Source organism: Rhipicephalus sanguineus, chromosome 4 (genome assembly GCF_013339695.2).
Source record: "Rhipicephalus sanguineus isolate Rsan-2018 chromosome 4, BIME_Rsan_1.4, whole genome shotgun sequence".
Lineage (NCBI taxonomy): Eukaryota > Metazoa > Arthropoda > Arachnida > Ixodida > Ixodidae > Rhipicephalus > Rhipicephalus sanguineus.
The window spans coordinates 137,901,484-137,973,572 of NC_051179.1; the positions used below are offsets into that span (position 1 = coordinate 137,901,484).

At 46.8% G+C, this 72,089-nt stretch overlaps 2 protein-coding genes across 2 annotated transcripts; one reads left to right on the plus strand and one right to left on the minus strand.

Moving 5' to 3' along the window:
• The first annotated feature begins 21,939 nt into the window (after positions 1-21,939).
• LOC119391628 (uncharacterized) lies at positions 21,940-22,616 on the plus strand. The gene is given in 3 exon segments (XM_037659295.2): positions 21,940-22,003; positions 22,202-22,430; positions 22,432-22,616. Coding segments are annotated over 3 exon segments (456 nt in total). The 3' UTR covers positions 22,595-22,616.
• Positions 22,617-23,200: 584 nt separating this feature from the next.
• On the minus strand, positions 23,201-24,521 carry LOC119389021 (chromatin assembly factor 1 subunit A). Its single transcript, XM_037656315.2, has 2 exons — positions 24,281-24,521; positions 23,201-23,774 (listed from the first exon to the last, which is right to left on the minus strand). The coding sequence occupies exons 1-2, from the start codon at positions 24,519-24,521 to the stop codon at positions 23,416-23,418; spliced, it is 600 nt and encodes a 199-aa protein (XP_037512243.1). The 3' UTR covers positions 23,201-23,415.
• Positions 24,522-72,089: the final 47,568 nt, after the last annotated feature.

Here is a 72,089-nt window from a genome sequence, read left to right on the forward strand (position 1 = left end):
TGTTGTGTTGCGTCCTACTTCCTCCAATGAGACGTCCAACTTATGATGATGTACGCAGCATTGGTCGAAATTACCACCAAAGAGGTTCAGAGAAGCACATCAGCTGCACGTTATTGGAAATAAAATTGAGCGGAGCATTTCAGTTAGCCGTTATTAAAGCCTATTATGTGATTGCATAACTTGTCTAGTTGGATTGTCTTTAACTGACCAATAGGCACGATCTCCGAAATGCAGCTGTCGCTATGCACTTTGGGCCTATCCAGAGCGAGCTCGTACATTGCAAATCACAGCATATTATAGATGTGCGTGATTATGCATCAAATCACAAACAAATCGAGCTTTTCGACCTTCATTGTTCGGAAACCGAAACGGAACGCGTTTATATGGCAAGTAGTCAGAAAGAAATGGCTCCAGTAATTTGAAATGACATCGAAAATAAGTGCGAATGCTCACGATTCTCGAGTATAAACAAACCTTTGCCGAATTCATGTCCCTTTGATTATTAACTGCCATTTAACTAGGCGTGAGAATATCAATTAAAGGTGGATTCACCCACTCATATATGTATTTTGTTCTCAGAAGCGTCAACGCGACCTGGAAATCATCGCGCAAGAGCTTTTTGTGAGCTCTCTTAGCGCTTGCCCCTGCTGCGCAGTTCGCGAAAACAACATGGCGCCGTAAACTGTGTGTGTCGGTGCCGATTTTCGCAAACCAAACGCTAGGGTTCCTTCAGCGTTCAACTGGATGTGCTGTGAATACCGCTGCTTTTTCGGTGCGCGCAAGCCGTGTGAAGAGCGACGGCAGTGTCTCTTGGTGTGCGGTGAAGCGTATCGAAGCCTGTGCCTCGGTGTGTTTATGAAACGGGGATCGGCGTCTGTGTACCGACGGTAACTAGCACTCGAGGAGCCTGCAGTGCGTGTTTGATTGTTGGTAACAGTTCGTTTGCTTCGCTTTCCAGTGTCTCAGTAAGGTGCAGTGCGGCATTTCGAATTGACAACATTTCGGCACGTTACTTGAGTGATTACGTGCTCGCACGGTAACGCATGAACTACGACTACGCTCTGTATTTGGTTCTTGCATCGCCACGGGTTAGCCCGTGCGCTTCTATTTTCTTGTAAGCAGTCCAGGCAAATGCAGTGTTCGGGAGTGAAACGATGTGCGTTGTGAACAGTGGTGCTGTGTTGACATTTCCAAGACTTGTGAAGAGGCTGTGCCCGTGTGACAGAAGATTAAAAGCGTTGATAACCGTGTTTCGCCCTACGAAGTTGCGATGGTGCTTTATGAGGGCTTTAAGGATTTGGCGCTGGGCTTGGCGCTTTCTTTTTTTACTCGTTGCTTCTCCTTTTTGTGATAACCGTAATCTGAACGTCATAGCGTGTCGAACCGAAGTCGCGCGCCGAGACATTCTGCTGTAAATGTGGCTGCTTTGGCAGTACGCCTTGACTGTTCTCCAGTGAAAACTTGGACTTGTACCTGGCAGCGAAAGCACGTGGACGTCACGCTTCGCTTCGGAGAGAACACACTTCTCACTGGTGCCTTGCCTTGGATGAAGTCGTAGACCAGCACTGGCTAACTACAGTTTTCGAGTCCATCTGTCCTGTCGTTCTGCACGGCACTGGAGCCTTGACTACAGCGGCCCACGGCGATTGGTCACGCTTCACCAGTGGACGTACACGTCTTGCTAGCCTTGCATTTCTACGTCAACGGCAGCTTCCACTCCACAGACGTCTTTTGCCTGTGGCTGCAGAGCACATTCGATTCCCGATGACGCTGACGGCTGCTAATATCGTTGTGCCATCGGTGAGTTGAACTTGCGCAACTAATTTCGTTGTTATTCGTGTAGCGCTATAACGTACGTTTGTAAGTTTTTCATCCCAGCAGATGTAATGTCACCCCATGTTAAGTTTCAGTACGAAAAATGTACTACTACCGCTTTGTATATACGTATATATGGCCAATATACATATATTCGAATATGAGCAAGTACACCAGCAGTGTTTATGATTTGGGTTAAGCAGGTTATTATCTGGTCATTAAGAGGAGCCTGTCTGTTTACCACGCTTGATAGTTGAGAGAAAAATATTTGATGCGAATTTATTCTCCAGGAGCCATGTAGCACTTCTTCAGGGATTCCCTTTATATTGCAAAATTACTTGTATAGAAGATTACTGCTGTGGCAGCACTATACTTTAACAGGACATATATATCTTACGGTATCTAAAGCTTACATGGAGCTTCAGTTTGTTGCAGATTGAATATGGCATATTTGATAGCTTTGACTAAGTGATAGTTTTTGTGCTACTGCCAAATATGTATTAAAAGCGCTTTCAATGGTGGTTTTTTAATATATCCTGTTTGGCCTCTTCACAGATCGCAGACTTTCGTAAGGTCCTGGAATCCATCGATTGCAAGCACTGGCAAATCAAGCCACCTTCTGACTTGGAGCACATGTACAGAAAGAGGAAGGACTTGTGCTCCCTAAATGTACAAGTCTTTTGCAACGGTAGGGGTGTCATCATCCAGCCGACCTCAAAGGGGCCTGGAAGCACGCATGGCAGCCTCATGTGGATGGACTGTGCTCTGCCTGGGAGCTTCAAGGGCAGAAAACTGCCTAATGGCTGGTTGCTAGATTAGTTATTTTAAAGTTCAAATGGTACAGTAAACACCGGTTAATGTACACACCTTCACAACCCAAACATTGTTAGTAACAGTGAATGCTTGTATTAATTTCGCACGCCAATGCTAAAAACTATGATGGAATTGACAATGTCGCAAGTGTAATGTCTGCAGCTTACGAATTTTACTTCATACATGTGAGACTGGAAAGTCGTGCTTTTGAAATAGCACAAGTACTTTTATTGCTTATTGAGCTCTTGTGCTTGTGACGCACTCACTGTATCAAGTGCTCTGTATGGAAATAGCAAGTGGGTGAAAATCGCCTGGCTGTTCGCAACATGCAGGGAGAAAGAGCCCAGGCAACACAGGAGCAGTAAATGCGCATTTTTTAAAAAAAGCTCATCTTTTTTTCAATATTGTTGCATATGTTGCATTTCCGTCGTACATGTTCTCAGCACAAATGCATAGTCGCACGGTTATTTCTACAAATCGTATTTGACCTGAATACACGCTTGTTGATCTCTGAAGGTGACTCTCCCTATGCCTGAGAGCCGTGGGTGCTCACCCTCCTGTCCGTGGGTGGCCCAGCTGAGCAGCAGTGCAGTGCAGCCCCCACCCATGCAAGACAAGTCATACAGTGCACCTTTGGTGTTCTGAGCCCGACACAGCATATCCGTCCGGCATGGCATTGACAGCAATAGTGATGATGGTGAGTGTTTGTGGAAACCATAAGAGCCTATTAACATGCATTTGTGGATTATGAGTGCGTTTGTTGCTCACAATCATTTCTCCTAATCAAGTGCATTTTTTTTTCGAAGTGTACTTTTGGTAGGAAAAACGGCTTTGAGAAACAAAAACACACATAATCCACAAGTGCTTTGTGCTTTCTAGTCTTCAAAATTGTTCCTGCACACTGTATGATGACGTGGCTATGTTAGATAACGTTAAAGTGATGAACAATAGCTGTTGTCTTCTAACGTAGCAATACATGAGTACACTCTAAGAAAACATAGAGTATTTCTTAGTATTTCTGCCACACAACAATAACGTAATCTTGCTTGCTCGGGTATTCTTTTTGGAAAACCTGGCTCTTGGCACTTTCCTATCAAGAATGCTGTCACTCTAATGACGCGCGGTGGTAACGCGAGGAAAGTACGTGGTGGTAACAAACCGTGGTGGTAACGCGAGGAAAGTACGTGAGATGGATGACGATTGTAGTTGTGGGGTGGCAATACTCCCCAAATACTTCATTTTTTCTTAGAGTGTAGCACAGTGAACTCATTTGTGGTCGGCTTCTTGCACCTAGTGTAAAGTCGAAATAGAAGATACTTTATTGGCTTATGTCTCACTATTAGGCAGAAGTTTGTTGCCTTCAAAATGAACATCGTAGTTATACATTTTGGTTAGCTATGGTCATCCATGAAACGCGAGCACTTGGCTTCGCGCAAGACCCCAGGACGTCTGCTGCAACGCGTAAGCGCTGTAGCAGACGCCCGGAACTGGCAGCTGAGATACAGCGAAAATCAGGCGAAAATACATTCGCTATCTTCGTGTACCCTCGATGCTAGACGCTTCGCGTGCTGCCTTGCTATCACCTGCGCGCACTTCTTTCTTTCCTTGTCGTTTCATCGGCTTTCGCGTTGCCTCCTTGCCCTCAAATGTGACGAGTAAGTTAAATTCGTACCATTGCTATCGCATTCCCTCGAGATACGAGAATTCGTGGCTAAGAAATTGCGCAGGCAAGAGAAAGCTTTGTGAATTCGGCCCCAGATATCCAAAAGGTCTTGGAGGTCTGTTGCCGATTCAGCTAGAAGTACGATGTCATCAGCAAATGCCAAACATGATATTTTTGTGTATACTTCTCGGTTGTCTGTTGTTATCGTCGAGAGTCTCAGCCCAGGTCCCTTGTCGTTAAGTGTTCTTAAAAGGTTATTTATGAATAGATTAAATAGGGTTGGTGATAATGGGCACCCCTGTTTCAGGCCCACTTTTAGGTTCACTTTTTGGGATTTATGTCCATGGAGATCATATATGCTGTGCAATCTGCATAGAGTGCCTTCAGTAGTTCAATAAATTCTTTATCTAGGGGTACATCCTCAAGCATTTGCCATAGTTTGGCATGAGAGACCGAGTCGTAGGCTTTTTCCAGGTCTAGGAAGGCGAGATAGAGTTGTGCTTTTTCTTTGTGCTTCATCTCTATCGCTTGAGTGAGAGTGAATATATGGTCACTTGTGCGTCTCCAGGGTCGGAAGCCATTTTGTGATTCACAGAGTATATTGTTTTTTTTCGCAATAGGTTTGTAGCCTGTGATTTAAAATTGTACTGAAGAGTTTCAGGGCGTTGCTAAGCACTGCTATTGGACGGTAGGCATTGATGTCATTTTCTGCTTTCCCTTTGCCTTTGTGGATAAGTTGTATACGAGTTTCTTTCCATGTTTCTGGAATGTCACCTGTTTTTAGGATGACATTGAAGCAGTTGAGCAGCGTTTTTCGGGCATTTGTACGTAGAGCTTTCAGAAATTCATTTGGAATATCGTCAAGGCCAGATACTTTCTGGTTTTTTATGGCACCGATGCGTCGTTTTAATTCTCCTTTCGAGATCTCCCAGGTCAGAGTTTCAGCTTCTTTCTGTTCTTTAGATCGGCCTCCTGTTGTGATATTTGTGAGTTGGTGTATTGGTATGTCGTAGTTTGCTTGTACAGATCTAAAATGGTGTGTCATGTATTGTTATATTTCTCCTTTTTCGTGAATACTGCCGCCATCTCCATTTCGTGGTTCCATGGTCTGAATATATCTCCAGAACTTCTGGCTGTAATGTTGACGTTCCTTTCTTATTTGTTCTTCTTGTTGCTTGAATGCTTTGTCTATCTTTTGTGCAACCATCACCTTCACTTTTCCCTTTTGAGCTAGGTATTTTTCCCAGATGGCATCTTTTAGGCTAGTGTTTTCAGCTGGTGTGTGTCGGTGTTGTCTGGAGAGTTTCTTTCGTTCTTGTATCTCCTCTTTTAGTTCTTTGTCGAACCATGGTGTCGTCCGTGTTCTGTTTTTTCCAGTTGTTTTCCCAATGGTTTTATTTGCCACGGATAGACATTTCTCAATGAATTCTTTATATGTGAGAGAGTCCTCCATCAATTGGTCCAATTCTTCTGCGAAGGTTTTGAGGCGGTCTTTATCTCTCACTCTCCAGTGTGGTTTGGTATGCACAGTTGCAGAGTTCGTTTGGTCTTGTTTTTGTTTTAGCGTTACTGTAATTCGGTGGTGGTCACTTCCAGAGTTGTTGGATTTGTCTTCGTCTATGTGTATGGATGTTATATGTAGGTTCTGCGAGAGCTTGTCGTTGTATAGGACGTAGTCAATAGCAGACTTGCTCAATCTGCGTGACCATGTGTATGTTCCCCTGCATGTAGGGTCCAGGTTGGCTATGTGTAGGTTACATTGCTTGACCACCTTGCGAAAGTCGGCTGCATGTTTCTCATATCCTTCCAATTCAGTTATGTGGCAGTTGAAGTCACCTATAAGGAGGATTGGCTTGTTCTTATATGTCTGTTCTATGTCTTTTTTTATGCAGTTATAGATTTCTTCATTCCAAGTTTGTTGTTCTGAGCCGGTAGCCATATAGGCAACACATATGTTAAGGTGACATTTATCGAGTTTCGCAGTAATCCACATGTGTTCTTGGCAGGCATCCTTTCCCTCTTGTGTGGTCCGCTCTTTTGTTATGAACCCAACTCCCCCTCCACGTTTATGTCCTTTTCTCCTGTTTTGGCCAAGCCAACTAAGCCCTGTGTGTAACAGTGGTTTTTTGCTCGTCTCGAAGGTGGGTCTCTGTAAGTGCATATATGTTGATGTATTCTTTGTCTATCTGGTTCTGTAGTTCTGCCCACTTGAGTTTACTGCCGCCTTGTATGTTTAGTAGGCAGATTTTGAATTCTTTTTCCTCTCTTATTGTTTTTTGCCTTATACGTCTCTGCTTGCGGTTTACTTGCGCTTGTGTTTTTGGGTTGTTTTTTCTTTCTTCGTGTGGGCTGGTCGGGGCATTTTGTCTCTCTTTCACCTGCGACGGTTCGGTTGGCTCATTTGTGTGAATGCTGTTGTCATAGCTTTAAGGAAGGCTCGCATTGTGTGGTCTTGTTTTGGTAGACGTCGACGAGCTTGTGGGGGGCTGGCGTGATGTTCCCTGTTTACTCCTAAAAAATTGGCAACTTTCATAGGCAGGAGGCGCCCAACATGGGTAACTTCTTGCCACGGGGTGCCGCCACTTGCCTGCGCCGCACTTCTTAGCCCACTCCCATTTATTAGCAATAAAGTTTATTGCTCCTCAAGTCTGCTAGCTTTGCACGGTAGCCGCACTCGCGCACGCGACTCGCAGTGGCAGAGCGATCGCGTTTGACGACGCGCGCTGACATAGCTTCTTTCCCCCGTGCCATCCCTCCCTGTGTAGGTTTCAGTGCGCGCGTTAGGACGAGAAAAGAGAGAAAGCGCTGAGAGCGTGCGCCAAACCCCCGTAACTCCGCTCGTGCTTGACGGATTCGAGAAATTTTTGCGACAATCGATTCGGGAGGCAGTAAACTCCGATAATGTGGCCATTAGATTATTACTTGGAAACGTGGTTTATGACCTCTTTAAGACGTCGTCCTACTCTGACCAACATAGTTGGTTCCACAAATGAAAGGCACATTGTGAGCGACTCCTCCCGCGGTGTCAACGAGCTTGGACTGATGCTTCTTTTTCGAAGAAAGCTTCATGGGGGCACACGTCCTGCACAATATACACAAAGACTGTAGTTTAATGGGTGCGGAAGAATCCACTTCAGTGGCCCGTTAATCAATCCTTTTCGAACGATTCGAAATGCCGTGGATATACGGAATAACCACGGCTTTGTTATTAATAATGGAGGGCGGAGCAGCAATTGTAAGTTGCGGTCACTTGCTCTTCAAGAGTCCTGAGGGGGACATACGTGGGATACCCTGCGGCCCTAAGGCGATCATGTGGCAAATGAAAGTGGGTCATGTATGTACTACAGACGAGAGGGGATTCCGAGGGCTTCCCAAGAGTTCCTTTTTCTTTCGGGGTCGCAGCAGTCGATGCTATTGCCGCCGGCCTACACGCACATGTGATAAGCCCTGTTACCAGGAGCACAGTAATGCAACCGTCGAGGAATGTCGAGCAAACCACAACCGTACTCCCGAACGAGCGCCACGTGCCGCTCTTTGCCCGTTTCGCTTCTGTGCCTATTGCGTTGTGGTCTTACGTCGGCGGTGTGAAGCGCGTGAAATAGGACATGTTCCCCACGCCCGCGACGCCAAGTACGCCGAATGAAGCCGCGCTTGCATAGCCCGTCACGCCAGACTATAATTTTTCCCCTTGTAGCCGGCGTAGAGAAAGTGCGCCGCGAGCGCGAGTTACGCCGGAATATATGTAGGCCTTAAAAGCGTTGCTTGCCGCCGTGAGGAGGCTATGGATCGCGTTACTCGCAGAACGCAAGCGGGTGCACCCTGGGGACCTGATGAATACATGGTTAGGAATTTTCGCTCTTCATAAAGAAATGGGACATGCCCTGAATGAAGCCGCAGTTAATCGATCGCGCGGCCGCAGCATTACACTAGTAACCGGTGTTGCGTGGACGCAACACCGCTTAAGTAGGCAGTTCTCGTCGACGGGTCTCTTGTGGAAACACGGCAGGAGAGTGTTTTCGGAAAATAATCTTAGTAATGTGTTAATTTCCTGATAATCGCCTTGATTATAGTCCCGAATTTGTTTTCTATGTACACCGGCTACGGGAAGGAGTATGTTTATATCTACTTGGAGTAAATTATGGTCACTGAAACCGTCCAAGTAATCTGTATTACGCATTGTTTCCGGAGCGGTCGTGAGGATAAGATCAAGAGTGTTCGGACCACGTGTAGGTTTTAGAACAGTTTGAAAGAGGTTGAAATCTAGGGTTAAGAAATTCAGTTGTACGCCGTGCTGCAAGCGGACGCCTCGAAGGGACTGGTGCTGTCTTGTGAGAGGGGCTTGGCCACATTTTAGCGTTCTTAGTTCTTTTTACTGCTTCAGTTTTTTTTCTGCCGTTGTTTCAGGAGCCGTCAATGCCGGTCTCCGGACCCGGCCAGGGTTCGCCCTGGTCGGCAAGCCGGCCTACTGAGTCGGTACCACTGGAGTGTTTTCTCCGGAACGGAGTAAGCAGTTTGCCTGTCGCGCTTGTGCCTACCGACGGAGGAGCCATTCGGTTGAGCTAATCGGAGGTTTTCCAAGAAGAGCTGCGCAGTATTACAGGACATTTTCTTGACATCTCGGAGGTGAGGCGCTTCGGCAAGACTGGCATATTATGTAAGTCATCAAATGTTGAATGCTTGACTGACTTGCTTGCCTGCACGAGATTCGCGTACATTGCAGTTCCCGCTTTTGTACCACCTCACCTCGCTTGTGTGAAGGGCATTGTTCGTGGTGTTCCCACCAATATTACTCCCGAAGCCTTCTTAAAGATGGTCTCTCCTGCTGGAGTCGTGTCAGTTTACAGATGCAACAGGCCTGTACGTGATACGCGAGTACCAACTGAAAGCGTAATCGTCTCTTTTGCCGGTCTGACACGCCCCTCTGAACTGAAGGCCTGGCCCTACTTATTCCGTGTAGAGGCGTTGACACCTCGGCCACTGCAGTGCCGTAACTGCTGGCGATTTGGCCATAGCGCGAATGCTTGCAGGTCCTCAGTAAGATGTCTTAAATGCGGTGGGTCACATTCCGCAGTGGACTGTGAGGTTGAAGATCTCAAGTGTTGTTTATGTGATGGCTCTCACACAGCCACGGACTCTAACTGTCCCGCCCGTTACCGTGAGACACAGATCCTTGAGATTGTAGAGAAACGAGGTTGTTCCCGGGCAGAGGCTACATCTTTGGTTAAAGAGCGTGATGTAGGGTATGCCGCGGCCATATCTCGTCAGTGCGGGTCCCTAGAAGCGACAGTCTCATCTGCAGTTGCTGCAGCGATTGAAAAAGCCATCCCAATTGTTATGGAACGGCTCTTTAACACATTTGCTGAAGGGCTGACTGAGATGCTAGCCGCCAGGTTAAACAGCCTTGTTCACTCCTACCCTGTTCCCACTGTCACTTCTAATAGTGAGTCTGAACACCGCGGGAATGAATTAAACCCTCAGAGTCAAACAGATGCTACTCCGGAGCAGCTTGTCAGCTCTCAGTTGCCTGTCACTGCGGGACCCAGTGGATCTTTTGGTGAGATGAGGCTCGGAAATATCTCTAATAAGCGACGGAATTCCCCATTATCTCCGACCCATTCTTCCCGGTCAAAACCAAAAAAGGTACTACCACTGACAGCAACGAGCAGGACGCATTGCGTTCTGCCGTGGAGTCAACTATATTAAGTCCATCATAGCGTCTGTAAAAGTTCTTCAGTGGAACTGCCGTTCTGTATCTTCTGGTTACACTGATCTTGTTTACCTCATACACAAAACAATTCCTAATATTATCTTACTTCAAGAATCTTGGCTTTCAGCAAACAAAAAATTTACCATTATTAATTTTCGTACACTTAGGTTAGATCGACCAGGTAGAGGAGGTGGATTATTGGCCCTAGTCTCAGCAAAAATGTATCACAATGTCACCGTATCTTTCGAACATATTTGTTCTGACTGCGAACTATTAGGGGTGGATTGTTTGTTACCTGGATCTAGATTTACACTGGTCAATGCGTACTTTCCGAATGGAATAAGAAGTACAGATCACCTAGATGGTGTCATCAGGAATTCCAGTTCAAATGAGATTCTATTGGCAGGAGATTTCAACTCACACCACATTTCTTGGGGGTTAAAAACGGACGGTTGTGGGAAAAGATTGTGGAATTGGCTGCAGGATAATAATTTTCTTTGCCATAATTCAGGTCAAACTACCTTTTTACGTGGCCAATGCTCATCGACATTAGACCTGACTTTTTCGTCTGGCCAACTTGTCATCTCTTCTTGGGAAACATTTGACAATGGGGCAAGTAGCGACCATATTCCGATCACCTTCGAAATCATGCTATCGCGTCAGGCTCCTGTTATGCGGCAGCGACGGTTCATCAACTATAAAATCTATAAAGCTGCTTTAAATTCTGCGATCTTGTCACTGACAGCATGTAATGAGCAACAAAGAGCTGACTCAGTAGTAGCATCTATAAGCGCTGCTGTTCAACCGGCAGAGTTTTCCGTTAGGTCTGGGAGTACACCGTCAAACTCTACTTGGTGGAATGATGCATGTACGATTGATTACAGACGCCGGAAAGCTGCATGGAAGCGTCTACGTCTTAACCATAGCCCGAAAAATTGGATTGACTATAAGTTCTACGCTGCAATATTTAAACGAACAGTAGCAGTAGCTAAAGATAACCACAAAGCTGATTTGCATTCTTATTTATCAAAAACGGATAAAAGATCTGCACTGTACAGGTTTTTACGCAACAAGAAATCGTCACAGATATCGTCATATTCTCATTCCGTAGTGCTATCCCCTAAAGAAGCATCTGACATGTTAGAAGACATCGCGAAAGGACTCGAAGCGCGGTTTGCGTCTACGTGTTTCAGACCTATGATATTCGCATGTTCGACGTCGGACTTTCAGAAAGTCACTATGGCAGAATTGGCAGATGTCATATTGACTGTGAATGAAGCGGCTCCTGGACCACCGCATTACAAACTCTATGATTAAATTAATGTTTAATTCCTATCCAGATGAACTTTGGAACTTAGTTAACTGCTCTTTACAGTAAACATGGATTCCGAATTCATGGAAAATTGCTGAAATTGTGCTGCTACGAAAAAATCAGAGCCTCGGATATGTCCTGGATAACATTCGGCCTATCTCGCTTACTTCAAATTTAGTTAAAATAATTGAAAAAATTATTCATATTCGGCTTAGCGAATTCATTTCTCGTCAGCGTATCCTTTCTTCAAGACAAATAGGTTTTCGACAGGGATGCTCATATGGTCTGCCCATGTTGATTTGGAAAGCCGCATTCGACTTGCAGGTGTATCTGGACAGATTTCTGCATTAATTACATTAGATATCGCAAAAGCCTATGATAGTGTTGAACACGGTATATTGATTTCTAGATTAGTGAGTTGTGACGTGCCAAATTACATCGTATCCTGGGTAAAGGAGTTTCTCTCCGAGAGACAGTTCTTTTGTTGCCACGAGGGGGTGACGTCTAGGTCTCATAAGCAAACGAGAGGTGTCCCGCAAGGATCGGTTCTTTCCCCACTTTTATTTAATATTTTATTGTCATCTATCCCAGCTAATCGAGATGTTCACCTTTACGTCTATGCCGATGATATCGCTTTTTTCTCGTCATCCTGTGATATCTATACTTTATACCAAATTTTGCAGTCTTATTTGACTGAACTTGAGGTATGGCTTGATGGACTTGCTTTCTCGCTCAACGTTAATAAATGCGCAGTACTCGTATTCCCTTTGGCAGATCCCGTTTTTATTTCACTTCATTATCGAAACAAACAGATCCCGCAAGTAAAATCATTAAAATATTTGGGGATTGTCTATGTTCATCATTTAAATTGGCAACAGCAAAATTGAATTAAACACGCGTAAAGCAGAACGCGCCATGGGGCTGTTGCGCCGCTTTTGTAATAAAAAATCAGGAATGCGCAGAGAGACTTTGCTCATGATATATAAACTTTATGTGCGCCCCCATTTTGGAATTCGGTTGCGTCCTTTTTTCCGGATCTGCTGCTTACAAATTAAGACCTCTATTATTGTTAGAAAGGCAAGCGCTACGTCTGTGTCTTGGACTACCGAGATGTGTTGCTATTAGCGTGCTGTATTTGGAAGCTCGACTAATTCCACTTGATGCAAGATTTAAGCAGCTTACCGTGCAGACGTTTTTAAAGCTCTATGATGCACCTCTCTCCCGTTCCCAGATAGCTTTTATCACGTCTCCCGATTCATTCTTTAAGCATCCGTGGCAACGTTATCGAAGGCCTCAAGTAATTTTCGTCGAGTCGCTGTTAGCAGATCTACATGTTCTCTGCCGTGCTTAGCTTGCCCAAAACTGTGTTCGCTGAAGCTTAATTTAGTTTTCGACGACATTTTCCCAAAAAATGCTAAATTGCTTCCAAAGCGTATTCTAGAAGGTCTGCTTCATGATCACCTCGGTCAATTTCCTGCTCACCTTGTAATTTCTACGGACGCCACGCAAAATCTTCAGAAGGCCGGAGTGGGCATTTTCTCCCAGCAGCTCAATTGGTCTTTTGCGCTCAGACTACCTGACTTCACCCCAATATTTCTCGCCGAATTTATGGCAATCACATTGGCTGTTAGAAAACTAAATTCTCAAAAATCGAAAGTTATTAGACAGTTATAGTTTAGCGGGTTTAAGGGAATAGCGGGCTTACCGGAATAGCGGGATCGAAGTGCGCATGCGCAGTTCCGTAAACGACCCGTAGCGTTTACCGTACGCACGCTATTTTTCAGATTTAGCGTTAGCGTGTTTGCGTGGTTAACGTAGTGTACGTAAAACATGGCGGCGGTTTTCGACGCCCGCTTCGAACTGAATTTAGCGTTGATGTGGACGGATCCACTTCTTTCGTAGCAAACGACTGTGCGAAATGGCTTCGCTTGCCTTCAGGTAGCTTCGACGACCCGGTATTACGGATAACTTAGCGTAGTTTTTGAGATCGCTTCCCATTTCGAACGTCCCTAGGCCTATCTAGAAGATCGCTGTAAACAGGTCTGCAACATGAAAATTTTCGCTTTTGGTGCTTAGTTCATATTTATTTACTTTTATTTTCACTAAAAAAAGGAGTAATATTGCTGCGTGCGGGGATACAGGCGAGCATTCTCGGTTTTGTTCTTTTCACTTTTTTTAACACATTCACCCTTCGCTAGGTGGCGCCACCATCCCGGCTTGGGCACGTAAACGCTATCCCGCTAAACTAAAACACGCTTTCCGCAACCAACGTTTGCGGCACGGTAACGCTATTCCCTTAACCACCGCTATCACGCTAACGCTAAGCTATAACTGTCTATTATTATTACAGATGCCTTATCGGTTTGTATGCATTTAACGTCCGCAAAACAATCACAGCTTCTTCGAATATTTTCGAGCCTTGTATCCTGTACCATATCAGAGGTTCGGTTAGTATGGGTCCCCGGGCATGTTGGAATCTCTCTAAATGAAGCAGCTGATGCACTCGCAACGGCGTCTTTAGATGGTCCAGTGTTAAATGTCGTACCCCTTTTTTCTTTCATTACTGGAGAGAGATTCAAACGACTGTTATACTTAAAAAACACCGAAACAGCTCTCACACAATCAGCGGATTACCAGCACTTACAGTTCCCCTGGAACACCACCAAATGTCTTTCACGTCAATGCGAGGTGACTCTCACAAGTTTTCGCTGTAGAGTTCCCCGATTAATTATTACCTTGCATAATCTGGCTTTTCCTTAACAAATCTATGTGCAGTTTGCAATGAACCAGAAACAATAATCACTTTTTTCTATCATGCCGCCGTTTCGCCTCACTCCGTAGAATGTTTCTGGAAATGCCGACTGGTAGGCTGGGCTTACAATTTACTACTTCTAGCCTGTTGTCGTTTGGAGCGAATCAGCTTGGGCAAGCCGCAGTGCTATTATAACTGCGCTACACAAATTCATTGAAGCAACAGGAAGAGTACGCTGCTAGTGATACCGACCACGGAGACCAACTTTATTTTTTTTTCCTTTTTTATTATTAAATATATATTTTTTCAATCGTTATCCTGTGGCTTTGTTAACTTCTTAACTCTTTCCGTTTTTATTTACATCGCGTATCGTGCTTATTTTTTTATTTTTGAAGTTTCATATATAATTATCAGTGTGGCCAATCCCCCTCGTGGGTATGAGCCAGTCTCTTCAGGGTAAACAAACAAACAAAATGTGACAGGGCGGTGACAGTGTGGCCCAATCAATGAGCGGAAAGTTGAAGTCGCTTACTAAGTAAATTATAGCGGCTTGGAAAATTTCAGAAGCGTTGTTTATACTGTCGCGTAGCATAACAATGAAGGAAGAGTCCGAGTCCGGCGCACGATAGCAGCAGCCTACAAGGATTTTGGAGGAAGGGACTGTACAAGCTACACAAACTATTTCGAGGTTAGAATACTGGTGTTGACAAAAAATGAAGCAATGGTTTCCCTTATGCCGACCAAAACACCGCCTCCTCTTCTACCAGTGCGATCACACCTGTAGAGCGAGTAGTGCTTCCAGACAAAAAGGCGCACCATTCTGGACTGTCAGCAACGTTTTCTTCTTCCTGGCATCTATTGAAGGCCTTCAAAATGTTTTGGCTCTTCTTCTTCCTCTGAGCTCGTTTTATGCCACGTAATTCCGGATCATTCCTTAATCAACGAATAGATCGGTGCCCAATATCGTCATTTTATATGTCGTCTATTTCATGTAGACCATCTTGGAGCGAAAGACGGACCTGGCTGTAGCGATCAGCCCCTTGGTTAAGTACAACCACGCCCCCCCCCCCCACCAAAAATAGAAGCTATTTAAGAAGCGGCTATGACACAAATGAAACATATTGTATGCTTTGATTTTCCTACATTGACAAATGTAAAAAAAATCAAATCTTCTTGTTGCACGCTCACAATTTTAGTTCCACTTCTGTGAAGCGCCAGTAGCTACCTTTGTGCAAAATTGCAATTCTCTGAAGGTAAGAGATCTTAATAAAAATGCATACGTTAAAAACAAGAAAAAATATTAAAAAACAGTAAACACATTTTGGAACTAATTTCAAGCTCCAATTAAACCTTCTTCTACCTTTAAAATACCTTGCAAATTTTAAAGCCATAGCTTTTACTACCACTGCTCTACAGCCACATTTTGAAACTCACTTTCAAAGTCTCCCCCCACCTTAATCGAAACGGACAGAGGGGCGAGTTTGTGGCTACTCAGTGCAGCCTGCGTCAGAAGCAGCTCATGGAACTGGGGAAAGCGGGGAAAAAGAAGTTTCAGTAATCTTGATTACTTGTACTTCTTTATCCTACTTCTCCCGATCTGTCCGCTGCTTTACACGCAGGTTGTGGTGGTTGCGGTAGCGAAGCACCTGCCACTTGGTTAACCTCGCTGCCTTTTCCGTTTCCTTTTTGTCTTTTATTGTACACTCTGATAAAGAATATATGTAAAAATTGTTGTTTTCATGCGCTAATACCCCTTGGCACCATCCACCATCACTGGCACACACGAAAAGTCATAAACGGTGGTGTCATAAACCAATAAGCGAAACACGCGCTCTAAGCACGCGTGGTAATGAGCTTCTATGCAAGACCGCGTCTCACTGTGCAAAAAGTGGCTTTTGTATGCAGTGGCGGAAGAAATTAACATAATTCCGATTGGCTGCGCTGAATACACAGCGACATTAGCTTGTTGGACAACCAACCAGCTCTTTCTACCAACGCAAATGGACGAATGTCTTGTCGATGGGAATCTGTGTGATGGGAAAGAAAACAACAGAGTTTCGATAATTTAGAGCTATATGGGAAGAAAAACCCGGAAAAATAAAAAAATGAAAGCACAGTTTTTTTTCTTTTCTTTCGATAAAAGATTGCATGCCTTCAATATGCACAGTTTATTGTGAGGGTAAGGCAACAAAAATGGGTAATGCTGAATAAAATTGTCACTAATATTTCGAGAGGCGAAAGTGCACTCTAAAAAAAAAAGAGTCAAAAGATGGTCATGGAACAGTGACTCTCTTCGGGTGTCCATCTGACCCCTTTTGGAAGGTACAGGCAGAGAAAAAGCGTTAGCATTTCGGAAGGAGTCACTGGACGCTCCTGAAGCGCGTTTCAATTGGCTTCCGTGATAAAAAAATCACAGCATATCCACGGAGTGAATGATGATGAGTGGGCGAAGCTGCGGAGGTTCATCGGTAAACCGTGAATCTTCCGTGAATTCTGCCCAGTACATCATCACCGACGTGAGATCGGGCGCGTTTATACTAAAGGTTCGATGAGTTATGACGACTTGCAGCTCACTTTAATTTTACATGTACGCTGTGAATTTTTATTGTTTAGAAAACCATTGCTTTAGCAAAACATCTGGCGTCTTTCGTTAAGCAGCTGGCGTCTTTTCGTTTTGCTTTAGACACATCTGGCGTTCTTTCGTTCTGCTTTTACAAAACATCTGGCGTCTTTCGTTGGTTTATTTCATCAATCAACGGCGTTTTGAACAAAATTTTTATTGTTTAATCACGCACAGGAGAAATCTCACCAGGCACTACCTTGGATGTAAACAATGGCTACTAATGGGAATGAGAGACAGAAGAAGTCGGTTTTTAGCTAACACTTACTTCTACTTCTACTAACGTTTCCTACTGGAACATGCCAATGGCTGCTAATGGGGAATGAGAGACAGAAGAATTCGGCTTTTAGTTAACGCGCACGCTGCGCATTTTTTATTGTTCAACAACGCACAGGAAAAATCTCCCACCGGCACCACCATGGAGGTCAAAGCGTAAGACTTGTTACGGACTACGACTACTACTACTAGTACTACTACGACGACGACGACTACGAGGGACGAACGGGTGCCGCCTTAAAGAGCTTCGCCCCTAAAAATCACAGCATATCCACGGAGTGAATGATGATGAGTGGGCGAAGCTGCGGAGGTTCATCGGTAAACCGTGAATCTTCCCTGAATTCTGCCCAGTACATCATCACCGACGTGAGATCGGGCGCGTTTATACTAAAGGTTCGATGAGTTATGACGACTTGCAGCTCACTTTAATTTTACATGTACGCTGTGAATTTTTATTGTTTAGAAAACCATTGCTTTAGCAAAACATCTGGCGTCTTTCGTTAAGCAGCTGGCGTCTTTTCGTTTTGCTTTAGACACATCTGGCGTTCTTTCGTTTTGCTTTTACAAAACATCTGGCGTCTTTCGTTGGTTTATTTCATCAATCAACGGCGTTTTGAACAAAATTTTTATTGTTTAATCACGCACAGGAGAAATCTCACCAGGCACTACCTTGGATGTAAACAATGGCTACTAATGGGAATGAGAGACAGAAGAAGTCGGCTTTTAGCTAACACTTACTTCTACTTCTACTAACGTTTCCTACTGGAACATGCCAATGGCTGCTAATGGGGAATGAGAGACAGAAGAATTCGGCTTTTAGTTAACGCGCACGCTGCGCATTTTTTATTGTTCAACAACGCACAGGAAAAATCTCCCACCGGCACCACCATGGAGGTCAAAGCGTAAGACTTGTTACGGACTTCGACTACTACTACTAGTACTACTACGACGACGACGACTACGAGGGACGAACGGGTGCCGCCTTAAAGAGCTTCGCCCCTAAAAATCACAGCATATCCACGGAGTGAATGATGATGAGTGGGCGAAGCTGCGGAGGTTCATCGGTAAACCGTGAATCTTCCGTGAATTCTGCCCAGTACATCATCACCGACGTGAGATCGGGCGCGTTATACTAAAGGTTCGATGAGTTATGACGACTTGCAGCTCACTTTAATTTTACATGTACGCTGTGAATTTTTATTGTTTAGAAAACCATTGCTTTAGCAAAACATCTGGCGTCTTTCGTTAAGCAGCTGGCGTCTTTTCGTTTTGCTTTAGACACATCTGGCGTTCTTTCGTTCTGCTTTTACAAAACATCTGGCGTCTTTCGTTGGTTTATTTCATCAATCAACGGCGTTTTGAACAAAATTTTTATTGTTTAATCACGCACAGGAGAAATCTCACCAGGCACTACCTTGGATGTAAACAATGGCTACTAATGGGAATGAGAGACAGAAGAAGTCGGTTTTTAGCTAACACTTACTTCTACTTCTACTAACGTTTCCTACTGGAACATGCCAATGGCTGCTAATGGGGAATGAGAGACAGAAGAATTCGGCTTTAGTTAACGCGCACGCTGCGCATTTTTTATTGTTCAACAACGCACAGGAAAAATCTCCCACCGGCACCACCATGGAGGTCAAAGCGTAAGACTTGTTACGGACTACGACTACTACTACTAGTACTACTACGACGACGACGACTACGAGGGACGAACGGGTGCCGCCTTAAAGAGCTTCGCCCCTAAAAATCACAGCATATCCACGGAGTGAATGATGATGAGTGGGCGAAGCTGCGGAGGTTCATCGGTAAACCGTGAATCTTCCCTGAATTCTGCCCAGTACATCATCACCGACGTGAGATCGGGCGCGTTTATACTAAAGGTTCGATGAGTTATGACGACTTGCAGCTCACTTTAATTTTACATGTACGCTGTGAATTTTTATTGTTTAGAAAACCATTGCTTTAGCAAAACATCTGGCGTCTTTCGTTAAGCAGCTGGCGTCTTTTCGTTTTGCTTTAGACACATCTGGCGTTCTTTCGTTTTGCTTTTACAAAACATCTGGCGTCTCTCGTTGGTTGATTTCATCAATCAACGGCGTTTTGAACAAAATTTTTGTTGTTTAATCACGCACAGGAGAAAATCTCACCAGGTACTACCGTGGAGGTAAACAATGGCTGCTAATGGGAATGAGAGACAGAAGAAGTCGGCTTTTAGCTAACACTTACACTTCTACTTCTACTAACGTTTCCTACTGGAACATGCCAATGGCTGCTAATGGGGAATGAGAGACAGAAGAATTCGGCTTTTAGTTAACGCGCACGCTGCGAATTTTTTTATTGTTCAACAACGCACAGGAAAAATCTCCCACCGGCACCACCTTGGAGGTCAAAGCGTAAGACTGGTTACGCACTACGACTACTACGACTACGACTACGACTACGAGGGACGAACGGGTGCCGCCTTAAGGAGCTTCGCCCCTAAAAAGCCGCCGTATACGTCATACATATCGCGCGCTTGCCCTTTGGCGCCGTTGTGGCGCCTTGCTCGCCGACGGAGACGGGGTCGGCGCCGGGGTGGCGCGCCGCGCCGCTTCTGCCTCCTCTCTCAGTCGTCTCAGTCTCCTCGTCTATTGGAATGCGTTGCGTGGTTGCGTTGGTTGTGCGGGTTGCGTGTCTTGAAGTTTCATCAGTTTCATGTTCATGGGTGTCTTCGGTGGTGTTGAAGCCGGCTCCGTGGACGAAGTGTCGCTTGGAGGGCGGAATATTCATGGAGCTGCGGACAACGGGCGCCAGTTAACGGTGAGTGTACTGCTTTCGTAGGTACTAATTAGACAGCTTTAGCTGGGCGTCGGCAGCAGCTCTGTGGAAGTTAGGTGCCAGCCATTTCCAACAGCAGCCTGTGTCCGCGGGGCTGTTGCGGATGCCCAACTAAAGCTGTCATTTAACGAGTTGGCACCGTTATGCGCGTCGCTGTACAAGCTCCCAGGAAGTGAGCGATGCAAACAATTATCAAGGGTCATTTCTTGCTGATCGCACGTTGTGTCTGCACTACTGATGGTGCAAGACGTCGTTTTGAGATGCACTTTAGTATATTTCATAATAACATTTCCATCGACCTTGAGTGTGCAGCGGGCTTCTACGCGGGGGAACGTGAAAAAAAAAGCCTGTGTACAGAACGCTCAGACGCACTATATATAATGGTTTTTGTTGGCTTAAAGACGGTAGTTTGAGGTGCAGATATATATATAGGACGGTGGCTTCCAAAACGTACGCAGTAGTCATTCAAGGTGGACACGCCTCGCCGGTAAGGCGTAAAAAACATGGCTGATCCCTCCGTCATAGGAACCGGAATAACACGAAAGTAAAGCGTGCCCTTACAGAAGTAACTGAATGTCTACTGTAAATTGATATAAGAGAGTTTGCGCAATGTATATTGATGTATGGCAGCTATAGCACCGTTTAACGTGGATGCACCTGCTTTGATGCTTGGTGGTACATCTCCATGCCGACGACTAACGTCCATCTTCAATGATTAAACAAAGCGTTGTGGTAGCTGTAGTAGTTAACGGTGAAAGCGTAATCAGAGAACGAGTTGTGATAGCCAGAAGAGCGTCGCATATTGGACGGAAAACATGGTCGCCATCCTGCGGCATGTTAAAATGTGATTGAACACCCCGGCCGCACAGAAGGAAACGCAAAGCGCGTCGTGCCGCCCCGGTAGCCCGGCCACAAGGCGGGGAACGCGGTTTTACAGCCAGGTGAGGCAGGCGCGCGTCGCAGAGCTATTTTCGGTTTGGCGCGATGCTCTGAGTGAGGCCGACGCTTTTACGACGCTTGGGATAAGGTCGGTACCTCGTAGTGTGTTAAGGCATTGTCAAAATTACACTTTTATGGAAAACGCGCCGAATCGGACGCACGTGTAGCGCGTTGCAGGTACTAGAGAGTTTTAGTACTGCGGAATGGTGCTACGTACGCATCACGCAAGCGCCTTGCGTTACGTGGCGTCGTTTGCCACAAATGGGCTTTTAGTACGCCGTAGTACCCGCGTACGTAACGAACGTGAAGCGTGTTGCGCCATCTGGTAGATCAATATAGAAGTACGTGTTGTTGACGGCCAAGCTGAGCCAATCCAAGTGTGCTAGCTGGATTATGGCCATATTTTTAGCCGCTGTAGTACGCTACCGTAGCCGTAGCCACTTAAAACGGACGGTGAACGCGCGCGCGCCAAACTTTCGCGCTTTCTCACCTGCCGTGCGGTAGGTGCAGCGATCTCTCCTCGACAATGGTGAGGTCAAGTATTCTTTGGGACCCCTACTGCCTGGCGTACCTGAGTTGGGAGGACATAGAGGCACTCATGCTGCGGGAGAAAGAACCGCCGCGGCGTCGGGTGTATGCATCGCGAGGTGGCCTACTGAACCTGGACTCAATGTCGAGCCACTGCTTTCGACGACAGTTTCGATTCGAAAAAGCTGACTTTCCAGTGCTCGTGCGTGCCCTGAAGATGCCGCAGTACATCACTAGTGCCCAAGGAGTGAGGGTAACGGCCACAGAAGCCCTATGCATATGTCTCCGGAGGCTTGCCTATCCAAACAGGCTGTGTGACCTGCAAGAATACTTTGAACGTCACTATTCTGTGGTGTCGAGCGTATCGAACAAAGTACTCTACCACATCGAAAAGAACTTCGGTTGCCTCCTGAGCAATATGACCATTCACCCGTGGCTCAAACATTCGGACTTGGAAGCTATGAGCGAGGTAAGTTATATTTTCTTTGTTTATCCCTTCGAGGTTGAACACATTAGTGCGCGTTCTCATGTTGATATTTGTTTGCCCCAGGCTGTTCATCGTAAAGGTGCTCCTCTGAGCAACTTCTGGGCGTTTATCGACGGTACAGCGCGCCCCATATGCCGACCCTCGCAAGACCAGCGCCTCTACTTTTCCGGGCACAAGAGGCTACATGTGCTCAAATACCAGTCTTTGATGTATCCAAATGGGCTCATCTGCCAGCTGGATGGACCATACCCGGGACGAAGGCATGATGCTGGTGAGTTATGTTCCGTCAGAACGTTACACATGACGTTCAAGGAAACCTGCTCGGACCGTTCGTCATTCAGTTCCACATACACAGATACAGTCATTTTATGACAATCATACAAAGTATGCGGGTACTCGTTGTTCTTGCAGTTGAATTATGTTGAATGCGTTGAAGAATGATTAATTATATGGAACTCATTCTTTTCAGGCATTCTTCGGGACAGCCAGTTGTATGAAAAGCTGGAAGCATTGACACTGGACAAGGAATTCGTTATATACGGCGACCCAGCCTATCCTCTCCGCCCACTGCTTATGAAGCCCTACGGAGGAGCAGCATTGACAGCCACCCAGCAAGGGTTCAATTCATCCATGAGTGCGGTCAGACAGGCTGTTGAGTGGGGATTCGGAAAGATTATCTCAGAATTTGCATTTGTGGACTAAAAAAAACCAAAAGATACTACTACAGGGTGTACCACGCATGTACAGAGTTGCTGTTATCCTGACCAACTGCCATGCTTGTATGTATGGTAACCAAGTCTCCACATATTTTGATGTGCAGCCACCTTGCCTGCAAGATTACTTGAGCCCTGCCAGTCATTAAGTGCAGTGCAATGTGACCTATATAAACCTCATTTAACTATTTTGTGTAACGGTACGAGACCACCACCACAAGAACCTTTCAAAATCCAGGCCAAGCGTGGCCTTGCACATAACTGTAACGCTGCAATAAACCATGTGTACTCATAAAAGAAATGTTTCTCTTCCTTTATTGTCAAGCATAAATTGTTGACATGAAACAAAAAAACAAACATAATAAACACTCAAGAGAAAGAAGTAAGCAGCTGGCTTTCATCTTATGAAGCTCTAATTTCACGAACAATTTAAAAACAAATGTGATGCGAAAATGACGAGGTCTGCTTGCCAGTGAATAGTAGAGTCAAAAGTTTGGTGACATGTGTGGCCATCAGGCAGAAACCTGTGTGTCGCCATTTCTGACACAGTAAAGGAAAAAAAAAGACGTATTGCACATGGAGCACATTTAAGGCAGATTATTGCAAAAATGTACAACTGTAATAATTCAGTTAAACATGATGAATGGTTTTCAGCGCAAACGACGAAACACAGAGAAGGAGGAGGAACACGAACGCTGGTGTTCGTGTTCCTCGTTCTTCTTTGTGTTTCGCCGTTTGCGCTGAAAACCACTCATCATGTTTAACGCAATCCAACTCGCCCAAATGTCGGTTCTTCTGCTGTAATAATTCAGGTATACAATCTCGAAGTGTCTTCTCAGCAACACTGAAATGTTTCCATAATAAAATTAAGGTTGAGGTCGCGGGCTGGATTTCCGGCCCAGCCACAAGCGCTGTTACATTATTTAGTCTGCGTTCTTGTCAACCCAGCCGAATGTTATTTACATGCTTTTTACTTTGCCAACTTTTCACAAATCGTTTCTACAATTTTGAGTATCGCGTCTTGAGTAGCCTTGTGGAATCTCGACAGTTGCTCTCTTTGGCTCGCTTCGTCGAGTTGTGCTTGCAGCTGGCGTTCGCGAATTTCCATTTCCCGCTCTCTCAGTTGCAGCTCTCTTTCAGTTCTCTCTCGTTTCAGCTCGTGCCTTTTCTCAGAGCGTTGTTGCTTTCGCTCGATTCGGAGCTTTTCGACGGCCAGACGCTCCATCTCAAGCGCGTGCTCCTTCTCTTTCAGGGCCCTCTCGTGTCTCCACCTCTTCTCGATGAATTCATAGTCCGCACTAGCCGTCGCTGCTTGAGCCCTGCGTCTTCCTGTAAAATTAAAATTTATTTGCATTTAGTTGGCAAACCAGGCGGCAACGAGCATCAGTGACAAAGAAAATGGACACTAAATTTTGTTAGGTGTACAAAAGCTTTTTGATACTGACAGAAATATGAATGCTAGTTCGTTGCTTAAATCGTTAGTCTAGTCACTCAGCGCCATCGATTTCAAACAGAGTAGCGGTCGATTGGCCAGAGTGGTTGAAACATGAATGTGTTGAACTTAATATGATTGTAAGGTAGTCCCAATAAAGAAATAACAGAGTCCGTTCCCTGTTGTTGACCTAAGCGTGCACGAGTGATCTTTTTGTCGTCAAGTCACGGGCTGCCTGCGCAGTGGGATTTCTTGTGTGAGTTGCAGTGAGCCCAGCTATATGTCACTGCAGTGGTCGAGTGAGTACCAGTCAAGTGTGTTCACTTTTTCCGCTGCATGGTAATGATTACACAGTAATGAGCAAAGTAATGAATTTTGTTGTAAAATGCAGCTATGTACTTACTAGGCACAACTTGGGCAGCTCCTTCAGTATCGGGCCTGTCGTCCGCATTCGTTGATGCCTCCTGCCACGGGTTATTAGCAATGGTCGTGGTTTCGTCCGAGGGGCCAGGTGTTGCAGCTATGTCGGTGCCCTGTACAATTCTCTCCAGTAGGTCTGCAGCACTTTGAGATGCGTCGTCACAACTTGCATCTGCGCTGAGTGGCTCTGGGCAGTGGGATACAGTAGATGGTGTTTCAATCATACAGTTTCAGAAGCATTGCTCTTATTCAACATTTACTTCACAGGGGCATATATGTGAAGTGCAATCATTTACTAACGTTAGATTTGCTCTTAGTACTTAATGAAAGCTGCGAAACCATGCTATCAGAAGATAGCAGCGAAAAGCGTGCACAGGAGCTACCCCTGTGCGTACTTACCTTTCGCATACGTACATTTCCATCACTCACACAGCGCTATGTATAATGACTGACGTTATAGATAAGCGGCACAATAACATTTCCCAGAACATATGACATTTGCATCACCATTGTCAGCCCATTATATGTCCAAATCAGGACGAAAGGCCCCTCCGAATAATCTCCCTGTCCTGCGCGTGCTGATTGAATATTGTGCCTACGAACTTAACTTCTTCAACTCAAAGAACTCTGTCGTTCTCAATTGCATTTGCCATCCTTTGGTATTCATCCCGTTGCTCAAAATAGCTACCGGTTGTCTGTGTCATTACGTACCGAAGGCGACTTGCGACGTTGGCACCAACGTAGCAGCGGCAGTGTCGCGGGTCACAGCCGCACTGACCCTCTGACCCACAGAGGACTGCGCTTTGCGGCTTTTGACCTTGTAGCCGAAGTCTTTTGCGAGGCTGCATATCTCCTGTAGCAGCCTTTCTTTTTCCTCGTACTCTTCTTCGGTACCAGACCTAGAAGTAACACAGTCAACAAAACTGAAAATTGGGCTAGATGGTGGGGATTCATTGTGGGCGAAGCGCAAAAAACATAGACGGAAAAGAGGAGAACCACACAAGACAGGCGCTAAACTTCAACTGGCTTTTAATCGCAGAAATCACACGCAAGAAAACTAACAAACAAAGCAACCACGGCAAAACACAGCCTGATAACAAAAGAACGAACACCACATCCAACTGTGAACAGGCGAGGAAGGTGCACCACATGGGTGACGTGTCCCTTTGCAAACAACCTTGCTGCACCACGCGCATGCCTACCCCTTTTCCAACAAGTGTATTTCATTATGTGATAGTGCCACAGACGACTGGCTGATGCATGAATTTCCATGTTTATTTATCTGGTAGGCCTCCACCACTTCACGTGCCCTCTGGTTTTTATGACGAAAGATCACGGAAGTTTCACCGAAGACCGGTGCGCAGCCGCAACTTTTGCAGTGCATGGCCAGATGAGAATACGGTGCACCCTTCAGTGAGCTATGATGCTCACGTAATCTTACATTTAGGCACCTGCCAGTTTGGCCTACGTATGCCTTCCCACAACTGGTGGGCAAGCGGTATACTACTCCGCACTCGCAAGGCAGAAATTTCATTTTGTGCTTCACATTACATGTGGCTCTCTTGGATGAATTGTCACGGTTTTTTCTAGACACTGCAGCGCAAATTGTTCCTAATTTACTACGCGACGTGAAAACCACTTCAACCTTGTAATTCCTGGCCGCTTTTTTCAGGCGGTGAGACAGAGCATGGACATAGGGAATGGCCACCACTTGCTTGGTATCAGCCTTGTCAGTTCCTTCCCCGCACTCAACAGACTTGAGGCTTTTTAACACTTTTTCACACGACAGTGAAATTACTGAATTGGGATAGCCAACTTCTTTCAGTCTTTTAATTTGCGATGTCGCGCTCGCTTGCAAGGAGTGAATGCAAGATTTTGATAGAGCAGACCGCAAGCATGATGTGGCTATGCCTATTTTTACCAGCTTGGAGTGACTGGATCTGAAGTCTAAGATAGGTTTCATTGATCTTGGGAAATACTGCCAGCAGACATGGGCGCCAGAAAAATCGAGCCTAAGGTCCAAGTACTGTAACTTATTGTCCTTTGCAGGTTCTACCGTGAAATGCAGTCCCATGCCAAGCTCTTTAAAAGCCTTTAAGGTGTCTATCATCTTCCTGTTGACATTTTCATTCGTTACAAAGACAAGGAAATCATCGGCGTACCGAAACACTTTTTCAACGACGCCATTCAGATTCCTGTGAACAGCTCTGTCAAGTTTCGCCGAAAAAATGTTGCTCAGGATGGGTGCCACCCTCGATCCTATGCATACGCCGGAACGTTGAACTAATACAGTGTCGTTCCAAGTGATGAATGTAGAAGACAAATATCTGGACAAAAGCTCCATGAAGCTCCCCACAGGAATTCCACTCCTGGTTGCAAATGACAATTCATCGTTTTGTTCCCGAATACATTCATTTACAGAGTTCAACAACTTCTCTTGAGGCATTGAATAATAAAGCTCTTCTACATCAATGCTGAATGCTTTACACCCTCGCGGATTGTCTTCTTTTAAGAAATTCACGAGACCCGAGGAGCTCTTTAACAGCAGTGGGTCTTCTATTTTCAAGGAATTTAAATGCTTCTGCAAATATTCCGAAACCACACTGAGCCACGTGTCTCGTTCAGAAACGATGGTTCTAAAGGGTATGTCCGGCTTATGCGTTTTTGCCGTGAAGAAAGGCTCCAACAAAAGGCCCTTCGACCTCTTGACCTCGCTGGCTAACTTATCCAGGCTGAGGCTTTTCAAGAAGTCTACTGCCTGTTGCCTGACCTTCTCAGGAACTTTCAAGACTTGTTTGAAGTTTTTTCCAACGGCAAGATTACCCTTATCCAAAAACTGTTTCTCCTTCATTGCTAAGTGTCGTCACATCTGATAAAGAGGGGTTTTTCGTGGTAATGAAGGAGAAACAGTTTTTGGATAAGGGTAATCTTGCCGTTGGAAAAAACTTCAAACAAGTCTTGAAAGTTCCTGAGAAGGTCAGGCAACAGGAAGTAGACTTCTTGAAAAGCCTCAGCCTGGATAAGTTAGCCAGCGAGGTCAAGAGGTCGAAGGGCCTTTTGTTGGAGCCTTTCTTCACGGCAAAAACGCATAAGCCGGACATACCCTTTAGAACCATCGTTTCTGAACGAGACACGTGGCTCAGTGTGGTTTCGGAATATTTGCAGAAGCATTTAAATTCCTTGAAAATAGAAGACCCACTGCTGTTAAAGAGCTCCTCGGGTCTCGTGAATTTCTTAAAAGAAGACAATCCGCGAGGGTGTAAAGCATTCAGCATTGATGTAGAAGAGCTTTATTATTCAATGCCTCAAGAGAAGTTGTTGAACTCTGTAAATGAATGTATTCGGGAACAAAACGATGAATTGTCATTTGCAACCAGGAGTGGAATTCCTGTGGGGAGCTTCATGGAGCTTTTGTCCAGATATTTGTCTTCTACATTCATCACTTGGAACGACACTGTATTAGTTCAACGTTCCGGCGTATGCATAGGATCGAGGGTGGCACCCATCCTGAGCAACATTTTTTTGGCGAAACTTGACAGAGCTGTTCACAGGAATCTGAACGGCGTCGTTGAAAAAATGTTTCGGTACGCCGATGATTTCCTTGTCTTTGTAACGAATGAAAATGTCAACAGGAAGATGATAGACACCTTAAAGGCTTTTAAAGAGCTTGGCATGGGACTGCATTTCACGGTAGAACCTGCAAAGGACAATAAGTTACAGTACTTGGACCTTAGGCTCGATTTTTCTGGCGCCCATGTCTGCTGGCAGTATTTCCCAAGATCAATGAAACCTATCTTAGACTTCAGATCCAGTCACTCCAAGCTGGTAAAAATAGGCATAGCCACATCATGCTTGCGGTCTGCTCTATCAAAATCTTGCATTCACTCCTTGCAAGCGAGCGCGACATCGCAAATTAAAAGAATGAAAGAAGTTGGCTATCCCAATTCAGTAATTTCACTGTCGTGTGAAAAAGCGTTAAAAAGCCTCAAGTCTGTTGAGTGCGGGGAAGGCATTGACAAGGCTGATACCAAGCAAGTGGTGGCCATTCCTTATGTCCATGCTCTGTCTCACCGCCTGAAAAAAGCGGCCAGGAATTACAAGGTTGAAGTGGTTTTCACGTCGCGTCGTAAATTAGGAACAATTTGCGCTGCAGTGTCTAGAAAAAACCGTGACAATTCATCCAAGAGAGCCACATGTAATGTGAAGCACAAAATGAAATTTCTGCCTTGCGAGTGCGGAGTAGTATACCGCTTGCCCAGCAGTTGTGGGAAGGCATACGTAGGCCAAACTGGCAGGTGCCTAAATGTAAGATTACGTGAGCATCATAGCTCACTGAAGGGTGCACCGTATTCTCATCTGGCCATGCACTGCAAAAGTTGCGGCTGCGCACCGGTCTTCGGTGAAGCTTCCGTGATCTTTCGTCATAAAAACCAGAGGGCACGTGAAGTGGTGGAGGCCTACCAGATAAATAAACATGGAAATTCATGCATCAGCCAGTCGTCTGTGGCACTATCACATAATGAAATACACTTGTTGGAAAAGGGGTAGGCATGCGCGTGGTGCAGCAAGGTTGTTTGCAAAGGGACACGTCACCCATGTGGTGCACCTTCCTCGCCTGTTCACAGTTGGATGTGGTGTTCGTTCTTTTGTTATCAGGCTGTGTTTTGCCGTGGTTGCTTTGTTTGTTAGTTTTCTTGCGTGTGATTTCTGCGATTAAAAGCCAGTTGAAGTTTAGCGCCTGTCTTGTGTGGTTCTCTTTTCCGTCTATGTTTTTTGCGCTTCGCCCACAATGTAACACAGTCAGCTGTTAAAATTTGAAAAGACCGTGGCAACGTCGAGAAGTTGATCAGTATGAATTCAATTTATGCGATTCATGAATAACATGAAGATCCGAATACGTAGACATCTTCATCTATTTCTGTGTATTTAATAAAACTCTGCGTCATTTGTACTGCAAAGAGCACAGCTGTACATAGGGTAACCTACATATTCGGCGCCCATTTCGATCAGGGCTCTGACGGCCTGTTTCACATGGCAACGATTTCAATCTAACAGCGGAGCGGCATCTGAGACGCGAGCCCGGAAACCTGCCTTTTAAGCGGCGCGCGCAAAGCGCCTGACCAATGGCGGAGCCTCCGCGAGCACATGACAGAGTTACAAGCATTGCCTACGCGTGCTTTACACGAATCGCCGCGACGGGCTTCGCACGAAGGCAGTGCCTTTGACATGAAAACCCGCCTAATCGTACAAATAGACACGTAAAAGGGTCGTAAAAAATGGCTGCGGCTTAGCTCGGCTAGGCCCGGTTATGCAAGCGAAAGCTTTAAAACGAAACGCCAATGGTAAGGTTATAGGTCTGGCAAGAAGCGCTGCTCTTTTTTTTTCGTTTTGTTTCCTAGATTTAGCCGACGAAGCCGCATCACGGTGTCCTGTCGTTCTATGCGAGAACCCACGCACGACAGCAACTGAACAAACTGCTCTCTTGACACTCGCAGCAGCCTCCTGTATTCTTCGGTGTCGCTAACCAAAAGCTCACGGTACAGTTGGTGTTGCATACCCAGATGCTTGTTAGTGATGTATTCCTTTTGCCAACAAGGTCTTTTTGCAGGAAAGAAGAACGCGTCATCGTCTAATTCTGATAAAGCAACAGCCATTGCAGCTAATCGTCGCTTTCTTTCGAACTCCATCTTCAACTTAACAGAAACTCTACGCCATAGACGGAAACAAAGACCTTCAATATTTTTGCTAGCAATAAATGTGTTTTCACAGACTTTCAGACTGCTCGCGCCATCTAGAGGAAAAAGAAACAAGCAAGCATTCGCACATTATTATGACCTCTGAGATTTGGTAGCTATCGCAGATCACCGAGCTCATATTCCGCCAATAGAGGCAGTCGCTAAGCCTACAGCTCTCAGAAAACGAGTACGGCGCTCGGAAACAGTACCAAATTGTCATGAATACGTTGCCGGCGAAGCTTGAGGACCCAAACCTAAAGCCGACACAATCGTCAGTTTGGGACTAACAGCCCACGCAATGCGCTACGAAGAGCTTAAAGATTCGAAGCGGGCAGCTCTCGCTTCAGACAGTGCCGCCATGTTTTCTTTTTCCTCCGGCGCGTCCGTGGAAGAGATTTCCGCGGAGAAGTCCGTCGTGTGGATACACGCTTCAAACGCTCGCGCTCGCGTACACTTCTGCAACGCTCCTTGCATCTCACCTCGGACGCTGAGTAAAGGCATTCGAAGAGGTTTACACAGAGGAGCCGACGAACGCGTTCGTCGGCTCCTCAACTAAGTTTCCCGCGGCATGTCACGGGGTATCCGTTCTTCGCTTCAATGCAACGCAGAGATACACAGCAAAACTCGCTCGTCTAGGCCAGTAAAGCCACGGCCGTGGTAAAGCTTTCACTTTAAAAGTACGCATGCGACATACGAAGCACATCGTGAGGTATCAAAACTTGAGTACTCACTTTCTGAGGCTGGCGCGGTCGTTTGCGATGAACTGTGCCAACAGAAGGTCCAGCCTTTCGCGCAAGGCGCGCGCACTAAACACTTTTCCCAGAGGAAAGTTCATGTTCTTCACAATGCCTTCCCACCGCGAGGGATCTTGAAATGGGTTGTGCTCATTTACTTCGCGCAGAAGTGCCAAATCATAGGCGATGGAAAAGTACAGCCGGCCGGTGCTCGCCTTTGATGCCGCCATTTTGCGAAACGAAGTCTCGCGCTGTCGCGAACGTGTTCGAGAGCGGCGCGACCACCTCATACGTACGCACGCACGCATCGCATGCGTGCGTACGTAGCATGATGCCCATTTCTGCAGCTTATTTTGCACCATATGACAATATGCACATCAGTCACACATTTTAGTTGGCTGTACTCATAGAATCATGTAAATGAGGAATACCCAAACTTCCTAATTGGAAATCACAGACCGCCTTTTCGCGCTTTCTATAAAACTTTGCTGGCAAATATGTGTTGTTTTGACGAGTGTTATTAAAATAATGGTAAAACTGAACTTTCCTTTTTTTGCTGTCGCTGGGCAGAACGGCAAGTATTATTGGACTTGCTTAAAATGAATACTCCACTATTTTCAACAGTAGTCGCGCAAAAGTAGAGCAAGGGCCAAATGAGTAGCTTAAAATATTCGTGGAGTCGCTTGACGCTTCGGTGAGGGTCACTTGACCCCCGTAGGAGTGTTATCGGCAAGGGTCGTCTGCCTCCCTGTAAGTGGTAACGTGATCCTTCGGATGAGAGTCTTTCCACTCTTCCTAGAGGGTCAGGGGACTCTCCTAGAGCGAGCCGACCCTGACCCACCAAGAGAGTCACCGTGACTATTCAAAGAGTGTCCTATACGTGGCAAGTCAGAACTCTCCGAAAAGAGTCACGCATACTCTTTTTTTTTAGAGTGTAGGTAGAAAGGAAATGGATTTTGTTAAAGAAAGTATTGGAAACTATTTAGGCTCCGGTATTCTGCGTGATGTTTATGCATTACATTCCAGGTACGAAGCCTCATGCAAATACATCAGAGTCAATGCATGACGAATAGGGAAGCCATAATTTCTGAAGAGTGATATCAAGAGCAACACATTATGAGTTTTTATTTAAATTTCATAACCTAGAACTCCTTCGGGTGATATTTCCTGGATTTTCAACGCAGAAACCTTGTTTGGGAAACATTAGTGACTGGTCAAGGGCGCAGAGGCAGCCATCCTGACATCCTGTCGGATTTTGATCCGGCTGCTCCTGCCTGCAAGTCTGGAACGACTGACAAAAATGACAGTGATTAGATCGCAAGGAATACAAAATGTCGAAGAAGGTTTCTTAATTTTATTTATCTCAAACGCAGCTCTAGCTTTCATACGCCATAGCGATGATTAAACAGACTACACTGTATACAGTGAGGTTTTATTATGACTGATAATATTGTAACGCACAGTTCAAAAGCATACTTTAATGAACTAAGGCAGGTTCGGGGAACTTGTGCCCGAGGTGGATATAGCCAAAAACGAATGTATCCTGATGATGATGCTCCTTGGATGATTGGCACCTACTTACTCAGAGGGATGAGCCATGAGTCAGGCAGATCATATGGTCTTAATTTTGGTCTTAAAGACGTATGCCGCAAACAGTTTTGGAAGGGCGTAAAATAGGCCAGCGCGCATAGGTTTGAAACCATCTTGTGTCAACATGTGCCTTGGTTTTACGTTTCAAGGCTACGATTCGATTGTGAGCCAGGCCATGGTGGGTGATACCGGCATAAGTTTCACCACACGGGGTTTTTAACGTGCGCCTCATTTTCAGCATGCAAGTGCTCTTTCGATTTCGCACCCATAGCAATGCATACGCCGCAGCCGGATCCACACGCTTCGGCTTAGCAGAACAACACCTTACGTACTAAGCTACCACGGTAGGTAGTTATGTAACACATTTCGAGAGGCAGCTCCTCACTGACTGCTGCGCATTAAATCAATTCACGCAGTAGGTGGGATCTGCCTAATTCTTTTAGAAAAGCAAGGTTCTTAGGTCTGCCCCTGTGTTACAGCATTTCGACGCGCTCAAGCCGCTTGATCTCAGCGGTGATGCCTCACGAACGGCTTTGGAGCTATTCAAGCACAGCGACTACAAATAAAAGAACACCCAATTTTTTTTGGCTTCAACAAGCTTCCTTGCAGGAGCGAGAAACTGTAGCCTGTTGGAAAAGGAAGCACCGGCTTCATTGTCCAAGAACTATGATTAATTGTGGGGCCAGCAATTCGATGTTGTTACCTATGATAACCATTCTTTGGGATTATTGGTCCAAAGACGCCCATTCTTGAGAGATCCTCGCCGAGAATAACTTGGTGGCAAATTACCTTACCAACATACGTGTGCAAGTAAATGGTTCTCTACTGGCCGCTAGAAGCATTGGCGGAAGGCTGCAAAGGCAAGCATTGCCCTCACCGGCTTGGCGGTATCGGCAGATCACATCGACATTATGTTCGAGGGCTCGTACTCGCACCTTTCGTCGTATGCGCAAGAGCGAAGGCTACTTCACATGACACGGCAATATTGCGCATGTACAGAAAATTGTTGCCCGGAGGTCAGGCTGCCCGCCGAAAACGATGGTCCGCATTTGCCGAAAACATCAAAGGATTCAGGGTCCATAGGGGCTGTATTTTTCGCATACTGGTTTACGTAATGGTTGGTGCATTTGTGCGGCACCGGTTACTCCTCTTCTATTGTATAGTAGTTGTCGTAAAGAAGGGGATCATCACGAAACTCTCAAATTAGGGCTGCATTCTTCGGGAAACACGGGTGGTGATCGCTACCTCGCTGGAGTTTAACACGCTCAACTTGCTGCATAAAACCCACCCTGGCATTCAAAAAATGAAGTCTTCTGCGGAAAGCTATGTCTGGTGGGATGGCCTCGATGATAACGTAGCGCAAAAGGTGAGCACCTGCAAGGCTTGGCGAAAAAATCAACGCAGAAGAATATTGCTTTTGACGCCGTTGACATTCTCTAAGCCGTGGTGACGACAGCAAGTTGATTATGAAAGCCCATTCAAAGGTCCTTACTTTTTGTGTTGGCGGACGCCTCTAACGTGTGGTTGAAAATGGTTCCTGTTTGTACCCTATCATCGGATACGCCAATTGGATGCCTTCGAAACTAGTTTTGCACTCACGAAATCACTGGCGTCATTGTTTCGGATAATAGGTCCTGCTTTTTGTGGTTCTGATTCCTTTTTAACATCTGGCATTTAACGGTGCCGCGGAGCGCGTACTTATAAAATCATTGAGGGAGAGCTTAGGAAAGTGACACCAGGAGAGTTTCAAACAAATATCGACAAAACTCTCGTTGCATACAGGACAGCGCGCCATTCACTTACGGGGCGTACCCCGGCGGAGGTTCTATTGCGTCGACAGATGAGGAGAGCGGTGGATCTGTAACACTCAGACACGCACAGCGAAGTGGAATACAAGCAACTGCGCCAAAAGCTACTCTTCAACGCGTCAGCGAGGAAAAATCTTTTGCCATGGCTAGGCACCGTGCGTTCGCAAGAAACTTTCCACCGACTCTTTTATAAGTTCCAGTTGCTTGTCGTCCACTGAAATACACCGTGGCAATGTAGCCCTCAGTAAGAGCTGCTGATATCATGTTCGTAACACGGTAACTAGCACACCATTTCACTGCATAGCCTCTAATACGGCACCTCCTACAGCTATTGAGAAGCCGAAAGCTTACTAGAGCATCGACGCTGAAGGCTACATTAACCTTCGTCTGCCTTCAATATTGTCTCCTGAACGACCGGCCACGGTTCCTTGAACGGAAGACGAATACCAAACTAAGATGCAGCCAGCGCTTACAGCCTTGGCTAAGGACATCCACGTCCCGCAACTTAGGCGGTCAACACGCTCGTCGAAGCCAATGACATTTTTCAGATTGTTAGGGAGTTATCAGCTCGACGACAAGCAGATCACTAGTGAGGGTAGGGTGTTACGGTGTTGGTGTGACTCTATGCGGGTGGTATGGTATGATGAACTTTATTTGGGTCCTGAAGATCAACCCTTAGGTTGACGCAGGCGCAATCGTGCTTTTTCACATCATATCAGCCGAGTGCGAGGAAGTAACGATAAAATAAGCGGCGCCATCTCCCTCTGTGTTCGGGGGACCACGAAGGTGACGGGAAGGTAAAGGATAGGTAGCATTGCAGAGTATCGGCGTACTGTAAAATGGAATGTGAGCGCTCGGTATCCTTGCGCAGCCTCACGGCGCAGACTTAACCATGCGCTATAGGGAAGTGCAGCTCAACTCGCTGAGAGCATTTCCGTTGCCAGTGACGGCAGCGTGCTTCACTGGCTTCGCGAGTAAAGAGGAAAAAGCAGTGACATGAAGGAGGTAACAACCAGTTGCCCGTAGGTAGCTTGATAGATGGCGCATCACTTAATTTAGGGTGTGAATCATGTAATATTGTTGCAGCCTAAAAGCTAACCTAATTTCTAAACACTGTTTCAGGGACCCTTTATTGGCATTGCAGTGTGGCCTGGCGCGCAAATAAAATACACATGGCGCACAGCCGTGAGCATAAGTACGAGAATACGGACCACGGGAGCGTGCGCCGAAATGGCCATCTGCGCCGTCTAGTGGCGAGCCTTCTACTTTTACAGCGAAAGCTGTTATGAGATCATTTCACCGGCCGTTTTTGGCGCCGTAGTTGTCCGCCGCCGCCGCCGCCGCCGGTGTCCGTAACCAGTATCGCTCGAAATAAGAAAAAAAAACTAATCAAGAAACTAAATAAGAAAAAAATTCCAGGATGGAACGAGGTTCGAACCTGGGCCCCCTGCGTGGGAGCCCAGTATTCAACCTCTGAGCCATGCCGGTGCTTGAAACTGCTTTGCAAAAAGGTCCTATACAGACTTCATGTCAGGGAAGGAACCTCATTAGCATATGCAATATAGCGTGGTAGAAGAGTAAAGCGTCGCACAACGCGAATTCTGTAACCAGGCGTCACACAATGCGAATTGCGCAACGAGTAGGTTGTTGAATGCTTCCAACCCATTACAAAGGGCTCTGCCATAATACTTCATCGTCATCAGGCACAACATCAACAAAGTGCGCATAATGCCTTGCATGCGTTTAGCAGGTACCAACGCTCTCCGTAGAATGACGAAAAATGGCACAGTGCCTGCTGCCCTACTTCTCAAAAATTACAATGATTTATAGCGTAGTGGGTTCCTCGCAAGTGCACTTGTATTGGTTGCCAAGGAAGCCCATAAGCGCATGATCCACTTCCTCGGGGTCTCAGTAAAATTATAATGATTTATAGCGTAGTGGGTTCCTCGCAAGCGCACTTGTATTGGTTGCCAAGGAAGCCCATAAGCGCATGATCCATTTCCTCGGGGTCTCAGTAAAGTTCTTCGCCCCCCCCCCCCCGTCTCTCTCCCACGTCAATGTATGTTATACAGCATGGTGGGAGAGGGAAATAGCGACCGGGCGTCACCCAATGCAAATTACATAACTGGTGGGCCGTTTAAAGATTCCAACCCATTACAAAGGGCTGAGACATAATTCTTCATCGTCATCAGTCGTCGCGTCAACAAAGTGCACATAATGCCTTACAGACGTGTAGCTGGTGCCTCGCTTCTCCGCAGAATGACGAATAATGGCTTAGTAGTTGCTTCCCAACTTCACAAAAAATTGTGATTTATGGCGTAGTGGGTACCTTTCTAGTGTACATGTATTGTAGCCCCCAAGAGAGCTTCGGGCTCTAGAAACGCCGCTCTTCCAGCTTTCGCTGTGACTGTGCTGCGGTTTCAGCGCAGGCCTGGCGTTTTTTAGAGCCTTACTATGGCCGTGAATTCGCTAGAGCAATGCTCTCGACATAAGACCTCTCGCCACAAGACGATAATTTCGGCACGAGCTCCCGTGGTCCCTGTACTTATGCTCACGATTGTACATGATTGGACACGTATGCATAAAATTCTGAATCAGTTCGGTGAAAGTGGCAGCACAAACAAACCACGAGTATTCCAATGTAACTAGTGAAGAGATGCATGTAGGGAGCTTATGTTATGCTAGAATGGGTGCCACTAGCTCTTCCTTGAATATTAGTGTGAAGTCGGGCCGCGGAAGTGAACGCGACTGCTTTAAAATAATATTTTTTGAAAAATACCCGGAACTGCCTTCTCTTCACTAAAAGAAGTATCTTTGGCTGCTACTGCGTTTATATGTAGGCTTGCAAGGTGGCCTTCCGACAACTATTTTAAATATCGAATCAGCATTAGTTTGCCGTTTCTTATTTACGTCTAGGTACTTCTAATGATTACAATAGCTCCTGTGCCAAAGTAATTGGAGAACAATTGTCCCGACACGATTCACATTCCAAAACTGCGGCCGGCTTGCTAAGGAACACACATTGAGAACCTCTCCGTGGGATGAAAAATGCTTTGGAATGCTTACACGGTTAGCACACGAAACATAGTTTTTGAACAAAGCAAAATGTGTTTCATGGTAGAAATATTATTGACTACGGATTTTGGATAACCAAGCCGTCAGCGTAACGCTTCACGTTCTGCTGTTAGAAGAAGGCGTAATGTATAAGCCGGACCACCGTAGAATAACGCAAATCTAAGCTTCTAAAGAGGGCGAACGCACATGCAATAAATCGTCAAGAGATTTTTTCTGCGCATTTCAAAAAGTGTGCTGCAGGTTCGCCTAAATACTGCAGCAGTACGTAATCATTCTGGTGCAATGTAATAAATGTGCGGGCTCTAATTAAGATTTGCAGTATGTAATATAATGAAATAATTTAATTAATCTGACTTTGGAATTAAGTTGTAACCTTACATCAGTGCGATACACTTCGCGAAATTGATTCTGACACACTTGTCGTCACAGCGACTAAGGACATCTAGCCAGATAGATGTCTACGTCGTCCGTCTGTTCACAAACACACCAACGCCTCCTATATAAATCCCGCATCACATACATTGTCACTGGCCGTCTAACAGTGTTACAGCTGGCCTACGAAGGGAAGGGAAGTGCAGTCATAGACGGCTGGGAACATAAAGAAGGAAATGAGCAGCAAAAAATGCGGATGACTGCAGAATTTTAGGATCTGTCAAAGGAGAATTACTCTTGCTGTGAGATACAAAGAAAAAACGTGAACGATGATGACAATCCCGCGATAAACGCGTGTAACATCTTACGTATTGAGAACAATCTCTTAGCAATCGTCCTGGTTGGCTTGGAGGCGCTCCTAGGCATTCCGTGCTAAAAATAGCAAAAAAAAGTTAAAACCAGTTACCAAGGCTGATGGTATTGGCACGCACGCTTATTTAACTTTTTTTATTTTGATGTGATAGTGTTGCACTTAGAAAAACTGTTACGACCGCTCAGCGCAGGCCGCACCACAATGTGTGGGAAGCTTCGCAATCGTTTCAGATAACTCTGCTAAGATCACGCGCAAAACGCCATTATTCAAGTTTGTTCGGGAGCTTATGCGAGCTCCAGCGATAACACTGGGATTTTGGGCCACTCTTGTGTAAAAGACGAGTTTTGCAGACGACCATACATTTCCGGCGGCCGACGACTGTAATCGCAGCTGTCAGTGTACAGCGTGTATTGCTTGTAGTTTGACTTTTCTTCTTGGCCACAAGTTCACTTAATAAAGAGTTTCGCCTTTTTCGGTCCGTCTGCCGCCGCCTTCACCATCACGACTAGGTGACAATATGTAGACATTGCCGAACGCTTTTATTAGCTTTGAATACTCTTTGAAATCTCGCTAGTGAAATCAGCTGTGGTACTTAGCTGATTTACTGAGCGCTCTGCAGTTATTAACCCCACAATGCAATTTTGTTTTTCCCAGCGACATTTGTTTAGCTGGCGCTTTGTAGGCATTTGGATATAGGGCAAGAAAATCGAGAGTTTTAGGTCTGCGTCGGGTTCAGCGATTAGTTCGCTGGCAAGCTCAACCCATACGAAAAAGGAGCCGCATTTACGGAGTGGTACAGTTTTAACAGATTTGCCGGCGTTTGTTTTATGTAACTATCTAGGTGCTAATGATTCGTTGCTAAAGTCACGGTTTTAATTGCTCACGGTCGTCTGAAAGTGCTTGAACAGAAGTAGTTCAATCATGCCAGCTCTAATAAAAGTAATGATTTAAAGCTTAGAGACTGAAAAATTACAATGGTATTTATTTCCACGAAACTGCGTAAACCGGCTTGACGAGTCTGAAAAGAACTAGGCATTGCTGCAAATAATGTTCAAGATGGTCTGTGTGTCGGTGAGGTTTTCTCCTTGTGCCAGCAAAAGTTTCAAATGCACGCAACACATTATCACTAGAATTACGGGCAAAAATTGAAATTAGCGTTAAACTTGAATATGTTCGTATTTAATGAAACGTTCTGCAGGAAAAGCTTAAATCATATTTTAATTTCGAAGCCATATAGACTCTAGTTTATTCGCTTGGTGTGCTGGTCGTGCTTTTAGATAGAATGCTTTAACTTCTGCTCGTCCATGGAGTACACTGCCGGGCATTTATATCATATCTGGGCGGGACCCTAACCGTTGCGAATATATAGAAGAAACATTATTTACACATTTCTAGAGGTCGTGTTTACATCAGTCATACAATTGCTAGAAAAACAGAGGTGCTGAATTAAATGAAGATGCAGATGTTCCATCGGGTTACAAAAGAGAGCGAGTTTGTGCGACAGGCACGTTTTGTTCTGGTTTGAACTTATGCGCCTATTTAATCTAGCCGGCAATTGTTTAATTTTTGAACGTGCTTTGTTCCTGCTGATGTCGTACTGCCGTATGCGTCAAACATGGTTGTCACCGAATTCTGTACGCGCTGTACGTGTTTCTATCAAATCTGTGTGAAATTTTGGGCGTGTTAAGTCCTTTAGCACGCAGGCCTTAAATCTGTATTTTCTATGTAATAGTTATATTACCTGCACGAGTGACAGTTTCCCGTGCCTCATAAAACTCTTGCTGCCAAGGAGAAAAGTTTAAGCAGAAGACACATCTTTTTTTAGAAAATTTCCAGGCAAATACACCAATTTAAAGCATGAAACTCAACACTGATGCGTCAAGAGTTAGTTGTAATGATTTACTGATACGTTATAATTCGGTTTGTGACGAAAAAAAGCCAAAGATCAAACGTCATAATGCATGCTGTAGGATGTATAAAGTGCCGTTTGGGCATTATAAGATGTGCTGTACAGGGTGCTTGCAGCGGTACTTACATCAAGAGAGCTGCGGCAGCCAAAAACACGATGTAGACTATACAGAAACGTGCCATCATAAGGTATTGGCCTGGAAGGTTAAAAGAGGCAGTGTCTTTCCCGCTTGCATAATACTTTCAATGGTCGCACATATTCATATATACACTTATGACGACGTAAGCGCTCGTGGCGCTGTTTTAACAACACTATGCACAGATGGGTATATTATGAACGACGAATTGTTTAGTCATGCGTAAAATTATAGTGCTTCAGCAGAATTGTAATACAGAACTACTGCCTATTTTGTGCTGTAGACGAGAGATAAAAAAAAATATGAGAACCATAAAAGGCTCTAAAGGCTGAATTGTAAGTTTTAACAACTTTTCGTACCTTCAGGAAGATTGACATAATGAGCAAATATATGGGTGAAATACGCAAGGAAAAACTCGTTACTCCAAATGTTTTGAAAGGCGAAAGCCCTGAATGCTTCGTCCGAACGTAATCTTGAAGGAAAAGACTTCGTCGACGCGAACATTAGCAACAAGTCACATGGCCACCCGCGCGCGACCTGGACCGATGCAAGTGAGCTCCGCGTTCACTTTGTTTTGGAGCGTTCACGTGACTCAGCCTGAAGTCGCATGGTCACTATCGCGCTTCTTGGCTCAAGGCGCGAAAACAGCGCACGCACTTCGTCTTCGGGGCATTAGCGTGAATAAAAAAATATCACAGCATATCCACGGGGTGAATGATGATGACTGGGGCGAAGCTCCGGAGGGAATCATCGGTAAACCGTGAAACTCTTCCGTGAAATTCGCCCAGTACATCATATAAAGAGTGTGAAACACCGTGCATATATTAAACATCAAACTTTTATTGTACAGTTGGTTTACGTGGTCCCTTCATTATCACCACTTTCTGATCGGTGAAATGCAGGGAAAGTGTCCGCTCCCGAGCGAAAGAGAAAGCGCGCCAAGAGCAACCGCGTTCCCCGCTCGCGCTGTGAGAATAAACGGCAAGGTTAGAGGGAAGACACGACGCGCGTAGCGTTCCTCTTCGCGTTCCACGACGCGAGGTCGGTAGCATGCCCAATGAAAGCCAACGGAACGCGATTGTGCAAGCGCTCCGGCTTCGCGAACTATGCACGGCGTTTACTGCACACAAAGCGTCCCAAAACCAAACATCTTGCTCTAGGTGTGCTTTGCGTTTTTCGTAGAAATATTTTCTTTATCATGTACTTTAAGACGAAATGTTTAAAGCTCACTAGAGTATATCGCCCGCAAAGTATGTCTTTCAGGGTGATTAAATCAAGGAACACTACGATGTCTTGTAAATTATGATATCTAGTGAATTCCTCATCTAAGTGAGCAGTTTATTAAACTAGAGCTGCCTACATACTACTACTACAGAGGAGGGAACGACTCACACCCTAAGGAGCTTCGCCCCTTAAAAAGCGGTATCCGCGTAATAATATGTGCATAGCAAAATAGCCACGCCGGATAGCTTCGCCTTAGAGTAGTCCTAGGCGAATGCATAATGTAGCCTGTGAGTCTCATTCGACGCAGTGGTGCCACCTCTCAACGTCGACAGCTCGGCTAGATGGTTCTGGTGAATACTGTGAAAGAATGTACTAGCTAACCAAGGCATTGACAAAATAGGATGAATGTGTCTCTTTCTATCTTGTGATGTGTATCTTCCTACCCTGTCAATGTCTTTATTCGTCAGTACAATGTCCCATTTTTCAGGACATATCGAGCACGCCACTGGAAGAGCTGCACGCACAATGTTTGTCACTTTTCGTAGCCCCACATCAAGCCCCTCAATACTACTAGGCAAATTCACTCAAAAATATGAGGGCTGCTACTATGACAACTCGACATGATAAAAAAAAAATTCGGCAGATCACACGTATCGTGGCAGTCGATGTTATGCGAAGCATGCGGCGGGTAGGTGGCTCTGGCGTAATTTTACAGCGAAAGCTGTTATGAGATCATTTCACCGGCCGTTTTTGGCGCCGTAGTTGTCCGCCGCCGCCGCCGCCGGTGTCCGTAACCAGTATCGCTCGAAATAAGAAAAAAAAAACGAAATAAGAAAAAAATTCCAGGAAGGAACGAGGTTCGAACCTAGGCCCTCTGCGTGGGAGCCCAGTATTCAACCTCTGAGCCATGCCGGTACTTGAAACTGCTTTGCAAAAAGGTCCTATACAGGCTTCATGTCGGGAAGCAACCACATTAGCATATGTAATATAGCGTGGTAGAAGAGTAAAATAAGCACCAAGCGTCGCACAACGCGAATTCTGTAACCAGACGTCACACAGTGCGAATTGCGCGACGAGTAGGTTGTTGAATGCTTCCAACCCATTACAAAGGGCTCTGCCATAATTCTTCATCGTCATCAGGCACAGCATCAACAAAGTGCGCATAATGCCTTACATGCGTTTAGCAGGTACCAACGCTCTCCGTAGAATGACGAAAAATGGCACAGTGCCTGCTGCCCTACATCTCAAAAATTACAATGATTTATAGCGTAGTGCGTTCCTCGCAAGTGCACTTGTATTGGTCGCCAAGGAAGCCCATAAGCGCATGATCCACTTCCTCGGGGTCTCAGAAAAATTACAATGATTTATAGCGTAGTGGGTTCCTCGCAAGTGCACTTGTATTGGTTGCCAAGGAAGCCCATAAGCGCATGATCCACTTCCTCGGGGTCTCAGTAAAATTACAAAGATTTATAGCGTAGTGGGTTCCTCGCACGTGCACTTGTATTGGTTGCCAAGGAAGCCCATAAGCGCATGATCCATTTCCTCGGGGTCTCAGTAAAGTTCTTCGCCCCCCCCCCCCGTCTCTCTCCCACGTCACCGTATGTTATACAGCATGACGGGAGAGGGAAATAACGACCGGGCGTCGCCCAATGCAAATTACATAACTGGTGGGCTGTTTAAAGATTCCAACCCATTACAAAGGGCTGAGCCATAATTCTTCATCGTCATCAGTCGTCGCGTCAACAAAGTCCACATAATGCCTTACAGACGTGTAGCTGGTGTCTCGCTGCTCCGCAGAATGACGAATAATGGCTTATTAGGTGCTTCCCAACTTCACAAAAATTGTGATTTATGGCGTAGTGGGTACCTTTCTAGTGTACTTGTATTGTAGCCCCAAGAGAGCTTAACGGGCTCTAAAAACGCCGCTCTTCCAGCTTTCGCTGTGACTGTGCTGCGGTTTCAGCGCAGGCCTGGCGTTTTTTTTACTGAGCGACACGTTACAAAGTGACGCTAAAGATTTGCATATATTATATACGCACACATATATATGTTGAAGAGCGGCATATGTGTTATAAAACCAATTGTTTACGGTTGGGTAACGCTGCCAATGGCAACGTAGGTATTACCTACGCCAGAAGCGGTAAGCTGATATGTAGTGCTTATACGTGTCCCGAGAACGCACGCACGTTTTACGAACCCGTGTGCATGTGTGCAAGAAGTTCTTGACAGTTCTTGAACAAGGGGCATCATCACTGTGATCAGTGAGCACCAGCAGCTGGTCGTTACTTGTTATAGGTTCCGGTCCTGATCGTGGTGACGAGGGGTTCATCTGTAGTGAAGTATGTGGTATAGTAGAGCTGTTGGAAGTCGTGGAGGCCTCGGTCATTTCGTCGACAAATTGTCTGTCGACAGAGCCGGCGACATGTCGGAACCTGAAGCCACCCTTCGCGTTGGTGAGGCATAGGCCGTCGAGGCTGCTATAGGCCTGGATAGTGCTACGTAGACCAACATCAGTGGATCCTGTTTGTCATATTCGTAGACTACCTGGGCGTATGTGACCTACGTAGCCTAGTCTAGAAAGCGGCTGTCAATCAATCTGGCATCATTCTTTGTCAGCATGAGGCCATCGCCCAGCCTCGTAAGAAATGAAGAGGACACTGCGTCGTTCTGGTGGACGAAGTGCACTTTACGGTGTGGTGATGTGGGTATCATATGTAACTTTCGTTAATGTATTCCTCCGGGGTCGAGCAATGCTTCAATATAGCTTGTTCAATCATAGGAATACAAACGTAATGTTAATTAGACTGCTATAAAAGCGGAGCCAACTGTGGAACTACAGACGTTAATCTGATATGACGCCTGTATCGTAGGAGTACACACCGTAGGAGTATCATGTAGTGTTTATTGCTTTCTTGTAAAATTAGACAGCCAGCACCACAACCACAATGGACGTTGCACCGATATTACGCCTGCGTAGGCTGTTTTTCCAAACAAGTTTATAGACTTGGCGTGGCTCAGTGGTAGAATTCCTGATTGCCACGCAGAATGCTTTGGTTCGATTCCTGCTGGGATCACAATTTTCCTTCTTTCCATTCGTTGAGTCAACGCGGCCGATGTTGGTTTTCCTTAACGCTGTAGCATTTAAGTTAGCAATGTCTGTTCTCGCCGTTCCTGGGTAGATATAAACTGTCAGTCACCTGTGGCGCATACCCGTACACCGCGGCCCGTGGTACGCGGGTATGTGCCACACGTGTCTAGTGGAAAGGGTTTGACGACGTACGCGACAGGATTTTAACGTTATTCATGTCATGACCCGGCAATCATATTCGTCAAATCCTCTTACCCTCCCATGCAAATTTTGGTCGACACCAAGTTAAGGAGGCGATAATGAGAGCACCGAGACGTAGGCGGCTAGATCGATAGATAGATAGATACTAAATAGAAACGCTCAAAGTGCCAGAGGTTTGCTAAGAAATGCTTCGCATTTAAAAACAAAATTTGCAATGATATACCTGGTACAGAACTCAACAGAGCATACAGAATTGTGTGCAATAGAATAAGTTGAAGGATATGTTTCTTTCCGTGAATGTGCCTTAATTTTTAATGCCAGCTGTATTCACCTACGTAAACGCAAACGTATTCACTGACTTTGTGAACAATGGAAAAGCGGCAGCTGTGAAAATAATGGTGCGTATGCACGTGGGCCTCTGTGGAACTTCGTGTATATTGGTATCAAAAGCCGCCGCTTCAAGGCAGAAGCAACACAGCATGGTGCTTCATTCGAGTGTGGGTGCCATGATACTATTATGGAGAAATTTTTGGTTTGCACTATCTAGCAACTCCATGAACAACACGCACATGTGTCCCTTTTCTCATACAATGGTTTCACCACTACGTAGTTTCTGAGGAGTAGCCGCGAAGTATATGAGTAACAGAGAACCTATCCCTTTAATCGCAATACTCGACGGCCGAGGTATCCCGCGGCAAGGGCAAGGTTTAACAGCCACCAGAACGCATGATCCGAGCCACTCGGCATTTCATACACAGCGGCCACAGCATGTTGTGTGGTAACGGTGAAAGGCCGGCTATATATGTGGTCTTTTTTTTTCTAGAAGAGCCAAGTGTACTTTAACTGAAACTGAGAAAAGCGCAGTCTTTTGCAAATGACAATATGGGTGGGCATGGCGCAACAAATTTTTTTTCAGTGTCCTTATGTCACCAAAATATGTCACCAAAATATCTCAAATGTATTATGCGGCTAAAATCTGTATAGCCAACTATTGCCGATATTGAGGAGTAGAATTTGGATTTGGCTCTTATGGATTGGAAAGCTTCATTTGGGCTTGATTAGTTCGTAAAACTAGTCTAGATGTCAGTGCATGAACGATGTAGGAAAGAATATTTTTCGACAAAATTAACACCATCCTCATGCTGCCGTCGGTGCCGTCCTTTGTTGCATGGGCGTAATGGCGATGACTAGACTTGTAGAGCGAGTGGTCCTTCCAGGCCGAAAGGTGCTCCATTCTGGACTGTCAGCAGTGTTTTCTTCTCCCTGGCATCTATTGCATGCCTTCAAAAATGTTTCGGCTCTTCTTCTTCTGAGCTCATGTTATGCCACGTTGTTTCGGATCAGTTCTTCAACAACGAATATAGACCGGTGCCCAATATCTTCATTTTAGTTGTCGTATATTTGATGTACACCATCTTGGAGCGAAAGACGGACATTGATGCTGCAGCGCTGAACTCGGAAAAAGATCATGTCCTTGATTAAGTACGAACTCGCCCCCCGCCCCTCAAAAAAATAATAATTAAGAAACGGAATCACGACAGGAAAGCGGCTACGACACAAATGAAACATATTGGATGGTTCAACTTTGAGACATTGAGAAACGTGAAAAAAAAAACATCAAATCTTCTTGTTGCACGCTCACAATTTTAGTTCCAGTTCTGTAGAGCGCCAGTAGCTAACTTTGTGCAAAATTGCAATGCTCTGAAGGTAAACAGGGCTTGTTGCTGAGCTAGTTGGTTCATAACGTGAGGAAAAAACTGTAATGACGCAAAGAAGACGGGGGCGAAGCGAAGACACGAACAGTCATACACGGGCGTCAACTTCCAACTGTTTATTATCAGAAATCGCGCCGATTTATATAGTCTGCCGAACAAGGTAATCCCATAACAGAAATTGAGACATGGCAGAACTAACAATTCATCATGAGCCACTAATACAGAGTGAAGGCATGCGCCGGAACTGCACTAACGCGATGGAACTATGAAAACATGCCAGCACCTATGAACACGTGCCAACCCTAGTGAGAGGCAAAATGAGCATCGCACAATCTAAACACTACATGTCTAAAGGCTATCTTTCAAAAAGATAGCTTCTTTCTCACTTAGATCGAGTGATGGGGCCCTAACGCACTGGCTACCTGCCCTTTTTATTAGAAACGCTTGAATTGTCTCCCTTTCAGTGCGGATGTTTGCTCTCCTTAGAAACGTGGTTTGGCTCAAGTGTGGCGCACAACCACAGCGCTTTCAGTGGTCTGCCAAGTGCGCGCCCATGTTGCTGCTGACCGCCAAGCGGTGCTCCCTTGCACGATCGTTGAAACACTGGCCTGTTTGGCCGATGTACACCCTACCGCAGCTTAGGGGAATATTATATACTACATTGCTGACACACTCGGTGTATCCTGTTGACTAATATTTCTTCTACAATGAGCTCTTTTTTGTGTCGTCGAACCGCGCAACATCAGATTTACTCCTGCGTTAACCTCATCGCTATTTCATCATGCCGGTCAAGGCTACTCTCGTATTGCGTCAAGCGGAGGGTGGTGCCGTTGGAAGTGCAGCTCCTCTTTGGAATTTTAGAACCGTCACGAGGACACACCCGAAGAACTTGCAAAGTACTCAAGTCGGAACTGTGGCGTCAAGTTCGCTTATACCAGGACTGGCTGAAGATACTTGTTGGGCGCTACGGTAACGGAGGAAGCCTCACGGATTTCCAAAAGTTGGCGGCGCAAAGCACAGAATTCCTTTGTCAGCGAACCCGACTCGGAATTCCACGGCGAGAACGGGTGGTTGCAGGCACGTCTTCTGTAACCGTACTTGGAGGTGCTTCAGTTCCTCGCGACGTTCAACATGTGTTAGAAAATGGACCGAAATACAGCTACCAGCCTTCCGCGACGCGGTTGCAACTTGTGGCCATGGTACGAGACGCTGCGAGTCGCGCGTCCGAGCCAGATCGGGAACGGGCCATTGCTGAAGGGGTCGACTGCCTACTACGCACGGTGAGTGACAAGCTAGGAAAAAAACCTCCGATTAAGAAAATTGTGAAGTGTTTAAAAGTGGAAGGACTTGCCGTTGTCGAAGCTGACAAGGAGGGTGGGTTTGTCCTGATGCCAAAGGGAATGTTCGATGCGAAAGCCCAAGAGGCGATTCAGAAGAATTTTAAACCGTCAAACGTCTTGCCTAAAAAGCAAAAACCTTTGGCTCTACGCATGCTAAAGGAAAGAAATTTGAAGAACCTTCAAAAAGAAGTAAGCAAGTATGTAAAAGATAGCCTTGATGTCTTTTTCAGCGGCAAGACTCACAAGTCACAGTGTCCGCTCAGAGTGATCGTCTCCGAGAAGGGCACGTGGCAAGACGAGGTCAGCAGCTATCTGCACCGATGCCTCGGGAAGCTGGACTTACAGGACCCATTCTTGATGCGCAGTTCGACCGACCTAGTACAAGATCTAGCGCAAGGCAAGATGGCAACCGCCAGGACTGCTTTTTCTTTTGATGTGCAGGACTTATTTTATTCTGTACCGCAGAGTAGTCTGTTTGACGCAGTTCGCGAATCCATCGAGGCTTCGGGTGAAGTAGACTTTCAGAACTATGCCGGGATGAGTACAGATCAATTTTTAGAGTTTTTACGATTTTATTTGCATTCCACCATCGTGTGTTTCAGCGGATCCTATTATGTTCAGAAAAACGGCATCTGCATCGGCTCATCCGTGGCCCCTGTTTTGTGCGACATCTTTCTTTCATCCATTGACAAACGCATTCATGCCAAAACCGACAACAGCAGTGTTGTTAAGATTTACAGATATGTTGACGACTATCTTGCGTTTTTAAGTTTACCCGACACTAGCCATGACGTAGATGTTGCAGAATTAACTAGCATCTTTTTAAAGGAATCTGGCGGACTAGAATTCACTTCGGAATTGCCTCAAGACAATTCCATTCAATTTCTGGATCTTAAACTTAGTTTCACGAAGGACCACCTGTGCTGGATATATAACCCTAGGACTAAGGAGAGCCTTTTGCCGTATGACAGCGCACATTCCAAGCTAATCAAGAAAGGTATAGCAATCACATGCCTCAATTAAGCTTTGATGAAGACATGTGAGCACCGTCTTGTTACGGGATTCAGTAATCAGATTAACAGGCTGAAAGACGCTCGATTTCCTCCCTCCGTTATCACGCGTGTGTGCGAAACCCTCTTGTAGAAGTTGCAACGTGGAAGAAAAGTGCAGGAGCCAAAAGAAAAAAATGAGTACGCACGTAATTCCTTACGTTCACCGGCTCTCGCACAATATAAAGAAGATCGCAACCAGGTATAGTGTGCGCATTGTGTTTTCCGCTCCATGCAGACTTGCCAGGATTTGCCCTTTGATGGCGAATAAGCAGCAGGCTGCTTGCTCCAAGAAGCACGCCACGCGATACACCAAGTGTGTCAGCAATGTGGTATTTAATATTCCCCTAAGCTGCGGTAGGGTGTACATCGGCCAAACAGGCCGGTGTTTCAACGATCGTGCAAGGGAGCACTGCCTGGCGGTCAGCAGCAACATGGGCGGGCACTTGGCAGACCACTGCAAGCGCTGTGGTTGTGCGCCACACTTCAGACAAACCACGTTTCTAAGGAGAACAAACAGCCGCACTGAAAGGGAGACTATTCAAGCGTTTCTAATAAAAAGGGCAGGTAGCCAGTGCGTTAGTGCCCCATCACTCGATCTAAGCGAGAAAGAAGCTATCTTTCTGGAAGATAGCCTTTAGACATGTAGTGTTTAGATTGTGCGATGCTCATTTTGCCTCTCACTAGGGTTGGCACGTGTTCATAGCTGCTGGCATGTTTTCATAGTTCCATCGCGTTAGTGCAGTTCCGGCGCATGCCTTGACTCTGTATTAGTGGCTCATGATGAATTGTTAGTTCTGACATGTCTCAATTTCTGTTATGGGAGAACCTTGTTCGGCAGCCTATATAAATCGGCGCGGGCTCTGATAATAAACAGCTGGAAGTTGGCGCCCGTGTATGTCTGTTCGTGTCTTCGCTTCGTCCCCGTCTTCTTTGCGTCATTACAGTTTTTTCCTCAAACTCTGAAGGTAAGAGATCTTAATAAAATGCATGTGTTAAAAACAAGAAAATAAAACAGTAAATACATTTTGAAACTCATTTCGAGCTCCAATGCAACATTTTTCTACCTTTGAAAAACCTTGCAAATTTTATAGCCATAGCTTCTTTACAGCCAAATTTTGAAACTTCCTTTCAAAGTCTCACCCCACCGTAATCGAAACGCATAGAAGGGCGAGTTCGTGGCTACTCAGTGCAAACTGCGTCAGAAGCAGCGCATGGATCTGAAGAAAGCGGGGAAAAAGAAGTTTCAGTGTCTTGTTTACTTGTACTTTACCCTACTTGTCCTGCTCTGTGCGCTGCTTTACACACTGGTTGTGATGGTTGTGTAGCAAACTACCTGTCACTTGTTTAACCTCGCTGCTTTTTCCGCTTCCTTTTTGTCTTATTATGTACTGATATAACCGGCAATACAAAGAACCGGCCTGCAAGGGACGCTCATCGGCGTACCTGCCATACGCTGTCCGCGTTCCGCAGGAACGCGGGGCATCTTCTGGTGCGCTGCGAGGAACGCGCATCGGCGGACCTGCTATACGCAGTCGGCGTCTATGGCGTGCTCGGACCGCGATAAAAGGAGCGCGTCGGGAGGGCGCTGGGGACTCACTGGCCTTCGCTCGCCCTCTCGTCTCGCTCTGGGCCCTTGTGCTGTTAAGGCGCTTCTCTACGTCCTGGGTTCTTAAACCTCCTGTAAATATGTAAATTAAACAGGTTTTCTTCTTGTACGTGTGAAGCGTCGCAAGAATCTTCCTTCGCCGGAGCCTGGGTGCGAGCCTCAACCCCTCCTCGGTCACATCAAGTGGTTGGCAGCGGCGGGATCGGTTCGTGTTCTTTCCTGGTACCGATGCTGGTGAGTGCTCACTTTCCGTAGAGATTCTACCAGGTGTTTTGGATAGATGGTGATGTTTATCCAAAGGGGTAGATTAGTTGCTGCTTTGTGAAGGATTGGGTTTATTAGAGGTACCTTCACGGCAGTTTGAGCAACGGAAGTCTGCACGGGGTGGCCATGGATTTGAACAAATTGAGAAAACTGGATTTAGTTCTTTTGTGCGAGGAGCTGGGGATTGAGGTGGCGACTATACATAGAAAGCCACATTTAATACAGGCAATTAAGGATTCTGGCGCGGATGAAGAGGAGCTTGCCGAGTGCTGGGAGCTAATTGAGGAGAGGATAAAAAGGGCACAAGACGACGAAGAGAGAGAGACCATCAGGCGTAAAGCAGAAGCTGCAAGTCAAGAAAGGGAGCTGGAAAGACTGCAACTTGAGCTTCAGATCGTAAAAGCGAAACTTGCCAGTAGTCAGGATGCAGACAATGTAGGGATTCAGGATAGACCGTGCGAGAGTAACATTAAATGCGCGGCTGAGCTAGGTGATGAGTACAGCGTCCGTCGCCATTCAGAGAAAGCACGCGTTCGTCCACATAGCAAACTGCCTCACAAAAATGGCCCTGAAGGTCAAAACGATTCCTACAAGGAAGAGGTAGAATTGCCCCTGTATAGGTGCACTCAGGGCTGGGCAAAGATACTTTGAAATTGTATCGCGATACGATACAAGATACCGAGGCAAAAAGTATTGGAGATACAGATACAAGATACTGCCGCAATAATTGTATCCGATACGATACTTGGCAATTGTATCTTAAGATACTTCGATACATTCTCAAATTTGTTAATATACATCCATATAGTGTAGCAGCAAATGCCTATACATGAGAATGTATGCTTGAAAATTTCCTAACCGGGCTGACCTATATTGTTTCACTTGAATTAAATGTCTGTTAATATCTTAAAAGTTTCGCCCTTCTTGCTCAAAGTACATTAGTCTCCTTCCAAAAGAACTTATTGGGGCTTGTTTTAGCTTCTTCACAGGACAGCTCTTTATACACTTCGCTGACAGCGGTTCTTGCTTGTCAATTTTGCAGTTGATGAGAGTCGCTGCTCAGCTTGCCACAAGCTATAGCGGGTTGCCATATAATCAGAATAACGTCACTAAGAAGCCTTCGCACGGCGGCGCAAATACCGGCCGGTGTGGACTTTTACCTTGTCCGTTTGCACAATACCATATATCCGACAGGTGTACAGCAGCAGCAACGCTGGTAGCGACTCTTTTTTTTTGGGGGGGGGGAGGGAGGGGGGGGGGACGCATGGTGTATACGGGGTTTGAGAGCGTTCGCTAGCGGCCCGGCCGGCACACATGACCGTCTCCGTCCCATTTGTTTTTATTTTCTAAATAGTATGTTCGTGAGCTACACAGACATATGACTGGTCTCAAGCATTTCTTTCGTGAGGAACATGTGGTCACCATGTGCTGAGACATAATCGTGGAACAAAGACTATATTTCAATCCGCGTCCAGATTTCACTCGTTGTGTACATCGGTATCGATGTTTCTCGAATCCTGACTCCAAATCCCCTTCAGAAATGACCTATATATGAGATATTGGAAAGCTTTCTTTCAAATGGCAACGTCATTTTGTTCAAACTCTCCGACCCCACATCATCACTGTCCCGGCCCTTGGAGCTAAATTTCGCGACTGCGGCCCGCCGACCATAAGCTGAGTTTGAGGACCCCTAGAGTATACGTAGATGACGTAAAACTGCAATGAATTTTCCATGTTCTATTTAGCGTAAGGGATTCTTTGTTTATATACTCACTAACGTAGAATATTTTAGCAATTTTTCTTCACGAGTGAAAAAATCATGGAGAGACAAAGCAATTGTTTCGAAGCTGAGTAATGATGATTTTTTCTACAGTCAGTTACAGCGTAGAAAAAGTGTAAGCTCCGCCCAGAGAGACTTCGCATAAATGCCCCATAAATTGCAATTGCTTATTCACGAAATGTCTCAGACGTATTGTATAGTAGCACAAAACGTCGCAGGACACCGCCGCTATTCGCGCTATTGCCGCTTATAGCTTCCATTACATGGCGATTAGTAATACGAAAAATATTTAAGGAGGCCTAAGACAAGAAAACAAATATAAGTAAAATAGAGAGGTGGTGTGTATCAAACATTCACATTGAATGAGTACAGAAACACAATACAGACGGCGCCCTTATTAGCTATCAGCATGAAGTATCGTCAACTTACCTGTTGAGACATAGAAAATTCAGTGCCTATGGAGAATTGCCTGAAACGACTCGTTGGGGACGCTCATGAGTAAAACGGAGCATTCAGTAAAACAACTTTTCTCAAATCCCCTTCCTAACAACTTTAAGATAGCTCCTAATGATTTCCGTTATTATAATGAAAACTCAATTTCGCTATTTTCTTAAGCGGTAAGCAGAATATTTTGTACTGTATACTCAGGCACGCCCACATAATATATTTGTTCTCAAAATCGCCTTGGCAACGGTGTAAATCTGTAAACAGTCGTAGAAATAAAGCAGATAGTTAGAAGAATAAGCAGAAATCTTATTTTGGGAGCGCGTTACAAAAGACATACTGCAGTGACCAGACCGGAAAAACAGTGCAGCGACCTAGGTAATGTATGTGATGCAAAATGACAGCTAAGAAAGCACTTGTGCTAATAATCAAATTATGATTTCATAAATTCTTTGAATAAATGTAGATGAAAGTGAAAAATAACGGTACGCCAAGATATTTCTCTTGGGTAAACGCTGCTCTATTAGATCTAGCATCAGTACCAGTGGTGCTGAGTTGTCAGAATCTTATTTGCACAAAAGTTAATTCATTGCATGCAAGTCAAACTTACATCCACGAGGTCCTTCAAATCGCTGATATGTTAAAATCCACGCGACGCAAAGCAACCCCATTCTCGCACGCATCACATTTCGTTACGGAGCAAGAGGCAAGAGAATCTTCATTAGAGAGTTTTAGTGCCGGGGCCCCCAAGCGGCCCGCCTACGCACGCTCTTGCGTTCCTTTGTACTCCAGCTGCATCCACGGAGAATACAAAGGAACGCAAGGGCTTACGTACCCAAGCCGCTTTGGGGGCGGCGGCACTAAAACTCCCTAATAACGACACTGTAACAACATCATAATTTGCGCGATAGACGCCGCACGCACTGGAGTACGGGTGCAAGACAGTGGCTAAGAGCAAGTGTCGCAGTATTGGCGCAACTAAAAAGAAAAGAAATCGAGAGAACAAAAGGTACGTGGGCTGGGCGTAGACCTCCGCATGCTTGTCTTCCTGATCTTCGACCCTCACTGGATTACTCTGGCGTAAAAATAAGATAACGTCACTGCCCTTAGACTTATTCAGATGGCTTAGTGGCACCAGTACCAGCGTGAGAATCGTAGCTTGGCCAGCGATTATTGTTTCGCGTGGTTGTGTTGCGATAGAAGTATCTTGTATCTTAAGATACACGATACATCTTCTAATGTATCGGAAATACAGATACAGATACTCGTCTTTCGAGACGTATCGCGATACAGATACAAGATACCCATAGAGTATCTAAGATAGTATCTAAGATACATATATCTTCGATACTGCCCAGCACTGGCTGCACTGAAGGAGCACAGAAAGGTGTTTTGGCTACTGGTGGCCACATTCGTAAAGAAAGCTTTGAGCTGGTGGCCGCAGATTCTGGTATACCGCCAATTACAGTAACAGGCGTCACAATCAGGGCCGAAGACCAGTTGAATGACTCGCTGGTAAAGAACGATAAATTGACTTCTCGGTTTAGTGCAGTTGCGATTTTTTTGTGTGAGCAGAAAAAGAGCGCGCATTCACTCGTCAATGGAGAAAGTATACATCGGATGTGCTGTCGTCAATATACAGAATGTTGATGGGCAGGACGGCACAAATCGAACGGTCAGTGTGTAGGGAGCACTATGATAAAGCTGGAGAAAGCGACATAGGAGAAAAAAAATCACAGCATACCCACGGGGTGAATGATGATGAGTGGGGCGAAGCTACGGAGGGAATCATCTGTAAACCGTGAAACTCTTCCGTGAAATGCGCCCAGGTACATAATATAAAGAGTGTGAAACATCGTGTGTAATTAACATCAAACTTTTATTGTACTTTTGGTTTACGTGGTCCTTTCATTATCACTTGTGATCGGTGAAATGCAAGGAAGAAGTCCGCTCCCGAGCGAAAGAGCGACCGCATTCCCCGCTCGCCCTGTGCGAATTAAAGGCAAGGCTAGAGGGAAGACAGGACGCGCGTTCCACGACGTGAGGTCAGTAGCATGCCCAACGAAAGCCAACGGAACGCGATCGTGCAAGTGCTCCGGCTTCGCATCGCCTCATGGTTCCATTTAGCGTCCCAAAACCAAACATATTGCTCAAGGTGTGCCTTGCGTTTTTCGTAGAAATAATTTCTTTATCATGTACATTAAGACGAAAAGTTGAAAGCTCACTAGAGTGTATCGCCCGCAAAGTATGTCTTTTAGTGTGATTTAACTCTCGTACGGCAGGGTCCTCGCGCCGTTGCCGGTCCACCTCGCCCGTTGACGATCGGGCGAGGTGGCTAAATACAACTACTACTACTACACTTTAAGAAAAACATCTGGCGTTCTTTCGTTCTGCTTTTACAAAACATCTGGCGTCTTTCGTTGGTTATTTCATCAATCAACGGCGTTTTGAACAAAATTTTTATTGTTTAATCACGCACAGGAGAAATCTCACCAGGCACTACCTTGGAGGTAAACAATGGCTGCTAATGGCAATGAGAGACAGAAGAAGTCGGCTTTTAGCTAACACTTACACTTCTACTTCTACTAACGTTTCCTACTGGAACATGCCAATGGCTGCTAATGGGGAATGAGAGACAGAAGAATTCGGCTTTTAGTTAACGCGCACGCTGCGAATTTTTTATTGTTCAACAACGCACAGGAGAAATCTCCCACCGGCACCACCTTGGAGGTCAAAGCGTAAGACTTGTTACTCACTACTACGATCACGACGACTACGAGGGACGAACGGGTGCCGCCTTAAGGAGCTTCGCCCCTAATAACAGATTGTCAGTGCACAGCTGCTTCAGCGGCGAGCAAGTTGATTCATTTTCTGCGATGTCTGGGGTTTCAGAGGGCACTTCCTCAAAGGTATTTTGTCTTTTATATTTTGAGCCAGAGGAAGGCGTTCGCATGCAGGTAGGGGTCGTTTGGACGCTCCTGTCTCGATTGGACCGGAGACAAGTCCTTCGGTTTGGATCCCCTCTTTCCTGCACCGAGGATAGAAATTGTGTGAAGCGTCCGGCTCTTTTCATGCGGATTTGGAGACATGCGTCTCAAAGAGCACACTTCAAAGCGTCTTTCTGTCTCCGGTCTGGTCATCATGCGAAAAGTTCCACCCGTCTGGTTTGGGACGCTATCACCTAAGCGTCAGGTTCAGCTGGTCACCACCATGCAGGCTTCTGCTGTGCAACAAATTAAGATAGGAGCCTCGCAGTAACGTAAAACTGGTGGATCTCGGGAGAGCCCAGTGTTCTCAGCGTTGGTGTTGGGTTTGAGCGCGTCTCTTCCCGCTTAAGCCAGGCAGAAGAGAAGTCCAGCTGCGACTACTGGTCCCACAGCGCAGCATGGAGGACACGCTGTACTAGCCACTGCGACTGTGGCGTTTCTGCAGCGCTTCGTGGCTTGATCAGTGGGCAACCGGGCAGCGGTAACCGGGCCTCTGCAGCTGTGGACAGTCCCACGCTGTGACTAAGTGTGTGTTAGCTGTGGTTCGTTGCGACGTCAAGGTGTGCCTTCCGTAAGACCGCTGTGTGGTGCGCGTCTCTGTGCTGTGGTGGACAATCAGTGTGACGCCTACGGAGACGGACTACGGCCACTTCAGGGTGCAGCGCCACTGCAGCCCTTACGTGACCTGTTCGGGCGGCGGACGAGCTGATATAACCGGTAATACAAAGAACCGGCCTGCAAGCGACGCTCATCGGCGTACCTGCCATACGCTGTCGGCGTCTATGGCGTGCTCGGACCGCGATAAAAGGAGCGCGTCGGGAGTGCGCTGGGGACTCACTGGCCTTCGCTCGCCCTCTCGTCTCGCTCTGGGCCCTTGTGCTGTTAAGGCGCTTCTCTATGCCCTGGGTTCTTAAACCTCCTGTAAATATGTAAATTAAACAGGTTTTCTTCTTGTACGTGTGAAGCGTCGCAAGAATCCTCCTTCGCCGGAGCCTGGGTGCGAGCCTCAACCCCTCCTCGGTCACATCAGTACACACTGGCTAAAGAGTATCTGTCATGATTGTTGTTTTCATGCACTAACACCCCTCGCCACCATCACTGGCACACACGAAAAGTCATAAACGGTGGTGTCATAAATGAATAAGCGTAATATGCGCTCTAAGCACGCGTGGTAATGATCTTCCATGCCACGCCGCGTCTCACTGTGCAAAAAGTCTCTGTTGTATGCAGTGGTTGGAAGAAATTAACATAATTCCGCTTGGCTGCGCTAAATACATAGCGACACCAACTTTTTGGCCAACCAACCAACGCTTTCTACCATTGCGAATGGACCAATTTCTTGTCCATGGGAATCTGTGTGATGGGAAAGAAAACAACAGCATTTCGATAATTTAGAGCTACATGGTATGAAAAAAAGAAGGAAAAATACAAAAATGAAAGCACAGTTTGTGTTTTCTTTTGCCGTCTCGAAAACTATAAAAGAAAACCTCCGAATTGCACAGTTTATTGTGAGTGTAACAAAAAAAATCGGTGATGCTGAATAAAAGTTGTCACTAGTATTTTGAGAGGCGAAAGTAAGGAGAAAGTAGAGCATTTTTGTTAAAGTTGTCGCGAAGCGTTCCTACTCAGTAATGGGTCGTCCTCTCGAGCGCCTTCTAGTGGGTCGTCCTCTTCTGTGAGAGCACGCCCCTCGTGCAGAGTGTCGGCCCCGCTTTGGCTGTCGCTGTCGTGCGCCGTCGCCGACTACCCGCTAATCAACAACTTGACAATTTGGAGGAGAGTGCTGTGCCCTTAAAACAACTACGGTCCGCATTCGATGCCCTTGGAGCTTCGATCCCGTACCGTGCCTGCTACCATGACTGAAGACGCCGCCCAGCAAAACGCCTCCTCTTGCACCGACGCCATGTCCAGGTGTCCCCCGCATCCGCGACCCTCCTGTCTTCACCGGCGCGGATGGCACCGACGTCGAGGACTGGCTCGCGATTTACGAGCGTGTGAGCGTCCCCGATAAATGGGACGAGGCAGGCAAACTGAGCAACCTCGTTTTCTACCTTGCGGGTGTGCCAAGCCTGTGGTACAACAACCCCGCATCTGATTTTGCTACGTGGTCCGCTTTCAAGACCGCCATCATCGACGTGTTTGGCCGCCCTGCCGTTCGCAAGCTGCAAGCCAAACAGCGCTTACGGGAACGAGCCCAGCAGTCCGGCGAGTCTTTCACGAGCTACATTGAAGACGTGCTCGACTTGTGCAAGAAAGCCAACGCGACCATGTCTGAAGCCGACAAGATCCGGAACGTCCTGAAAGGCATCGACGACGATGCCTTCACCGTGGTACTCGCCAAAAACCCTCGCACTGTGGCAGAGGTCATCACACTGTGCCAAAGCTACGAGGAGCTGCCCAGGCAGCGGCTGATGACGCGTCGACCTCCATCACGCGACGCCGATCTCGCTGGCTTGTCGGCCGTGTCGGACCACTCCGTCTTACTCCCCGAGATCAAGTCAGAGAAGGCCAGTTCTCTCTACTGGCCTTCTCTCACCCGCAGCATGTTGAACAGCCGTCGACCACACTGCTGCCTCCCCTACGCCGGGCTATTGAGCAGGAAATCGCGGAGGTCATACCGGAACACCTCCAGCCCACTCCGGCGCCTGCGCCGCTCAGTTACGCACAAGTTGTAGTCAGGCCGCCCCCAGCGCTCCCTGTGGTGCCCCCGCTAAAATACGCCGGAGCCGCCGCCAGGCCTCAGGCCTTCGAAGCGAGTGTGCCGGCTGCGTACGCCGACGTCCTCCATACACCCCGACTGCAGCCCACCATGCAGTCGTCATATGAGCAGCCGTCCCGTCCCTCGCGTCCTGCGACATGGATGCTACCTAGCCCGGAAAACCGATGGCGCACTTCCGACAACCGCCCGATCTGCTTTGCGTGTGGTCGCGCCGGTCATGTCGCCCACTATTGCAATCGCGTGCAGCCGCCTCGAGTCAGATCAGCCGCCACCAACCAGTCCAGCCGCCCGTATTACGACCCGCCGCCGCCTATGTCACCGACGTCACGCCCAGGTCCCTCTACCCGTCGTTCACCGTCCCCACGACGCCGCTCACTGTCACCGATGCGGTCTCGTCCGGTCCCACGAGACCAGGAAAACTAGTCGTCGCAGTCCAAGAGGCAAGGGCTGCAACGCTATCGAACTGCCAAAGCCCTCAGAAAAGCCCATCAAACGTAGACGTGTTTGTAGAAGGTGTGCGCACATCGGCCCTTGTAGACCATGGAGCTGCCGTATCCGTTATGGACGCTAAATTTAGCCGACTACTACGAAAAGTGACGACGCCACTTTCCGGGCTCTCCCTCCGTACAGCCAGCGCGCAAAGTGTTCGCACGACAGCGGTGTGCACAGCCCGTGTCATCATTCAGGACGCTCTGTACGCCGTCGAATTCATCATAATTTCTTCATGCTATCACGACGTCATCCTGGGATGGGATTTTCTCGCCCGTCACGCCGCCGTAATTCTTTGCGCACCAGCCTAAATAGAGCTCTCACCATTCTCAGATTTGACGCCGGTGGACAGTCCAAGGCGGCAACCAAGGTACTCGTCAAAGAGGACACCACAGTTCCTGCAAACTCGTCAGCGGCTGTGCCAGTCTATTGCACCGGTCTCGCCGACGCCGCTGCACTTCTTTCTTCATCTGACCGCATTTTCACTAGGAAAGGCTTCTTGATGCCAATTGCGACCGTGCAAGGCATTCATGGCGACACCGATATTTTTGTTACGAACCCATCCCCGTTCATTGTTAGGTTGGTGCGAGGGGAATGTCTCGGCAGAGCCGAAGCCCTCAATGGCGCAGAAGTTATGGACGCACCGGGTGACACGCACTGCGCCAGTTCCCGTTCGCTCAGTGCTGTTTCCACATCTGATTCGTCACCCGCTGATGTATTTGGTTCCTCGATTGCTGACAACCTTACGTCGGTCTAGCGTTTCCAGCTTCTATGCCTGTTGGAAGAATTTCGTTCTTCCTTCGATGTCGCGCAAACTTCTCTCGGCCGCACGTCGGCTGTCACGCATCGCATCGACACTGGCGCACAACCACCACTGCGGCAACGTCCATATCGCGTGTCGCCAACAGAGCGTCGTGTGATTAGCGAGCAAGTCGAAGACATGCTTCGCCGCGATGTTATTCGACCCTCAAACAGGCCGTGGGCGTCTCCTGTCGTTCTCATTGCGAAGAAGGACGGCTCTGTGAGGTTCTGTGTGGACTACGGACGACTCAATAAGATCACCCGCAAGGACGTTTACCCCCTGCCTCGAATAGACGACGCCATTGACAGCCTGCAAGGAGTAGAGTTCTTTTCATCGCTCGATTTGCGCTCAGGGTATTGGCAAGTCCCCATGGCTGATGACGCTCGACCGAAGACAGCGTTTGTCACACCCGACGGCTTGTACGAATTCAACGTCATGCCGTTTGGGCTGTGCAATGCGCCCGAGACTTTTGAGCGCATGATGGATACCGTTCTGCGCAACTTGAAATGGCACACGTGCCTGTGCTACCTCGAAGACGTCGTCGTTTTCGCCCCGGACTTCTCAACGCATCTTCAACGCCTGCGGCAGGTTCTGACGCTTTGAGCGACGCCGGGCTACAACTGAATCTGAAGAAGTGCCGATTTCCAACATTGCAGCTGACGATACTAAGATACGTCGTGTCCAAGGACAGCATCCTCCCCGATCCAGCCAAGCTTCGGGTCGTGACAGAGTTCCCCAAACCTACGTCCGTCAAAGAACTGCGCAGTTTCGTAGGACTATGCTCCTACTTTCGGTCCTTCATCCGAAACTTCGCGGCTATCATATCACCGCTGACGAAGCTCTTTGGAAGTAACGGGCCCCTCAATTCGTGGTCGTCAGAGTGCGACGACGCTTTTGCAAGGCTCCGTCGTTTGTTGACGTCTCCTCCCATTCTACGCCACTACGACCCTATGGCCCCTACAGAGGTACACATGGACGCCAGCGGTGTCGGCCTCGGTGCTGTTCTTGCGCAGCGCAAACCTGGGTTCCTGGAATATGTCGTCGCATATGCAAGTCGTACGCTTACTAAAGCCGAGACCAACTAGACCGTCACGGAGAAAGAATGCCTGGCAATAATGTGGGCCCTTACGAAGTTCTGACCTTATTTGTATGGTCGCCCATTTTATGTCGTCACCGACCATCATGCACTGTGCTGGTTGTCGTCATTGAAGGATCCCTCAGACCGTATTGCCCGTTGGGCACTTCGCCCGCAAGACTATGACATCCGCGTGCTGTACCGCAACGGACGACGGCATGCTAACGCCGACGCCCTGTCGCGCTCTCCCTTGCCTGACGACAATGCCCCCAGCTCAGCGTCTCAGTTTGTCGTTTCTTCCATCGAGATTCACACCATCGCTACCGAATTCGCAAGGATCAATGGATTGCCTCACTGGTAGACTTGCTGACTGATCCATCGGCAACACCATCCACTCGCGCGTTGCGTCGTCAAGCCCTCCATTTCGCCGTTCGCGACGACCTGCTTCACCGACGCAATTACAACGGCGACGGCCGGCAGTGCCTACTAGTAATACCCCGCAGTGTGCGTTCTGACATATGCGAGTCGTTTCACTCTGATCCGCATTGTGCACACTCTGGGGTATCGAAAACCTACCACCGCATTCGGCAACGGTACTTTTGGCGAGGGATGCACCGCTACGTGCAGAAGTTCGTTCGCTCCTGCATCGATTTTCAGCGCCGCAAAACTTCAACGCACCTGTCGCCGGCAGGTCTGCAACCTATACCTTGCGCTGACTGACCGTTTGGGCGCGTTAGGATTGATTTGTATGGGCCACATCCTCTGACGTCCGCTGGTAAACGCTGGGCCATCGTCGCTGTAGACCACCTCACGCGATACGCTGAAACGGCCACCCTCCGTGCGGCTTCAGTGCGCGATGTGGCCTCCTTCCTGCTCCACCGATTCATGCTGCGTCACGGTCCACCCCTGGAGCTGCTCAGTGATCGAGGCCGTGTCTTCTTGTCGGAAGTCGTCGAAGCCATTCTCAAAGAGTGCAACGTTGTTCACCGCAAAACTACTGCTTACCACCCGCAGACGAATGGCCTCAACGAACGCTTTAACCGCACGCTCGGCGACATGCTCTCGATGTACATCGCCGCCGACCACACAAATTGGGATGTCGTTCTGCCCTTCGTCACGTATGCCTAGAATACCGCCCCTCAGAGCACTACTGGTTTCTCACCATTTTCTTATTGTATGGCAGGCACCCGTCGCACACAATCGACACAATCCTTCCCTACAAGCCGGATCGATCTGAATGTGCGCCTATTTCTGCGACAGCCAGACTCGCTGAGGAGTGTCGCGAGCTCTCCAAGACCTTCACTACGCATAACCAAGAGCGGCAGAAGAGCATTCGCGGTGACACCACCAGTTCTGCGCGCACGTTCCATCCTGGAGCGCTTGTATGGCTCTTGGTCCCTACCACTGCAACCGGCCTCTCTTCCAAGCTACTGCCCAAATACGAAGGCCCCTAACGTGTCGTCGAACGCACATCCACGGTCAACTACCTGATCGAACCCATCGACCCATCTTCGGACATGCGCCGTCGAGGGCGCGACATTGTCAACGTAGCGCGCCTGAAGCTCTACCATGACCCGCTCATAGTGACAAGCTTCTAGGTCGCCAGTCGGCTCCCTTTTCGTACCCGGGGTAATTGTAGCGAAGAGTTCCTACTCAGTAATGGGTAATCCTCTCGAGCGCCTTCTAGTGGGTCGTGCTCTACTCTGAGAGCACGCCCCTCGTGCAGAGAGTCGGCCCCGCCTTGACTGTCGCTGTCGTGCGCCGTCGCCGAGTGCCCGCTAATAAACATCTTCACAAAGTAAATATTGCAAACTATTTAGGCTCCGGTATTTTGCGTGATGGTTATGCATCGAATTCCAGGTACGAAGCCTCATGCAAACACAGCAAAGTAAAGGCGTGACCAATAGGGATGATGATGATGATGCAAACTTTATTGGGGTCCAGAGAAGACGCAGGGGAGACCCCGCGCCACCCGGCTAGTCCCACGTAGGGACGTAGGGAGCCAGAATTTCTGAAAAGTGGTATCAAGAGCAATACCTTATGAGTTTTTATTTAAACTTCAGAAACGAGAACTCCTTCGCGCGATATTTCCTGGATCTTAACCGCAAAAACCTCGTTTGGGAAAGGTTAGCGACTGGTTGAGGGCGCAGAGGCAGCCATCCGGACATCCTGTGTCATTTTCATACGGCTGCTCCTGCCTGCACGTCTGGAAAGATCACCAAAAATGAAACAGTGACTAGATCGCAACGAATGCAAAATGTCAAAGGAGATTTCTTAATTGCATTTATCGCAAATGAAGCTCGAGCTCTCATACGCCGTCGCGATGATTAAACAGACTACACTGTATACAGTGAGGTTTTATTCTTATTGATAATATTGTAACGCGCAGTTCAAAACCACACTTTAATGAACTAAGGCGGGTTGGGCGAACTTGTGCCCGAGATGGATATAGCTAAAACGAAAGTATCCTGATCATCATGCTCCTGGGATTGAATGAATGAATGTTTATTTGGTCTTGAGTACAAGTTCAAGAAAGGTACTTGACGATGATTGCGACCAACCCACTCAGATGGATCGGCTAGTAGTCAGGCAGATCATATTGTTTCAATTTTTTTCAAAAGTTTCCTAGCAGCTCCAGAGAACAGACTTCTTTCTGCTCGAAATCCACGCCTCCTCTTCTTCTCACTTTTCCCTTGTCTTTTTCGTGGATCGCCCGCAGCTGCTTTGGCATGCTTCATGCAAGCACGTGCTTATTGCAACACCTTTGATTTGTTTCGGACGTATGCCGCAAACAATTGGAAGGTCGCAACTTAGGCAGCGCGCACAGTTTGAAACCATATTGTGTCAACATGTGCCGAGGTTTGACGTGCCAAGGCTACAATTAGATTGTGATCCATGCCATGGTGGGTGAATCCGGAATAAGTTTGACCACCCGCGGTTCTTTAACGTGCACCTCATTTTCAGCATGCAAATGTTCTTTCGATTTCGACTTATATAAATGCATCCACCGTAGCCGGGATCGGACCCGCACGCTTCGGCTTAGCAGAACGGCACCTTACGTACTAAGCTACCGCGGTAAGTAGTTATATAACACATTTCGAGAGGCAGCTGCTCATTGACAGCTACGCAATAAATCCATTTACACAATGCGTGGGATCTTCCCGATTCTTTTAGAAAAGCAAGGTCCTTAGCTCTGCCCCTCTCTTACAGCATTTCGACGCGCTCAAGCCGCTTGATCTCAACGGTGATGCTTCACCAACGGTCTCGGAGCTATTCAAACACAGCGAGTTCAAACCGGAGAACATCCCATTTTCTTTGCTTCAAGAAGCGTCTTTGCAGGAGCGACAAACTGTAGCCTGTTGGAGAAGGAAGCACTGGATTCAGTGTCGAAGAACTATTATTACTTGTGGGGCCAGCAATTCGAAGTTGTCACCAATGAAAACCCTTTGTTGGGATTATTGGCCCAAAGACACCTATTCTTGAGAGATCCCCGCCGAGAATAACTTGGTGGGAACTTACGTGGCTAACATACATATACAAATAAGAGGTTCTCTACCGGCCGCTAAGAATCATTGGCAATGCCAAAAAGCATTGGCGGAAGCCTATAAGGGCAAGTTTTGTCCTTACCGGCTTGGCGGTACAGGCAGATCACATCGATGCGCCGAAGCCGGCGGATATTTTTATGCTTGAGGGCTCGTACTCTGACCTTTCATCGTATGCGCAATAGCGAAGGCTACTTCACGTGACACGGCATTATTGCGCCCATAGAGTTTCCTAAAATTAACTAGAGGGGACTCTGGCGCTGCGATCGTTCAGCTACCATGGGAATGATGGGTAGTACACAAATTTGCCTAGTCTTCGTGCTTGCGGCTTCAAACGTACTTGTGGGTACTTGTGGCTTTGTTTATTGCTGTGTTTTGGCGTTCGTTTCGGATAAAAGAATGGACCGTTGTGAACTTCGTGACCAGGTTTGAATTGCTGAGCCTAATGAAGTTAAAGTGGCGAAGTGAAACTGCTGACTTTTGCTGAACTTTGTTTTTCGACAAAGCGGATGCAGCCGACGTGGAGCCAAACGGAGCCGAAAGTACGAAGTTTAGACAAATTTGTGTACTACCCATCATTCCCATGCTGGCTGAAGCGTCATGCGTTGCGGCTCCCATAGACACTAGCGCCAGAGTTCCCTCTAGTAAGTATTGTAGGAAACTCTATGATTGCGCCTATACAGAAAACTGGTGCCCGGAGGTCAGTCTTTCCGCGTCCGCATTTCACAAGAACATGACAGAATGCATCGTCAATTAGGGCTGCATCTTTTGTATATGGGCTTTTGTATTGGTTGGTGCCTATGTGCGGCGCCGGTTACTCCTCTTCTATTACATAATAACTGCCGTAAAGAAGGGGATAAAGCATAGTTAGCAATGTAAAACATAGCGTAACGTAAAGCATAGTTATCAATGTAAAATAGAATGTGAGGGTTGGGTATCCTTGCGCAGCCTCGCGGCGCAGAACCTAACCACGCGCTAGAAGGAAGTGCAGCTCAACTCGCCTAGAGCGCTTCTGTTGCCAGCTACGGCTGCGTGCTTGACGAGTTAAGAGGAAAACGCAGTGATAGGAAGTACGATAGCATCCACTTCCGCGTAGGTAGCGTGATGGATGGCGCATCGCTTAATTGAGGGTGTGAATCATATCTATGGGCAGTCCAACGGGCCCGCGACGCAGCAGAGAGACTTGGTCTTTCTGTTCCGACGTGGGAGCGGCCCGCAACGTGCTAGGGTGCGTTCCGAGGGACCGAAATAAAGTTTATTCATCCATCCATCATATGACAATGTTGCAGCATAAACGCTAACCTAATTTCTAAACACCGTTTCAGGGACTTTAATGGCAATCCAGTGTGGCCTGGCGCGGAAATCAAATACACATGGCGCACACCCCTGAGCATAAGTATACTGACCACAGCAGCGCTTGCCAAAATGGCCATGTGCGCCGTCTGGTGGCGAGCCTTCTTGTGTCGAGAGCATCACTATGGCCGCGTATTGGCTAGAGCAATGCTTGCGACATAAGACGGCTCGCGCCAAGGCTGCTATTTTGGCATGCGCTCCCGTGGTCCCTGTACTTATGCTCACAGGTGTACATGATAAGACACGTATGCATAAAATTCTGTCTGTTCGGTGACGTTGGCAGCTCAAACAAACAACGAGCATGCCAATGTAACTACTGAAGAGATGCATGTTGGGGGCTTAAGTTATGCTAGAACGGGTGCAACTAGCTCTTCCTCGAATATTTGTGTGGAGTCTGGCGGTGGAAGTGAAAACGACTACTTCAATTAACATTTTTTGAAAAATATCCAGACCTGCCTTCTCTTCACTAACAGAAGTATATTTGGCTGCGACTGAGTTTATTTGTAGGCTTGCAAAGTGGTCTTCCGACAACTCTCTTAAATATCAGATCAGCATTAGACAAATGCTGATCGAATTAAAAAAAAAACTGCTGTTTGGCGCATGTGTGAAAACTATATTTTGAATTCGCACTTCTAATGGTTACAAAAGCTTCTGCGCAATAGTATTTACATAAAAATTGTCCCCACATGATTGAAATTCCAAAACTGCGGCCAGCTTGCTTAGAAACACACACTGAACACTATCTGTGTGATAAAAATGCTTAGGAATGCTTACACTGTTAGCACACGAAACATAGTTTTAAAGAAAACCAAAATGTGTTTCGTAGTAGAAATATTATTTAGTGCGGAGATTGGAAAACCAAGCCGTAAGCGCAGCGCTTCACGTGCTGTTGTTAGAAGAAGGTGTAATGTATGAGCCAGACCACCGTAGAATAACACAAATCTAAGCTCCCAAAGTGGGCGAACGCACATACAATAAATTGTGAAGAGATTTTTTCTGCGCATTACAAAAGGTGCGCTGCACGTTCGCCTAATAATGCAACAGTACGTAATCATTCTATGCAAAATACTAAATGTGCGGGCTCTAATGAAGGTTTGCAGTATGTAATAATATGAAATAATTTAATGAATTGGACTTTGGAATTAAGTCTTAACATACATCAGTGTGATTCAATTCGCCAAATGTATTCTGACACAATTGTTCCCACAGCGACTAAGGACATCTAGCCAGATAGATGTCTTCGTCGTTCGTCTGTTCCCAAGCACACCAAGACCTCCTGTATGAATTCTGCATCACATACATAGTAACCGGTGGTGTAACAGTGTTACAGCAGGATTGCGAAGGGAAGGGAAGCGCAGTCGCATACGGCAGTGAAAATAAAGCAGGAAATGAGCAGCAATAAACGCGGATGAACTCTCTTGAGGGGGGAGAATTTTAAGATCTGTCAAAAGAGAATATCCCTTGTGTGAGATACAAAGGAAATAATAATGATGATGACAATCCCGCGGTAAACACGCGTAACATCTCACGTATTGAGAACAATCTATCAGCCATCGTCCTGGGTGGCTTGGAGGTGCTCCGAAGCATTCCGTCCTGAAAAACAGTAAAATAAAGGTTAAAACCAGTTACAACGACTGTCGGTATCTCCACGCGCGCTTACTTTTTTTATTTTGATGTGACCGTGTTGCACCCAGAAAAACTGTTAGGACCGCTCGGCGCAGGCTGCGCCGCAATGAGTAGAAAGCTTCGCAATCCTTTCAGATTGCTCTGTTGAATATCACTCGCAAAACGCGACTATTCAAGTTTCTTCGGGAGCTTACGCGAGCTACATAGGTGGACAAACTCACCCATGAGTCCACCCACTCAGATTCAGATTGAGCTGTTAGTGTGAGCTGAGTGAGCCCGAGTGAGTAATATTTTGGTGAGTTTGAGTGTGAGTGAGTCCGGTTGAGAAAAAAGTTATTGAGTCTGAGTTCGAGTGAGCCGGTGGAGGGAAACTTTGGTGAGTCGGAGTCTGAGTGAGCGCTAAGCACAAAATATATTTCTTGAGTGAGTCTTAGTGAGCTTCATATTTTTTTGCTGACCTACGGTGATAACTACTCAACTTCAGCTTTACTATTAGCCATATGTCGGCTCACGTTTATACTCACATTTACTCACACATCCTTCAACAAACTAGCGTTCATATGCCAGATCAATATTTATTGACCAGAGGCTAGAGTTACGGCCGGAGGTGTTATAAAGCTCTTTCCATAAAACCCTTTCATGGGAAGTGCTTTATAAAAATATCTCGTGTGAGTCATATATTTCAATAAAAATGTCCTTACTGGATTGCGACTATTCATAGCTCGTATTTGAAGGTACGACATCAAAATGCACATCGCAGAACACCGATTATGCGAGATATTGGCGTTCAAGGGCATTGAGACAATGATCGAAAAAAACGCCAGGCCTGCGCTGAAATCGCAGCACAGTCACAGCGAAAGCTGGAAGAGCGGCGTTTCTAGTACCCGTTGTAAGCTCTCTTGGGGCTACAATACAAGTACACTAGAAAGGTACCCACTACGCCATAAATCACAATTTTTGTGAAGTTATGAAGCACCTACTAAGCCATTATTCGTAATTCTGCGGAGAAGCGAGGCACCAGCTACACGTATGTAAGGCATTATGTGCACTTTGTTGACGCGACGACTGATGACGATGAAGAATTATGGCTCAGCCTTTTGTAATGGGTTGGAAGCTTTAAACGGCCCACCAGTATTGTTTTTGCATTGGGTGACGCCCGGTCGCTATTTCCCTCTCCTGTCATGCTTTATAACATACGTTGACGTGGGAGAGAGACGGGGGGGGGGGGGGCGAAGAACTTTACTGAGACCCCGTGGAAATGGATCATGCGCTTTGGGCTTCCTTGGCAACCAATACAAGTGCACTTGCGAGCAACCCACTACGCTATAAATCATTGTAATTTTACTGAGACCCTGACGAAATGGATCATGCGCTTATGGGCTTCCTCGGCAACCAATACAAGTGCACTTGCGAGGAACCCACTACGCTCTAAATCATTGTAATTTTTGAGAAGTTGGGCAGCAGGCACTGTGCCACTTTTTGTCATTCTACGGAGAGCCGTGGTACCTGCTAAACGCATGTAAGGCGTTATGCGCACTGTGTTGATGCTGTGCCTGATGACGACGAAGAATTATGGCAGAGCCCTTTGTAATGGGTTGGAAGCATTCAACAACCTATTCGTTGCGCAAATCACATTGTGTGACGCCTGGTTACAGAACTCGCGTAGTGCGACGCTTGGTGCTTATTTTACTCTTCTACCACGCTATATTGCATGCGCTAATGTGGTTCCTTCCCGACATGAAGTCTGTATAGGACCTTTTTGCAAAGCAGTTTCAAGCACCGGCATGGCTCAGAGGTTGAATACTGGGCTCCCACGCAGAGGGCCCAGGTTCGAACCTCGTTCCATTCTGGAATTTTTTTCTTATTTCGTTTTTTTTCTTATTTCGAGCGATACTGGTTACGGACACCGGCGGCGGCGGCGGCGGACAACTACGGCGCCAAAAACGGCCGGTGAAATGATCTCATAACAGCTTTCGCTGTACAAGCTAATTATACGCTAACGGACTCGTGAGTCGACTCACTCAGACTCAGATCGAGCCGTGAGTCCGAGTCTGAGCGAATCCGAATAAGTAATATATTGGTGAGTTTGAGTCCAAGTGAGTCCGGCTGAGAAATATTTTAGTGAGTTTAAGTGCGAGTGTGTCCGGTCGGCGAAAATTTTGCTGAGTCTGACTCCGAGCGAGCCCTCTGAGCAAAATGTATTTCATGATTGAGTCTGAGTGAGCTTCACATTTTTTGCCGACCTATTCGCGAGCGCCAGCGATAACGCTGGCATTTTTCATCACTCATCTGTAAAAGCCAAATTGTGCCGACAACCGTCAAATTTCCGGCGGCCGAGGACTCTAATCGCAGCTATCAGTGTACAGGGCGTATTGCTTGTAGTTTGACTTTTCATTTCCAGGGCAAAAGTTCGCTTAATGAAGAGTTTCTCCGTTTTCCGTCCGTCTGCCGCAACCGCCTTCACCATAACGACGACATCACAATATGTAGATATTGCCGAACGCTTTTATTAGCTTTGTATACTTGCCTGATGTATTCTCGCTTGTGAAATCAGCTGTGGTACTTAGCTGGTTCACTGAACGCTGTGCAGTTAACCAGCCAATGCAATTTTGTTTTTGCCCAGCGACATTTGTTTAGCTGGCGCTTCCTACGCATTTGGATATAGGACAAGAAAATCGAGAATTTTAGGACTGCATTGGGTTGAGCGATTAGTTCACTGGCAAGCTCAACCTATATGAAAAATGGGCGGCATTACGGAGCGGTACAGTTTTAACAGGTGGTGGTGGTGGTAGCAACTTTATTAAGAACTCCGGCAAATTCGTGGCCTGGGCCTAGGCCGCCCCCGAGGAGGACCGGAGACCCTGTCTCCGCGCCGCCTCACGGGCTTGCTGGATGGCCCACAAATGATCTTGGAGGTTCGAGCTGCGCAGCGCGGCCGTCCACCGCGCTGCAGCTTCATCTGGGGAGACTGCATTTTCTTCGCCTATAACCGCGCATTCCCAGAGAATCTGCCTAAGAGACGCGTGAGTCCAGCCGCATAATTTGCAGTTATCGTCTGAATAGACGTCTGGGTATATCCTCCTGAGGTGAACGGGGTTGGGGAAGGTCTGGGTTTGTAGTTGCCTCCATTCTACCGATTGGGCCCTGTCGAGTTTGGGGCTTGCGGGTGGATAAATACACCTGGATTTTTGATAAAATTTTGTAATGTCACAGTATCTAGTCATTCTGTCCCTCTCTGTCCAGCCCTCCACTGGATTTCCATCCCCTGGAGAGGACTTTTCTACACGAGCCCAGAACGTGAGACCTCGCGCTACATGATGGACCTCTCCATTGAGGTTGGGTACGGGGGTGTGGGGGGACGTATGAGCCGGGAACCATATAATGTTTCGTTCTTCCGTCTCTTCAGAGATGATATATAATTCGCATTCCTGTGAGTCACTTATGTATCTGCAACCGGGGCAAACGATGGCTAGGGCGATCGCCACTTCTTCCGCTGCCTCAGGGTTTTTGCCGCGTACACTGCACGAGCTGACCAATTGTTTATCAGTATTGAGGACTGCCACTGCGAATGCACGTCTATCCGCGTATTCTGCTGCGTCTACAAACAACGCTTCCTTGTCCCTACCGAAGGCTTGTAGTAAAGACCTGGCTCTACTCGCTCTTCGACCCTTATTGAGTCCGGGATGCATGTTATTAGGTAGGCTAGCCACCTGTAGCTTTTCTCTGATCGAGCTGGGCAGGGATGTCTTGTCGCCGTGCTGCTTGTGATAGGATATCTCCAGTTTGTCCAGGATGCTCCTGCCCGTTCGTGTCCTGGTTAGTCTCTCGAGTTCCGAGATTTGTTGAGCCTCTATCAAATCTTCGAGCGTATTGTGGATGCCCAGCTGTAGCAGAAGTTCCGTGCTTGGGCTATCAGGAAGGCCCAGCCCCATCTTGTGCGTTCTTCTAATTAGAGTGTTAAGCTTGGCCTTTTCTGCAGTGTACCAGTTGTGGTAGACGGCCACGTATGTTATGCGACTAATGACGAAGGAGTGTATGAGTCTGACGACACTGGTCTCCTTCATACCGCGATGTCTGTTGGTGATTCTTCTGATGAGCCTCATCGTGTTCGTGATTTTAGTCTCCAGATTCCTGATCGTTGCTCCGTTGGCGCCGTTGGATTCTATGATGAGTCCGAGCATCGTTATCTGCTTGACCCTTGGTATTTCGTGTCCTTCTTTGGTGCGTACGCAAATGTATTCCGTGCTCAGCATGCCGGATGTAACACTTGGGGGGCCTTCCCTTAAGCGTCGGGCGGTAGAGAAGAAGTTCAGATTTTTCTGGCGAGCAGACAAGACCGGTTCCTACGAGGTACTGTTCCACTACCTCAACCGCGGTCTGTAGCCGCTGCTCGATTTCTCCGTCGCTTCCCTCGCATACCCAAATCGTAATGTCGTCTGCGTATATGGCGTGATGCACTCCCTCAATGGCGTTTAGGCGTTCGAGGAGGCCGATCATAACGAGATTAAAGAGCATCGGCGAGATGACGGAGCCTTGTGGGGCGCCGACGCTACCCATACTCCTGTCTTCTGATGCGAGTTTGCCCAGGGTTAACGAGATACTCCCGTTAGTGAGGAAATCCTTAACGTAGTTGTACGCTCGGTTGCCTAGATTTAGTGCGGCCATCTTGCGCAGTATGGCTGCGTGAGCTGCGTTGTCGAAGGCTTTCTTGAGGTCTAATCCTAGAATGGCCCTAGTACCTCTCGTCCTATTG

Excerpts from the sequence above, each read along its gene's own strand:
- LOC119389021 (XM_037656315.2), bottom strand. The coding sequence starts at position 24,521 with ATGATTGAAACACCATCTACTGTATCCCACTGCCCAGAGCCACTCAGC. Across the intron at positions 23,775-24,280 it reads AGCTGCCCAAGTTGTGCCTA|GAAGACGCAGGGCTCAAGCA; the intron begins GTAAGTACATAG and ends TTAATTTTACAG.